General features: G+C 40.1%; 1 protein-coding gene across 1 annotated transcript; it reads right to left on the reverse strand.

Annotated features, from left to right (window-relative positions):
• Window positions 1-24,781: 24,781 nt before the first annotated feature.
• LOC149308923 (uncharacterized) lies at window positions 24,782-26,277 on the reverse strand. Its single transcript, XM_089537152.1, has 2 exons — window positions 26,038-26,277; window positions 24,782-25,483 (listed from the first exon to the last, which is right to left on the reverse strand). Exons 1-2 carry the CDS (start codon window positions 26,275-26,277, stop codon window positions 24,782-24,784), a joined length of 942 nt encoding a protein of 313 aa, XP_089393278.1.
• Window positions 26,278-72,089: the final 45,812 nt, after the last annotated feature.

Consider the following 72,089-nt stretch of genomic DNA (forward strand, 5'->3'; position numbering starts at 1 on the left):
TGCACCGTAAAAAGAACCTGGGGAGGGACGCCATGCAGTTTGGTTGCTGCCTCATCTTTCAGCAGCAAAAACAGGTGGCTCCAATCCACCCTTTTGGGGCGGGCTGTCGAGCCCCTAGGAGACAATGTATATACCACTTTATGTAGCAATGCTGTAGGATGTCTACATTTCAGGCCTAATTCTGTGTGATTCTGAATTGGAATGGGAGGCTTGTGGGACTCAAACGTTCCATCATATTTTATTACGATTATGGCATGCATGTAGGTAATTTCTACAGAGTTTAGTAAAATATCCACATATGATATGTAAACCATTTTTGGTCTAGAGACATATTCTGGTGGTGGGCATAGCCAAAGCTTGGGGTGAATGGCAGAACATGCAAGACCGAAGCAAGGAAGACACTGAAAGATTTAATTCTGATCACTGTAGAAATTTTACCACCAAGGATTTTATAAAAATCAGCCCACAGACTGCATCACTGAATTTCATGCAATACTTTGTGAAGTATACAGCTGAGCATTCTGTAGTGATCACTGATAACAGCTGGAAAAACTGCACCAGATGGGAAAACCCTGGGGGCTGTAACTCAAAGTTCAGCATCCCTGGTCTGACCTAGAGAGTAACCAGGAAGAACCGTTCCTAATGCATAGAGACATAGCCAAGGACTGATCTGTTTACTATAGACAATGGCATGTGGCGAAAGAAAAAAACAACTATATGACAGTTACGGGAATATGTCAGCTTCCAGATATTGGACAACAATATCCATCTAAGCTGGCCAGCATAGCTAATACAGGGGGTATTAGATATTGATAAGAGGCTTACATGTTCAAGAATGATGAATAGTCACATATTTCCTTATCATTCTTGTCTATGTGGTCTTATTTAGAAGTGTTTCTAAAATTTCTCAGATTACTCAGCCTGTTACTAAAAGGAAACTACAGCATCATCTGTAGTGCCATATGCATGGATTTTATGGCATGCAATGCATTTGAGTTTTGTTGTAAGCTTCGGTTCCTTCTATCTCTTTCCCCTCTCTATGTTACCAGTAGGATCCAGATTGGAATAGTGGTTTGAGTGTTGAACTATGACTCTAGAGACCAGGGTCTGAATCCTTGCTAAGCCATGGAAATTCACTGGGTGAACTTGGGCAAGTCACAGTCTTTCAGCTTCAGAGATTCAGAGGAAGGCAAAGGAAAACCCCTCTGGAGAAATCTTGCCAAAAAAGGTCCCACAATAGATTTACTTTAGGGTTTGCATTAGGAGAAAATACTTGAAGACATACAGCAACAGCAACAAACAAATGCAGTACTTTTAAAAGTGAAGTTCAATGTTGTTATGACTGCAAAAAAAGGGTTTTTTTGTATATGGTGTTTAAATGCACTTGTGAATCTCTGTGTATCAATAAAACAGGGGAAAATCAATGGAAGTATTCACAAGCTACATATATTTTCTCGGTGCTTTTTATTTTATAATCTAGAAATGAAAGCACTAGAAATGAAGCTTTCACCATACCATTTTAATTTAAGTTTAATCCTATTTTTTGCATATTGATTTTAATTATTTTAACGTATGCTTTATTGTTCTGTTCCCCCCCCCCCTTGTAAATCAATCCAGAAAGCATATTCTGACAGAAAATATATACATGCTTTAAATAAAGAAATAATATTTTGCACGGTGTTCTTAAAGTTTCTGCAAGAGCACAAATGATTATTCTTAAAACACAAAATATAAAGAATGTATTGTTATAATAAGAACTGCATGACTATATTCATGCATACACTTCAATTAAAAAAAGGAGAAGAGAAACAACCCAGGAACTGAAAAGTTACGGACAACTCAAGTGATAAAATAAATCCCTACTGGTTTTAAAACAAAAGGAAAAAAGAGGAAAGAATCAAAAGGTTTAACACAGAGCAGAATAAATCCTTAGAACACTATTCAGGCATACTTGAAATAGTAAACATATAAGCAAAACAGCATATCAGCCCTTCTCCCTCTGTCATTCTTCTCCTCACATGAAATGCAATGCTGTAGAGAGGAGAGATTACTTGTTGTGACGGTCTCCATATGGTTTGCAACCCTGTAGGATTCTCATTTATACAGTTAAAAAGATAAAGTGCAAATCTGCTTCAAGAAAAGACTAAAATTGCCAAAAGCCAATCCTAAAACTGATGTTAAGAATCAAAGGCCACATGAAAAACTACTGTCTTATCAGTTGGAAACTCAGTAGGGAGGGGGCCAATCTGACTTCCTTTGGAAAGGCGTTCACAAAGTGAAGTGTTACTTCAAAGAAAGCCTTCTCCAGCTTTGGTGGTAGTGCAAAACACAATAGAGCCTATAAGATTACAGTCTCATAGAATCATAGAATTGTAGAGTTGGAAGAGACCGCAAGGGCCATCCAGTCCAACCCCCTGCCATGCAGGGAATCTCAATGAAAGCATCCCCGACAGATAGCCATCCAGCCTCTGCTTAAAGACCTCCAGGGAAGGAAACTCCACTACACTCGGAGGGAGTGTGTTCCACTGTCGAACAGTTCTTTCTGACAAGAGGTTCCTCTCTTTTCCTGTAGCTTGCACCCATTGTGCCATGTTCTAATCTCTGGAGCAGTAGAAAACAAGCTTGCTCCCTCCTCAATATGACATCCCTTCAAATATTTAAACAGGGCTATCATATCACCTTGGCCTTGTAGATATCCTGCTCAAAGGCAGAAGATGTTCTCCTTTTGGGGCAATTGGTCTTTACATGAGAATAATAAAGATCAATGGGCCAGTTCTAGTGTGCTGTTCTAGTTGATGGCTTCCATGGCAATGTGGTGATAAAGCTGTTCCAGGCTTTCATTTCAGTAGTAAAGGAGCAATGAAAGATGCTAAACCTTGCGGATGCCACACCTGTTTGGGTGCTAGGTTTCAGTGCCTTGGATAGCTCCATTAAAATGTGGATTAAACATGATCAGTTCCATGACTCCACTGACATGGTAAGGATAGAAAAGCATGGTTGATAATAAATCAAAAACATGTTTTTAAAATTCAAACAAAAATCCACCATGAGGAGGAGGAGCCAGCCTACAAAATTTACTCTTCTCATACCATCTTGACTAAGGACAGAAACAACAAAATGCAGGCATTTTACTAACATCTCCATTTTTTTCCTCTTGTTTGGTTTGTAACATCTTGCCTGATGAAGAAGCCAATGGAGCTTTGAAAGCTTGCAGCAAGGATATTGTGCATTTTGTTTGGCCAATAAAGGTATCACTGTTGGTGGATTTTTGTTTGAATTTGCTAAATGGCCAACACAGCTGCCCTTACATATTTTCATGTTTTTAAAATGTTGAAAAACTCTGATTAGAAGAATCCTGGACTGATGAGAAGATTTATTCTGCACAACATTTGCATTTTGCGCAGAACTCAGAACTGTCTGTGATGAAAATAATATTTCCTATGCAGAAATACCATTTCCTCTGCAGAAAATGCTGTGAATGGAGATTTATTCTGTGCAAAATTTGCATGTGTTTGATTTATATGTAAAACAACATTTTCTGTGCAGGAAATAATATTTCTGCTATTTTCTTTGCAAAACAGTCACATGCATATTCTGCATAGAGTAAGTCCCAAATTGTAAATTGGTTTCAAAAACTGTATGGTTTTTGAAGATTTCTTGCAGTAGGAATACAATTGTTTAAATTATTACTTGTCTGCTGCTAGAAGAAACTTAGTGAAGAATTACATCCCTGTGACATGGAAGGCAACAATCATTGCTGATCTCTTCCTCACATATTTATTTATCCTGCTTTCAGAATGGCTGAATATGTCTTGCGTGAACAGACTACAAGAGATCTGCTCATTTGTAGTCAACCAAGGAACTCAGAAAGTCTAGACTTTGTGGCTTGTTTGCTTCTCTCGAAGGCACAGCTGCAACAAGAAACCAGGGCTGACTATGCAATTTATGTAGAGCTAGCAATTAAGTCCTGCCTCTAACAACTCAAGACCTTTAATCCAGAATATATTGACAGCCTAATCTCTCAGATTGCAAATGAATGATGAAAATGTAAGAAATTTCATAAGGCACACAGATCACAGGAAGATAATTATTTTTGGTGCAAATCACGATTTTCCAATTACTCATCTCAGCTGGGATAAAAACCCATCTAATTGGCTCTGTGTTCTGATCCAAAATTTAAATTGTTCACAATTATTGCTTGTTTTGCTGAAAGCATTGCAATTCTCCCTTTTTTATTCCCCACCAAACATGTTCTGATGCTGGTTGTCTTCAAAATGTTTTTCTCCCCATTAAATGAGAATGATAGTATCTTTGCCCTATAGTTCTTAAACAGCAACAATTTCTATTTCAACAGAATATAACTTTTAGCTAAAACCTGTGGGAAGCTGTTAAGATAAGAGACCAAAATTTATTTATTTATTTATTTATTTATTTATTTATTTATTTATTTGTGGTTCTGAATATCCTTCTAATATCGAATACCATTCCCCATGATGCATATGAAGGCAAGAGATATGGGATAATTTTGGTTTAGCTGGTTTTTGAAAGAGTTTACCAAAATGCATGCATTACTTCATACTCACAATAGAGAGAATCTCATTTAAAAAATTTTTTTTAAGAGAAACAGAAATTTACAGAAACTTTCAGATTCAAGATGAAAATCTTGAGGATTTAACAGTGAGTGGTTTAAACCCCACAGTATTTGGTTATCTAATTGTTGCTGAATTAGACTTGCCCTCTCTATTCCTTATTTGAAACTAGCAGTACCTAGTGAATGTTGCAAATGTAAGTCATGAGAAAATGTATTTCTATTTATTTATGAGGAGTGCCTTTGTATAAGTGTGGGCGGGGCCGGCGGTCCCATGGGGGACAATACCCTCTTGGGCTCCATGAACCCCGGTCGGTGAGCCTCTCGTTAATAATCACCACGTACTCCCGGCTTGCAGTTAACAATTGTCCAACTTTATTGCAACCAATTCCAACTGGAAAGTCCTCCTCCTCACTCCCTAGTTACTTCACTGGGCGTGGGATGGCTGTTCAAGACACGGCCCTCTTCTCTCTTGGGGCCTTCTTACTTGCCCGCTAAGGAGTTAAACCCCTGGGATGAGCTGGACGATAGGCGTTTCCCGCGGGTAGCTGCCCCTCCCCTGGGCCCGCCACGGGTGCTGTTGCCCCTCCCGGGTTGCCCCTATTCCTCCACTCCCACCAGGTGGGTTCGTTCCGGTCTCCGCTGCCTTCGCCCCGACCTGCGTCCGGGTTAAAAGGCTCCCCTCGCTCTGTCCTGGGGTTTCTTGGACTCACGGGGACCGACACGTGGCAGGGTCCGGCTCTTATGCGTCCAGCACGGGTTGGGGAACTAAAGCTGAGGCTGGCTGGGGCCGTCAGGCCACCCCGTCCTCTCTCCCGGCTGCCTCCTCGAACCCTTCTTCCGCGACACCCTTCTCCGCCCCCAGGCTCCTCCTCTTTCGGCCTAATATGGGCTTCCTCCTGAGGCTCCTCCCCCAGCCGCCTTCCTGGCGCCAGCTGTGACTCTCCTTCCCCGGGACTCAGCTGAGAATCCTTCCCACCTGCCTCTGCCCCTGGGTCCTCTCTTCCCCCTCCTGCTTCCTCCTTCGCCCAGCCAACCCTCCCATGCTCTCCCTCTTTACAATAAGCAATATGAATTCAAAAGAATTTGGAATGGACCAATGTTCTTGCCTGTGTTGGCCTGGCAATTCTGGGAGCTGTAGTCTAAAAAGTAATTTTGTAAGCTGTGGTTTCAACACTTCTTGAAAGAAAGACATGCCTTTGTCAACTTGAAGCCACTTCCATAAGTTTGAGATTACAGCTCCCAGGCTTGACTACTGCCCATGCTCTTTGAATTACAGAGATGTTGAAACCCAAAACATCTGGAAGACATTCATTTTGAGAAGATCATTCTTGACCACATTGTGAAGACTTTAATTCCTGCTCAAACTCTTATCTTTTTTTCTTTCAAATTTAATACTTTAATAAAAAAAACTTTATGTAAATACTTTAATACAGCATAAACTGTGTTTGTAGCCCATTTCACAGTGCTGGTATACAATCTGCATGCATGTTTTATCCTTATTCTTATGTCACAGTTACATGATTTTTTAACAATGGCAAAACGTAGGTACGAATATTAGAAATCACCCAAACCAGTTTGTGCAATTCCTACCACATCTACTATATGTGTGAATTTTAGTTATACCCATTTGCCAACAACCTCTTAATGATATGCCAATGGTGTACCTAATATATTTGAACATGGTGTGGATCATATTTAGCACTCCTTCCTCTCTACAACAAAATTATTTTCAGTATTAATCATGAAATGAAGCAAATAATAATAATGGTCAGAAAGGAAATATGGACAGTTGAAATTCACTTTTATTGAATTCACAGTAAAGACTGTGGACACCACAGTTTTTTACAACTCACAGTAAGCATCTGCCTTTCTTTAATGAGATTTTTTTTAAAATTTGTCTATGAATCTATTGCCTTTTCATCTGCAGGCATCCAGTTCAGCTCTTAAGAAACTTGAAGAAAATAAAATAGAGCTGAGATTCTTCTGGAAACCCTGGACATGCATTGAGGAAGTAGGCTCAGGTCTATGAAAGCTCTTGCTACCAGCTCCTTTCTTTCAGTTGGTCTCAAATATGCTATAAGATCCCTCTGGGTTCTGGAAACCCTGTAATGATTGCCAAGTGTTTGCGGGTATGCTTATAGCACTGTTAAAAAATAACTTCTGCTTTTTCCAGAGACCAAGGAGATTACTGCACATGGCTTTTAAACTGTGAGTACACTGGGAAAGCAGCAGCTTTGGCAATCCTCATTGCACAATGACACATCTGAACCATAGCTGCCCTGTTTCCACCCATCCCTTTTTGTTAATGGGGAAAACCCATGAATGGCTTGGCAATCACACAAGTCATTTTCTGCAGTCTGTCTCTGCATCCAGATGGGCTATAGAAATGCTTTTTTAAAAAGTGAAATCTTAGAATCTGAGTCAGCTAATGGTCCTAATGGATACCTTGGCCCTTGACATCAATTCCAACTCTATGAGTCTGTGATTCTGTGAATCTAGAACCTGATTTTAATCTGGCTAGTCATGTGGGAATTTTACAACATGAACCTTCAATACCCTCTCCCCCAAAAGAAACTCTAGAAATATCTGGTGAATGAACTCATCTTTCTGCAGAGAATGTGGTAATGCAATAATAATCGTTGCTGTTTTGGGTGTTTAAAAATCTGCCAACCGCATTGGAAGGGAAACTTTGTGCCTTGTTTCTATCTCACAGAAATGAGAAGTAACAACAAGGCTCCTACACACACACACACACACACACACACAGGGACAGGGATGAGGCAGTCTAGGGATTCAAGCTATATGACACCATTTGGCTCTTAAACATCAACATTGTTGAATCAGCAGCAGCTTTGATGTTCTTTTGTCAATCTAAAATGAGTTGTCATCAAAAGAGATTAACCAGGCAATTAGGAAATGTTCAAGAGACTCAGTTAAAGACTGATGGGGATGAACAATGAATTGCTTGCATCAAAGCCATTGTATACAAAACTTAGAATCTTTGCTTAAGAGCATTTAGTGTCCCATTCCTATCACATATCTCAGGATGGTTGCTAAGCAGCAACATAAACAAGACAATTGAATAGATACAGATGTGTAATCAATTCACCACTATCCACAAGAGTCTACATACACTAGCAGTGTTCATGGGGTGTAGGGATGATGATGATGATGATGATGATGATGATGATGATGATGATGATGATATGTTTGCAGGAAGAGTGTTCAGTAATGTAGTGTGGGATGTGTTTGTGAGCTGGATTGGTGCAGAAATATGGGCACCATGCTGATGATGACACTGCTGCTGTTTTCTCCTTCCCACAAACCTGTGCAGTTTTTATAAGCTTCACCAAGGAGTGGAAAATACCAGCCAAAGAAACTGAGGCCCGTTCTGCACGGGCAAAAAGTACGTGCTCAGCACGTACTTGGGTTATGAAAGGGCGTCCCTTCTGGACGCCCTAACCCTAGTACGTGCCGAGCACATACAAAATGGCGGCACCCTTTCTACATGAGCACCGCCATTTTGACGTAGAGGACGTCATTACCGTGCCGCAAAAAGAAGCTGCTTTTTGCGGCTTCTTTTTCTGCCACCGGGAACCCTCCCCGTTTGGAGGCTGAGGCTTCTGGTGGCGGAAATGGAGGCGCCGGCAGAACGCCCTTTTTGGGCGGTCTGTAAAGCGCCTGAATTTCATAAAATAAAACTGAGATTCTTCTGGAAACCCTGAACATGCATCTAAGGAAGCATGCATACATCTGAGAAAGGAGTCTATGAAACCACATGATACCAGCTTCTTTCTTTCAGTTAGTCTCAAAGATGCTACAAGATTTCTTTGGATTCTGGAAAATCCTGTAATGATTGCCGTCTGTTTGCTGGTATGCTTATAGTGCTGTTTACTCTATCTATCTATGAATTTATGGTGGAACTTGCAGACAGATGCTGGTCAGATGCTGGTGTACCTAAGGCTGCTTCCCAATGCCTTGGCCTCAGTTAACTTTAGACTTTCATTGGGAAGAGCAGAAACCAGTAGAAGTGCCAGTGACCAAGTTTAGCAGCAGGACTGAGGAAGGTCAGTGTAGCAGCAACAACAACAATGTTAGACAAAGCAGCAGCAGCAAATGGTGACAATGCAGTAAAGCTTTGGCCACTGAGCATCTCATTTTCTGCTACAGCCATCACCATCATCTTTTTAAGGGGCTTGTTAGAGCTTATCACACCCCCTGTTTTAAGGGGGTTTGAGAATAGGTCCCAGCCCTTATAAGAGCTGTAACAGCTCTTGTAAAGGCTCACTTGGCACATATCAGCCCTTTAAAAAACTGTGGAACTGTGGTGTGTGTCACAATCCAGTGAAGCCTAAATGGATTTTTCTGAGGGCTGGGTAGGAATTGCCTCTGCTTGGGGCAGCTGGCAGGACAACCAGGTAAGGTGCTGTAACTAGGACTGCCTAATAATAATAACAATAATAACAATAACATAACCATGCAGCTTTTGACACAATTAAATTGCTGTGTAACAGCCTGTCACAGTAGAGGGTGTCTCAAAGTGATAAAGACAATTGGGGATTTAGCTGTATCTTGTGGGAGTAGATTCATTATCTCTTTCAGAATAGATGCTTTGTATTTTTTTAGTATTTGCCATAGTGGAACCAGGGCACATGGTTGTATGCAGTGCACAATGAACTGTGTTGTTGGCTGCACCTGCAGTAGGTTTATTGGAAAGTAGAAAGGCAGTTTAGCATGGGAACCAGATTGCAGAGGAGGGTATTTGAGATTTGCATGGCCATCAAGTTAGTAAGGAACTTTGTGTCTGTGGGCAGGTTATGTGTGCCTTTGCCACACTTCCAGGTGGCAGGGGGACCATGCAGTGGCATCTGCTGGTATGGAATCTCATTCTCTCCTCACCTTGGTTGCCTGGCAAGCAAGTTGGCAAGCAATCAGTAGGTTGGCAAGTCAATGTCTGAATCCAGGCCCATGTGCATACCAAGCCTATGTGCTGTGGAAGACAATTAAAGCTGTAGCTTATTTTATTCCAACTAAGCATCTGTGTGTAATCTTTGGAGTGGTGAGGCACTCTCCCCTAGACCTGGCATAAACCTCTTTCCAGATTAATACATGCAGTTCATTGTTCCTTCAAGACACATTTGACTTGTGAGAAACCTATCACGGGGTTATCTTGGCAATATTTATTCCAAGGAAATTTGGCATTGTCTTCCTCTTAGACTGAGAGTGTGATTTGCCTAGGTCACCCAGAGGGTTTTCATGACTGAATGGGAACTTTAATCCTGGACATCTAGTCCAACACTCAAAAGACTACACCATACTGTTACATCCACAATATGCATTCTAGTACAGAGCCATTTTTATGCTATATTTGAAGCATGTGTTAATGTAGATCATATCTGCACTTTTTTAATTGAGTTGTCTACCTACCCAATTAATTGAGTAGCTATTCTGTGAGTGAGGAAGGCACTGAACTTTCCCCCTAATGCAGTCCAGCAATGTTTTATGTACCTAAGAAGACAGTGCAAGATTAGCTCAGTGACAAAATTCATACTTTCCTGCAGAATGTCCTTGTTTTAGTCTTTACTCCAACATCTCCAATTAGGGCTGGAAAAGGTATGGCTGACTGAACTCTTGAGAATCATTACAAATCAGCAGAGTGTAAAAGCATGGACCTAAATCTGACATCACATTCATGCTGCACTACCAGTGCAGAGAAACCTCCTTCCCCTTTCCTCTACCCCTATCCTGAAAGCTGGTTCCAGAGAGTTTTCTGTTCTCCAAATCAGTTTTTATGGGTGCAGAGGCAGGAACTGCAGTTGGTAAAGGAGATTTTTTTTCCAAAAATTACTTTTTTGTTAGCACAAGACCTGTGTTGGCTTCTATCTATAGTTTTGGAAGTATCTGGGAGGCCATGCATTCCACCTCACTGCCTACTGCTAGATTTGTAATGCTAGAGGCAGCTGCAACAATCCTGACAGATAAATATGGAGGTGTAATGGACTAAGTCCACCTGGTGACTGCTGCTGAAGTATCAGAGGTTAGCTGATACATTCAAAAAGGAAAAGATTGCCACAGTCTTTTAGTCTTTTAATGAGCAGCTGAATACTAAAATAGGCTGTCCAATTTACTGTTATATACTGTTGTATTGGTTAATGTATCTGCTATTTAAATTCCTATTAAAAAACCTTTCTGTTTGATTACTGTGTAAACTGCGCTTTTATTGTGTTTAGTTGCTATAAAAACCTTGTTGCTTTGTTATTTATTTAATTATTTACAGTTTTTAGTTGTATTTTTTATCTGACTGTTCGGCTGCTATTTTGTATGATACTTTGGACATTTATCATGGGAAACCATATTTAAAATTAAGTGTGTTGAACTTTTCCCCTTCATGCTATGCCTGACATTCACAGCAACTGCAATTGGGAGTTCCATTGAGAGTTAGAATTGGACTTGTTCCCAAATCATTCCCTTGAAACAGAAACAGAACAGCTCCTTTCCCCGATGAACCAGAATCAGACCAACTATTTAATGGACTGGTTCCCTTTTTGCACAAGTGTTGGAATGAGCCATCTGGAGGTGCCCTTGTACAAGCAGCTGGCAGAAAAAGAAGAGTTCGCAAATACTAAGCAAGGACATTCCTTTTCAGTGTAGCTTAAATGAAAATCCACTTCCACATATATGCCCATTCAAGGCTTTGGGTCTCTAAGCACTTGAGGTATGTTTAAGCTTCTAAAGTGGTGCTCAGCACAGTTATATTAGTAAATTAATCCCCCGAGTAGGTGCATGTTCAGCACCCCCAGCCCGGTACTGAACATGGGTTATCCTGTTATTGTCAACAAACTGGCTTAACTGCTCCCCTCCCCATCAATGCCTAAAGGTCTGTCACAATTGCCCTTTCGCTACTTGTACAATGAGCTGAACATCCCAAGGTATTCAACTGGTTAATTAAATATCAAGTAATTGCTAAAGCTACTAAGTGACATTTAATTAGTATGTTAATTGATATCAAATTTGCTCACACTATCTTGTTTTATGTTAATAAAATCCCTAAACATTTATCCCAAGTAGATTAGGAAACAATATGCTCCAACCGCATTAGCACCGACTTGCCTTAAGCAGGGGATGCTGCCTCCAGCATAGGCTTAGAGCTTACATTAATCCTTTCTCGACGTTTCCTATTTTCCAGCCATGGTATTTTTAGGGGGCTTTTAAAAATCAAAAGTAGCTTCCCACTGAGCACTAGTGTCTTTCAGTAGGGGTCAGCTTGCTTGGCAGGTAAGACTATTTTATCTGTGTCTATATAAAATTTTCCTTCATGCCTCACTGATTTCTCCTACCTTCTTTCGACATCAGGAGTATGTTTCACTGGACATCTGCAAAAGCCCATGACCCACTCTTGATCCCTGGATTTTTCTGGTCTTGCTGCTTCTCCTGGTTCAATTGTCATCTGCTTACATAGCCATTTAAAGTAAGCAAACAATGAGACAATTGGGCAAAATAACCAGTAAAATGGAAGGACATGGATGCTTTCAGAGAAAGGGGGGATTCAGATCATGTCATGTAATGGACAACTCAAATGTGGAACTGTCATGGTTCTAGGGTTACCATTCCTTTTGGGTTTCTCACTGTACCATTTCTGTTCATGACCTTTCATAATCATTATGCTTTATTTACAAGTGAATTTAATTGGGATGCAGTCATATACCAAACAGAAGCCAATCTGAACATTTCAGAGAAACTGGAAGATAATTAGCAAAATTCACAATTCGGCAAACTGACATTATTGGAACGCATGAGAAGTTGGCAACAAGGCATTCGCCTAATGATTTTTGGAGCATGGCTCCCAGAATTCTCCAACTAGCATGGCCAGCAGCATATTGGCTGGGTTACACTGGAAGCTATAGCCCAAAAAGTAATTTTCAGAGCTCTCCTTAGAAATCCATGAAGATGCCTGGCTTTAACTAGCGTCTCTTGTTTTAATGAGAAATGAATTCTACTAATTTAAAAATGCATCCCTACATCAGTTTATCTCAGGCTACCTGCTGAGGGAGAGTGGCATTTTTATTTTATTTTTTAGAATAAGCCAGAAATGAGGGATGAAAAAAAAAATCAAATGCTCCAGGAAAAGAGGGGAAAAAACCATCAAGAAAGGGACTTTCCCTTTATGCAAAAATCTCAACCATCAGAATCATCCTCAAACCCCTTTCTTGGTTTATTTTTTCCCCACCCAGCCCTTCAATAGACTTGCCTCCCAATGTTGTACTGTGAGTGAGTGAAGGAGATCCAGGAAAGGAGATCCAGCTGGAGATCCAAATCCTTGGGTGCCTTTCCCCAAAGCATCTGAATATCATGCAAGGCAGGTGAGATGAGAAGGCAGAGGAGGACCCTAGAAGGCCTTCCTTCCAGATCCTTGACCATCTCCCCTGATGGGTATAGGAAACAGAGGATCCTGGAAGGAACAGAATTCCCATGATGCCCCAGTCAGTGGCCATGCCAAGTGAGTTATTCTGGGAATGTGGTCCCAAAAAGTTTTGTGTTTATCACACCAAAATTGTAAATAACAAAAAATTCACTGAGGCATATGGAAAGCCACACTGAAATGCATCAATGTGGAGATGTCCCATTTGTTTCAGCTCCAGAAATTCAATTTATGAAGGCAGTTGAATAACTTTGCATAGAGAATAGATTAAAAGAAATTGCAATCTATTCTTGGAAACGTCAAAGAGTGCGAAAATTAATTGAATCAATTATTTAGCAAGTGTGAATTACTCAGCTCTTGAGTTCTGTCATCCCCACAAGCCTGGAAAAATGTAAGATTATTGAGATTTTTCTTTAGATGCTAATAGAGGTCAAGGATTTAATCCAGTATGATGAACTAGATAACCTCCCTGTTCTCCTTATATGATAAAAACCTGGAAAACTCCTAAGGATCAGAGGTTCCTCTCCAAAGCTCCATATGATTTTGATGCACACTAGGATCTCTGTTGTATTGAGTCTTCCAAATTCACACCACCACATCTTCATGTTGAAAACGGAAAGATCTGTTTCAGTGTATTTTGCCAAAGCAGCACATGTGCCTTGGTGATGGTAGTACAGTTGTATTTCAGTATGACAATCTGCACAACTTGTCAAGCACAAAATGCCATGAAGTTTTGGACAATTATGTATGCTTTTTATTTGGAAGCTTTTTATTTAGTGTTATTTAGCATGTCATTAAAATTAGATTGTAATAGGAATAAAACTAAAATTAAAAACGGAAACATTTTTTATTAAACAAAGTAGATGAAGAAAATGAGAAAAAATTGGAAGAATCATTTTTCAGATGATAATGTTAGCTAGAATAGTCTATGCCAGATATTGGGGAAAAATAACAAAATACCTGAGATTGAAGAATGGGAAATGGAACTATTCAAAATAATTGAGATGGATAAAATGTCCAAAGAAATACAAGATATGGAAGTAAACAAATACACAGAAGAATGGGAACTAGTAATAACATTTCTCTCCCAAAAATGGGAAGAAAGAACAACTTTAAAATTTAGTAAACATTGAATGAAATAATGGACAAACTAAAAATGTAATAACAATATTAGATTAATAGAGTGGTAATTAAAGTCAAATTACATGGGATTTACATGATAACTACCATTACGATATCTTGGGAACGCAAGACAAGACAGTTATAATAAATACCAAATGGTCACAGGCAAAGAAGAAAGAAAGGAAGACATTTTATTTTTTTCGTTTTCACTTATTTAGTTATGCACATATGTATAGAAGCGTAGATTCGGTATAGATTCCTTTCTCCATTCCTTCTAGTGACAAAAACATAGTCACACCAATTATAAGAAGAAAAGGAAGTATTATAAGGAATATGAAGAAATAAACAATGTAAGTTTAAAGAATGAAGATATGGTGATAAATGTATATGTTTTGCATGTTGGAGAGACTTTTATGTTAAATACTCAAGGATATATGTATGAGTATGTGTAAATTTTTCAGTAAAAACATAGATTGTATAAATCTTTTGTAACATGCAGTTCGTTTTGTGCATTTGGCTGAAGAATTCTAAATTACCGTTAAAAGGAAGAGATCATGACTCAGTAGTAGACTGCATGCTTTCATTGTTGTTGCTATTGTTGCTTCTGCTGATGTTCCATTCTTAAGGAAGCTCTGAATCAGATAGTCCTCTGTCTCTGCCTTAGTGTAAAGTGGAATATATGTTCTTACACAGATAGCTGAGAACACACTTTCTGTTACTATCTATGTTCTTAAAAGAACTTGAAAGAAAGCCCAAACTCACAAGGGCTGGCTGCTCGCATGCCAGCACACCACCCGTTGTAAAAGGGTCATTTTTCAAATGTTCCATTTCCAGTCTAAGTAGCTACACTTACATGGTGGTGATTTATGTGGAAAATTGCTGCATCAGTTGCACAGCTATTGATCAACATGATGTAATTGCCACAACGAGGCTACAGCTGTGCCACACACAGCCTCTACGCTTCCAGGCACTCACCCTGCAACATAGCAAGTGCCTATGTGCTGTTTCAAATGAGAGGAAAGAAGGCAGGTAAGCAGGCAGGCAGGTGACATTTTAAACAAATAAGCATGATTTGGGGAGGAAATTGTTGCTCTTTACTTTTAGAGGCAGAAAAACGTTCCAGCAGTAGTAGCAAAGGCTGTATGGGAAATAATTTTGTTCACTGTGAAGTCCAAGGCTTTCATGGCTGGCATCCATAGTTTTTCAGGGGGTTTCGGACTATCTGTGGCCATGTTCTAGAAGAGTTTCTTCCTGACGTTTCACCAGCATCTGTGGCTGGCATCTTCAGAGAATGTTGGCATAGAGGAGAGCTGGATATTTCCTCTGTACACTCTCTCTCTCTCTCTCTCTCTATATATATATATATATATATATCCAGTTCTCTTCTATGCTGATGTTCTCTGAAGATGCCAGCCACAGATGCTGGCGAATCGTCAGGAATAAACTCTTCTAGAACTTGGCCACATAGCCTGAAAAACCCACAACAAACAAATTTTGTTCACTTTCTATTTCAACAGTGAATCTATCAGTTTTGTTTACTCACAGACCTTTTTTTAAAAAAGGATGTCATTTCCCCATCAAACAGATGTATGATCGTGTTGCAAGTTCTAGTAATGTTCTTAGGAGAAATGAATCAAACAAACAAACAAACAAACCCAATCAATTGTTCAGGTTAAAGTCTCAGTAGTGACAGATATTTCTTATACAGAGAAAATCATTATCTGCAATCTACCTGGTTCCTATGTAGCTTTTCCAAATGAGGAACTCCTTATAAGACAAGAAGTAGCAACTCTCACTCAGCCCCACAAATATGGTAAAATGCAGAGAGTCAAGCCAGACTTCTAAGAGATAAGATAAATCCAACACAGTAAATTGGTGCCTTTTCCCCCCACATTCAATTTTTTTCCTTTGTCAAATTCTTTCTGTTGCATTTCTTCAGCAATTTTTTTTAAATTAAAGGCTAAATAGCAGAGAGGCAAATGCTCTTGTTTCCCTTTGTTTGAAATTCCATGCAATGCTCCATTTTATTAACTTTTTTAAAAGAGTCATGCATTAATCACATTGTCACAAATTAAGCAGCACTGCTATGATTCTCTGTATTTAAAAAAATAGCAGCTGAGGATTTGGATGAAGAGGCTTGTTTCAAACAGCTGCTAAGAGGTATGGGAGCAATTCTAGCACATGTCAAGAACATTATTGATAAGGTCAGATTAAGAGGTCAAGTCCTAGACAAATCACTCCTTGGGGTAGTTTGCCACATTTGCATGTCTCTGTTTTTAATGGGTTTGCAAAGGTCAGGATCTATGTGGGACAAATGTAACAAACGGCTCCCCTTAAGTATTATATTCAATTTGTGGGTTAACATACTAGAATGGCAAAAATAGGAATTTCATTACACTGAAATGCCACGATGCCTTGGAGACAGTTTATCTCCTAACTGCAAAGGGTGGCCTACTTCAGACTGGATCATTGATTGGTTCATTTGTAGCCCCTTTAGAAAGCACAAAAAGAGGGGAAATCCTACCTGACAGTTTCACTGCAGGCAAGAGGGTACTGGAAGTCACAAAATGCTGTCACTCTGGACCAACTTTCTTTTCTCATTGAACTTTAGAAATGAATATACTCGACCCGGAGGGAGGGGTGGATGTTAAGGGCATCTGTAGAATGAGCCAGTGATGGGGGAAGTTAATTTTTTGGCCTGCAACTCCCCAAATGGCCCAACAAATCATGAACTTAGGGGATTCTGGGGGTTCTGTTCCTAAAAAGAAACATTTCCAAAGTCTGGAATGATCTTTCCAAAGCAGTGGTCTACTTTACAAAAAATATTTTCAGAAACAGTATCTGTTTTGATGCCATGTGAGCGTTAGGCAAGGTGTGAAAGCAAGGGGAACATATGGATATCTTCTCATTGTGACATTACAGCAAAGTGGTTTCTTCTTACAAGAGTTTCCTCACTTTCAGGTACCCTATGCTTGTTCTATCTTTTGCAGTATTTTCCTTTGTTGGGATGATCTCAGTGTGGTCTTTTTGCCAAATGCTGCTGTCAGGATTGTTCCGAGTCTTCTGAAAAAAATCTCCCAATTTTTAAAAATAGTTTTTTTCTGAGCATATCTTCATGACCTCTAGGCTGCGTGGAGGGAGGAATTTGCTATGTTTCTCTCACCTCCACACAGACACACACACACACCACAAGCTGGGGAATAAACTAATTCCCCACCCCTATCCTACATAGAGGATAACGAATGAGCATTGCTGTGTATGAGAAGGATGCTCACTCCTTAGGCCATACTTTCCCCGGATACTGAAATTAGTGTCCATGGATTTTGAGCAGGTGAAGCTCAGTTTGCACCATATGAATGTGTCATGGGAGACAGATCTGAAGTTTATATGCAGCAGGTGTGCCATGGGCATTCAAGCAAGTGTATTCATTCTGTGACTACCCAGTGACAGAACAACCAGTATCTCCCTCAAAGTCCCAGGTATCTCAACCTCCACCTCTCTCAAATGGCAACATCACAGAAATCACTACAGGATTTTTCCCACCCCATGAAAACTGGAACTATTCAAAGGCTGACCCTCAGAGCCAGCTGCAGTAACTTGCAGCCCAGGGATGAAGGTGGGAATAATCTCTCAGAGAGTAGCCAGTGACAGAGGCAATGCCAAAAACGACTGAGGACAGCACCTAAACTGCTTTGCAATAAACTCTAAGGCCTCTGCTTTCCAATATTTTTTTTCTTCTAGGTTTTAAAAACATTTCATAGGTAGCCTGGCGATAGACATCTGAGCATGCATTTGGTTGTATATGTTCATTCTTTAATTTTTACTTTAACACAGATATCATCCTTTCCCACAAACAAACATTACTTTGTCTGGAACAAATATGTTTACTGTCTGGACAGCATTTTATTCTTGGGGTTTTTTTTTAAAGTTTAAAATCCAGATTTTCAAATGCTCCTTCATTTTCTTTTCTGTAGGGTTGGGAATCTCTGTGTGTGTGATACATGTGTTACAAAGGTCTCAAATAACCTAAATACATTGCTATAAGTGTCATCGCCTTTCCTGGGAAAATGATGGGTTTTGCATCATTTTCACGAAGGAGGAGACAGCACAAGGACCCACAAAATCATCCTGACATTTGGGAGACAAATGAACGGATGCTTGTACATCCCTAAAGATCAACAATTTTCATTCTCATGGCAGAAAAACACATGTACTACATTAGAGATGGCACACTTTTAAGGAGATACAGCCATCTATTTCCATATTTAGAAAATTGATAGATAAAATTGCTTCAAATGAACTCCTGAGAGATAAACACTTGACCTAAAGAACAAGGACATGAGTTCTCACCACATATAATTTGAGAAGGTTCACAGATGGCTGTTTGTCAGCCAACAATTGCAGCAGAAAGTAGCAACTTACATATGTGAATGAACCATCACAGATGGCTCAGCAGAACACTCCTCAAAATAGTAGGGATGTAAGTATTTTGCTATTTTGTCCTTGCATGAAATGATTAATAATAGCTCCAGTTTTCTCACTGCATAGAACAAAATGAATATTTCTGTGCAATTTTTACCCGGTATTCATATATCCCAAAATGTTTTGGGACATTATTATGTGCAGAAATGCATGTGCATTTTAACATATAAATCATGTTTTCTGCACAAAAACACATTTTCCCAACACAAAAATATCTCCTGTTTTTGTGCTAAATTTGTGAAATCTGTGCAAAAGCCCCTGTTGGTTTTGCATCAAAGCATGTGTTTTTCTCTTTTTTCACAAATTATATTTTCGTGCAACCCTTCCCACAGCTCTCTGCTCCCAGAAATAAACAGTTTTGTTTTGTTTGTTTGCTTTGAGTGAAATTTCTCTCAAAGTAAACCAATTTTTCACAAAAAAAAGTGTTTCTGTGAAGACGATTTGTGTGTGAAAAATGTGGGCTTATGCAAAAAGCATGTCTGTACAAAACCCCATGATTTACACACAAAATACTTATGTGTATCTCTGTACAAAATAATTGCCAGAAACATCTAAGGGATGGGCAAATGCATGGTGAAAACTGTGTAAAATTCTTACTTGTGTGTTATTCTTAATCATCGGGTTTCCAGTGAAGAGTGAACTCAGTTTATACATGCTGCCTCCAGGCACAAAGGCTAGTTCCCATATGCAGATTGGTCACTAAATCTTTCCAACATCAAATAGGTAGCAACCTCTTACGTTAAAAATCTATCATAGATCATATTTACAGCAACTGACCGTAGATATATCAAGACATGTTCATGCATGCATGAACCAGCCCTCCATGAAACCTGCCGTCTCATTTAGCAGTACTCTTAAGGGGGCAGGATACCAATCCAAGATTCAAGGCAAATGGCTAGAAGACAAAACAATGGCAGAGCCCATATTATGAATTCTAGCAGCATATCTTGGAGTGTTATTCAAGCATTCCATACATGACAGAATAAAACTTAAACACTTCATCAAAACATTGCTTAGGAATGCTCTCTGTGTTTGGAGCAGACAATGACAGACAATCAAGGCTAATACACCTATCTAATTACATGTTGCTCTTTTCGATGTAGGACAAATGACGACAAGATGGTTTTGCCAAAGTAGAGAGCGTTTAGGTGATTAAATATTAATGAATTCCCTATTGCACTTTCCTCTCAATGACATCTAAATGGGAATCAGATTTCAAGTCTTGAGTGCTAGAAGAACATTTCTACTGTTTTTTTCTTCCTTTACCTCCCCTCCCCCAAATGCCCAGTGAACTTTTAAAATGTCAGCCAGCAGGGCTTTCAAATACATAATTTACTATTTTGTTGGCTGCTTATGAATGCATGATAATAAACTTCAGTCTGAATGCAGACTTGTAAATGGTGGATCAAGAATGTGGGAAAACACTATAAATTGATAAATGCTGGAGTGTTCCGGTACTAATTTTCGTCTAAGTAAGTACAGCAGTAACAGAAATTGCCGCCGTGGCATTAAATGGCCATAGAAAGTTGAAGCTGGGAAGATTCTGCTAATGAAAGAGCATAAAAAGTGTCTTGCTGGATTACACCACAAATTCATCTGGCTTTGCATTCTGTTTCTAGCACTGGCCCGTGATGTATCACTGGGAGTTCATATGCATGGGATGGCATGGAAGTAATAGTGCATACAAGGCACATTTGTTGAAGGAAAAACTACATTTGTACCACCATACTAACACAACTGCACCTCACTTCATCTGATTTTGTAAGCAAAACAGAGTTGGGATTTGTGAAGACTTGTATTTGAAAACACAATTTTTCAAGCATTAGCAATAACAGGAACTACAAAAATAAGTGGCCAATTCATTTGGCTTATGAAACATATGGCAGAGCCAGCATGGTGTCCAGGTTTGAGTGTTGCACTACAGCTCTGGGGATCAGAGTTTTATTCCTTGTTTGAGCATAAAAGCCCACTGGGTGACCTTGGGCACATCACACTCTCTCAGCTTCAGAGGACTGGCAATGGCAAACCAGCTATGAAGAAACTTGCCAAGAAAACTATATGATGGGTTCACCTTAGGGTCAGCATAAGTCAAAAATTAGAGGCACACAAGAATAACAACACGATCATATGATGCCCTCCTTTAGTTCACAATGTCAAAAAACTAAAACCATTGAAAACCATAATGCATAAAAAGCATAACACCACACGAAAAAATAGCAGAAAATCCAGCAAACTGTACAAGCCACATTCCACCTAAGACATCAGTCCTCAAAGACCTGTTGAAATGGAAGTCTTTGGCAGTTTACATACAATATGAAGGCTGCCACCCTAACCTCTGCGGATCTTGTTGTTCAACAACTAAAAAGAAAAACATTGCTGGGGTACAATGCTTTAAATATGTTGTATATAACACTTCGCATCCTTCATGAGGATCTAAATATGTTTTTACAGTGTGCCCTCTGTATCTGCTGGGTTTGGTTCCAGAATACCAACAATCTGTGGATGCTCAAGTCCTATTACATACAATGGTGTAATAAAAGGATGTCCCTCATATAAAATAGCAAAATCAAAATTTGCTTTTTGGATTTTTTAAAATATATATATTTTCAGGCTGCGATGCTGGAGAAGAGTGCTGAGGACACCATTGACAGCCAAAAAGATGAACAAATGGGTCTTTGAACAGATCAAGCCTGAAATATCCCAGGAAGCTATGGGATAGTACTGGATTATGTTAGGACTGGAGTGTGGTTTTGGTGCGGCTTCTGACCTCTTAGGACGCATGCATCATTTAAATAGCCTACCTCCAAAGTGACCTGAAGCAGCTTTATTTTGGTCTGTCTGTTCAGACCCTAAGGCCCATTACAGCCGGGCCTAATAGTACGGACTGGGTCCGTACTACTGTTAGAAAGGGGCGTCACTTCTTGATGCCCCTAACCCTAGTACGGACCCAATCCGTACAAAATGGTGGCGCCCGTTCTACACGGGGGCCGCCATCACAACGTCACCACCGCGCTGCCTCCAAATGAGGCGGCACGGATGTGACGTTGTCACGCCGTGCCGCACGAGGGTGCCTAGAGCACCCTTTCCGTGGTGCAAGAAGGAGCTCCAAGACGGAGCTCCTTCTGAGGTTTGCGTCCCTGGCACAGCCTTTAGATGGCTGCGCCAGGGACGCAAGGGAGAAAGGGGCCGAGCGGCCCCTTTCTCCTCCTCCCCACCACCATCGGGTGTCCTTGGGGCATGAAGCCCCAAGGACACCCCTTTCCAGGCCGCGGGGAAGCAGCCTTTTGCAGCTTCCCCGCAGCCTGGAAAGCGGCGGATTGGGGCCTCGGAGGCTGCCGTTGTGGCAGCTGAGGCCCCGATACAGCGGGGAAAGGGCCGCTTACAGCCCGCCCCAAACAGGCAGTTTGTAACGTGCCTAAGATAATCAAATTGGGGCTTTTGTACTTTGGCCACATCATGAGAAAAGACTACTTACTGCCTTTTCCTTTTGTGAATCACACAACAAGTACACAAGGGCCCCATGACTGATTTAAAAAATGCAAATACCTTATCTGGTACTCATCCTCTACCTCACAGTCCCACATGATCAGTCCCTCATGCCAGGGAGTAGATCCCAGAAGGACGCTGCCCATTGTGGACCAAAGACTTATATCCTTCATGAATCTTAACAGCAAGCACAGATATAGGATGGAGAATACTTGTCTTGGTAGTACTACATCTGAAAAGGACCTTGAAATTATTGTTGATCAAAATTTGAACATGACCTAACAGTGTGATGTTGTAGCAAATAGGGCAAATACTGTTTTAGTCTCCATTAATATATTCCAAGTCAAGGGTACCATTACATTATACACTGGCGAGGCCTCATCTGGAGTACTACATTCAGTTCTGGATGACTAATTCTGAGAAGAAGTGGATTCAGAGAAGGGCAACAAGGAAACTAAGAGGTATGGAAAACAAAACAAACGAGGAAAGGCTGAAGAAACTGGGCATGTTCAGGTGGGAAGGGAAGACTGAGAAGCATCTTCTTTAAATATCTTAAAGAATATCACAGAGGGGATGGGCAGGTTTCTTCTCTGCCATCGCAGAGGATGGTCCCAGGTCTTAACAGTTTTAAGTCACAGGAAGTTAGATTTCAATTGAAAATGTGAAAAACCTTCTTGACAGTAAGAGGGGTTTGGTAATGGAAACAGTCATGTAGAGTGGTGGTGGGGTCTCCTTCTGTGGATGTCTACAAAAAAAGACTGGACAGCTACCAGATGGCCATTTTCCAACACTATGATTCTATGATTCTGTATGACTGAACATAAAATTAGTGTGACAGAAGAGTTACGGGATGGATCCTTGCATGTGACCTTGTACTCTTTCCACATTGAAGTTCCTCCATTGGCTGTCATACCAAAGGCAAACTGAAAGCAATCACCTTGTGGTGTCTTTTCCTATAACACACAAATTATAGTGGGAAATGACTGTCTTCACTACTGAGGTGTTTTTCCCTTCTCCCCCTCCCCTCCCCTCCATTTATTTCTCTTTGAAGCAAGGTCACAGCTTGCTATTCTATGCTGCATTCTGTAGGGGAGTTATAAGCTGCAATTTAGAGAAAAATCAGTGACATTCACTTTGGATCTGGCAGGCTATTCTTTTACAATCTTTGGACTGTGTAATGATCGCCATGGCCTAAATATTCATAATACTACAATTAAGCCAAATTGCAATACACCTTATTTCAGAATGTTCAATTTATATAAACCTATTTTTAAAAAATGGAATTAGTAACTCAAAGGGTTTTTTTTTTTTAACAAATGCTAAAAAATGCCTTAAACCAGATGTCTTGCAAGTTTTTGTGTAATTTGAATTGGGCAAATTGCTTCTCTTTCTTTGTTTAAATAAATGGTGCTTTATTGAACTCCTGTGGCTGGATAAGGTCTATAAAGTTTAAATCTAGATCAGCTTCCATTTAGAATATGCTGTCAAGAGAAGTTTCTGTTGGAAATGCTAATTGACCCTGAACTATAGCCCTACATCCAGCTGCACTTATTCATCAGTAATAATATTTCAACCTACTCTAGCTTTTCTGGAGCTGTAATTCATCATGTTTTAAATTATAGATCAGCCCATTCTTCAGAGAGAAGATGCATTAGGGGGAAGCACAAAATGCAAACTCAGTGACTTACAATGTATTTTGAAGGCAGTGGAGCTTGAGAAAGTAAAATTTTGAACTACAAAACCTAGAATCCCCCAACCAAGATAGTGGCTGCTCCAGGCAGGATCAGCCACCAGTGGAAATGGATGTTTCATCACTCAAGAGGGACTGCATTGCACTGAAAACTCTCTCTTTCTTCAGTCACAAAGCACCATTGATCATTTGGCTTTAACTGGGGTCTTTGCCTAATGCAACACCTATATTTAATCTTTGTTTCTGCTGATATGCAGATTGTCCCATTGGTTGGTATTTCTGGTCCAAGCTGATACAAGAATTCATATCTTGTGGCTGGTGGAAGGAAGAGTTTGTGGAGTGCCTAGAAGCCCTTTGTCTATAGAGAAAGGGAATTGCTTCTCCATTTCACAAGGTGAAACACGGTACCATCACACCTCAACTTGATTCTTCCAAACTGCAGTTGTGACCCTGTGTTTTGGATCTGTTGACCAACCATCCATTGCTTTAAAGGCTAGCAACCCCACAAAGTAGAGGCAAAATATGTAGCCATGTTGATCAGTAATAAAGATCTTGAGGGAAATCTCCCACTCCCATACACTTGCTGGAAAAACAACTAAAGCAAATTTATCTACTTATTAAAGCATGTATAATAGCAAATGCTCAAATGTGTACACACCCAACACAAAGATAGTGTATGAGTTGGTTATCTTTGTATTAAGCAAATATTGTAAGTAATCAGGGCATGAAACTACAGACAGAACAGAACACGGAGAAACAGATGGTTTCCAATAGGAAAAGGGGTAAGACAAGGCTAATTCTTTTAACCGTATCTGTTGAACCTGTATGCAAAACATATTGTTTGGATAAAGAATAATTAGGATTGAAATTAGGAGGAAGGATTATCCTGTGATCATGTAATCATATGTATGCATAGGATATTTTGGAGGCACAATTCAGAAATACAACACTGTAGCTTGGCAATATTCATCGGGCATATTGGAAATGAGGATTAATAGCATTGTCGACAAGACGTCTCCTGTGCCCCCAAAAATTCCACAAATGCTTCTCTTGTTAAAACTCCCTCTGATAATTCATCATCATCTGAGGCATTGTTATGGCCATCATCATGAAGATTATATACAATGGGTTCTCGAGGCCCTTCTGTCAGCACCTGTCCATCAGTCTCAATCATATTGTACAATATTACACCTGCTGCGATCACAGAATTAACATTTTTCTCAGCAACCATCAACGGCCCCCTAAGACATCTCCAGCAACTTTTTAGGTGTCCAAATGCCCGTTCTACTACATTTTTGGCCCTACTGTGGCACTTGTTATAATTAGCCTGCCAAGGATTTAGTGTCCCCTTGAATGGTGTAATTACCCAATGTTTTAAAGGGTATGCCACATCTCCCAGCAATAAGGATCCTACTTGCTGGCCACACAGAGCAATCGTGGGGTTACCTGGCATATAAACCCCTCCCCTCATAGACTTGTTAATGGAGGAGTGCCTGAATATGAAGACATCATGATTAGACCCCACCCACCCAATAGCAATGTCCTTAAAATGATCGGAATGATCACATGACCCTTGCAAATGTATGGTGTATTGCTGTGATCCCTGGTGCACTGGAGCAATAATCTCACAATGGTAACCGTCCACCACACCAACCACCTGTGGGAATCCAAGTTCCTCAAAGCCAGCCATAATCTGGAAAAAAAATCAAAATGAATATTTAGTACACAGACATACATGGATCATTGTAGAATAAATCAAAAGCATGTGACTCACAAGTGAATAGCACTACCTTTACATGCAACATTGGTGATGCATAAATCAGTAATGCTGTAACAATGTACAATACATACAATACAAAAAATGATTATCATTCATGTTTCTTCAGAACATTTCTGAACATGTACTATTGAAAAAAGCATGTCACCAGAGCAGGTCAGTGGAACCTTATGTAACAGGCAGACCAAAGCATGGCATAACTATCCACTTTATAGACAGAGATCCAAACCAAGATAGCATGATCTATCCAATGCTACATCGAAAACCAAGACTGTAACAATTATAAGAATTTCAAAAATTTAAGAAGTACTAAAAAAAATTCCAGTGCTGTCATATCAGCAGAGTACTGCACATGTGGTAGGCCAAAACAAAGCATCAGTCCTGTATTTAAGTGGGCAAGGTCACTGTGCAAGCAACGAGAAAGGAACAGGCACAGGGAAGAATTAAATATTACAGAACGACACGCCTACCTTCCTGTAGTCCCCAAGATAAACTGTTTTCTTTAGAACTGATTCAAATGCAAGAACAACTTGTATGAATGCCTTGCAGACTGTTGACTTCCCCACACTGAACAAGGAAGTGGCATTCCCATATGTAGCCCGGCCTGTTAGCATCCATAAAGTTATGGCAACCCACTGCTCAACAGATATTGCCTGTCGAAGCCGTATGTCTTGACTCAGCATATGTGGCCGCAGATCTTCCACCAACATGTGGAAAATTCTTCTTGGCATCCTAAAAGTCTCTTTCCATTTTTCATCAGACCAAACAGTGGAGACAAAAGTATAGTAAAATTCCATTGATTGTGGACAAACCCATAGGCTCATAAAAGCAATGCAAACCACCCTTGGCACAGAAGTAACCATTACACAGGAACAGTAACAGCACATATTCCATTCTCTTCTGCCAGCTGTGGTGTTGCACTCTACTCCTTCTCTCCATAACTGCTGCCTCAGAAGCTCCCAACATTTTAGATTTTGTCAAAATGTGCATGGTTGATTTCAGGCATGTTTGCAGAGCTTGCAAGACCAATAATAGTATGGGATCCATTGCTGCCCAATGAAAGCAACACCATGTGTGCAGAAATGATGACAGGATTCAAACGACAGTACAGGTCACCGCATTTGGGTGGAGTCAGATTATCGTTTTTGGGCATTGGCAAAAGTACATAAATGTGATTACAGTGATGGACAGTTTAAAAAAAACCTGCTGGAAATGATTCTATTTAAATTGATTTATTAGTCAATGTGAACCACAAGTGGGTTATCTACCTCAGGAAATGGTTTAAATAGAATCTATTCATACATCAGTGTGAACCACAAGTGGGTTATTTTAATGCCAGAAAATGTAACCGGGGCAAGTGTAGTGTGAACCAGGCTCTGATGTCAAATCGATCCATTGATTCAGATAGTAAACTGATTCATTTGTAAATGGGAATGAGGCCCTAGTTAGGATGACTTTTGGGCTTTCTTATTTCTCCGTCTATCTCAAGTTCTTTAACATCCTGCCTAATAAACAGTTAAGAAGGGCTCAAAGGGGCGCATTTTAAAATGGCAAGTAATAGAAATATATTTGTTGCTGCTGTTGCTCTGGCTACTGTTGTTACTAATGGGGCACATGGCTGTGGGTTGTTTTGTGTTATTTGTAGGCAGAAGATCTTGTTGTAGCTTGGTTTTATTTGCCCCTACTTATTTTTGTGTGTGTCAAAATGGTCACTATTCCAAGTTCTGGAAGGGACACAGAGCAATCATAAGATGCCAGTTGTGCACAGGACTTTAAATTGACCCTTCAAATTAAGCCCAAGAGCTCTTTTCAGGCCTTTAGAGGTTATTTATTTATTAATCATATCCAGTCACATAAGTTCAAAAAACTGCAATAAAAGGAAATGAAGAGATGCAGTCCACTCTGGGTTTCTTTTATAAAATATATATTTTTATTAATAATATAACATACGTAATATTAAATTAAAAATTCTTATTCATAGTATTAAATATACAATATGTTACAAATCACATTCATTATCTATTCTTAATTAACTTATCTAAATCTTATTAATATTTAACAACTTAATGTTAATTAAACCAGTAATTTTTAAAAAATATCATTGATATCTTCATTCTTATTTCTATCCTTTTTCAAAATATACTATCATAGTTCCACTGAAATGTATTAATTTAATTTATCTCTATAACAAAGTGCACCCTAACACCAGTGCCTAATATCTTCTTTTTATTCTACTTTCCAAAATTGTAACTCTTTCTGTGGGAAGAGGAAAAGGTGTCACTTACATTGGGAGGTGAAAATTTCCTACTGAAATGCCTTTTGGGAAGTAGAAACATGTTTGGATGATGGTATCTTTAACAGGTTCTTCCCACTTGTTCTAAGAGCGTGGGGAGGATTGTATAGGGAGATGTGTTCCCGTAAGTAACCCGGACCCAATCCATGTAGGACTTTAAAGGTAATAACCAACACCTTGTATTGTGCCCGGAAACTAATTGGGAGCCAGTGTAGATCTTTCAAGATAGGTGTTATATGGTCAAGTCTCAAAGAACTAGTGACCAACCTGGCTGCCGCATTTTGCACTAATTGAAGCTTCCGAACTTGATACAAGGGTAGCCCCATGTAGAACGCATTACAGAAATCGAGACAAGAGATTACCAGAGCATGTACTACAGCTTCAAGGTCCCTTCGGTTGAGGTAGGGTCGCAGGTGACGTATCAACCCAAGTTGGTACCAAGCACTTCTGGCCGTCGCATCCACTTGAGATGACAAATGTAGAGACAGATCCAGAAGTACTCCCAAACTGCGAACTTCCTCCTTCAGGGGAAGTGTGACCCCATCAAGCAGTGGTGGACAAATTTCCCTCCCTGGACCTAAGGAATCTATGGCAAGTACCTCCATTTTCTCTGGATTCAGCTTGATTTGTTTTTCCTCATCCAGCCCATTACTGACTCAAGGCAGGGATTCAGAGAGGAGAAGTCATCCTTAGTCACTGTAGCAGTCGGGGACATAGAGAAACATATTTGGGTGTCATCAGCGTACTGATAACCCCACGCCCCATGTCTTCAGATAATCTCTCCCAGCGGTTTCATGTAAATGTTAAATAGCATGGGAGAAAGAATGGCACCTTGAGTGACGCCAGATGTCAGCTCTTTCCTAGAAGAGCAACTGTCCCCCAGCCTCACCATCTGGGACCTGCCCGAGAGGTAGGATTGAAGCCACTGCAGCGCAGTGTCTCCTATACCCAACTCCTTCAGGCATTCCAGAAGTATACCATGGTCGATGGTATCCAAAGCCACTGAGATGTCCAAGAGCACTAACAGGGTCACACTTCCCCTGTCTGTGCCCAGACGGAGGTCATTGATTAAGGCGACCATGTCTGTCTCCACTCCATATCCCACCCTGAAGCCAGTTTGAAATGGGTCCAGATAATCAGTTTCATCCAAGACAGCCTGGAGTTGGAAGGCAACTGCTCTCTTGATCACCTTGCCCAAAAATGGTAATAGGAAGACCAGTCTGTAATTGGTTCTCTCTAGGGGATCTAGGGAGGGCTTTTTTAAAAGCAGTTTCACCACTGCCTATTATAACTGCTATGGAAATTTGCCCTCCCTAAAGGATGCATTGATTATAGATTGCAATAGTGTAGTCATAGCATTCCCTCCCTGGACGGTCAACCACGACGGGCAAGCATTGAGAGCGCATGTCACCCTCCTTACGCTTCCAAGGAGCTTGTCCACTTTATTGGTACTTACAAACTCAAGGTGATCCAGTCTAACATGGCCCACGGAGTCTCTGGACACCTCTCTTACTGTTTCTGTGAAAATGCTGGCATCAAGATCAGCCCTTATCCGAGAGATTTTGTCTGCAAAAAATCATTGAAAGTGTCACAGCAGGCTATGGTTGGTTGAAGCAAGGAGTTCTGGGTGGGAGGCGGTTGTGTCAGCTCTCTAACCACCCTGAACAGCTCTGCTGGACGGGACTCTGCAGACGCGATATGTGCAGCATAGGAAGAATTCTTTGCTGCACCTATCGCCACTCCACAAGACTTCAATAAGTTGTCAAGGAGTGTCTTGTCGGATAAGCGCTGATGTTTCCACCAGTGGCGCTCTAGTCGTTGTGCGGCCCACAACAAAACTGAAAAATGAAGTAACATTTACACATATGAAGGAAGTTCTGATTACTTTAAAGTAGCTAGCATCTCTGCAACATCAGAAGTTATATGCTATGAATACCATGTTTTATACTCCTGCACTTACCAGGCTCCTGGGCTTTACTTTAGATGAAAGGCCTTTAATTCAAGATGAAATATACAAAGGTGTGCATGGATGTTATAGCATTGCTTTGTAGTAGTCAACAGACTAATGGAGCATGAATGTTATAAGGAATGCCTTTGATGGGGGCCCCTGGGACACTGTTACACAACAGACCAAGAAAGCTTCCACCCTCACCATCTCAATTACCATCACCCTGGCCTCAGAAGGAGTCAAAAGGCTGGCAAAGCTCTATCATGCCTAGTTCCAGTAGCAGATTAAGGGTCTGTCCTCCATTTTTACACAAAAAAATGGGTGGGGATGACTGGTTGTCTCCACAAACAATCAGCACTACTTCAAACTTGGGGAAATTAACTTTTGCAAGAGGTTTGGGTCATCTTTGGATCATTTGCCCCTTTTTATACCAGTACTAACTGAGGAGAATCTCAGGTTTTAGGTGAATTAAGAGAGTTATATTTAGAAAAATGCAGAGTACAATCGCGCACACACAAGGTAGCAGTTTAAACTGACATATCATACAGAGCAAACCAAAATGGAAATATGGGAACTGGACAGCAGAGTTTTAGGGGTTTGCAAGGGGTTATAATCACCTGTTCAATAAGTAGATCATGGAAAGCTAGAATAGAGTAGTTCAGACTAGGACGTCTGCGGGTATTATAGAACATACACAGAGTATGGAAGGATGTGCTGGCTGTGGGCACAAAGCCTAGATTTTGGAACCATATTTATAGCTAATATTTTGCCCCAAGTGATGGACTATCTGGTAACAAAAGCTGAACATCTTTTCCCAGAAATCAGCGATGACATTCTGTACTAGTTGATGGCTTCAGTTTTAGTGTTATAAAAATAGTGGTTGAATTCAGGATATCCCTGAGATGGGGACATTTGGCTGGGAACATAACAGTGGGTAGGTAGAGAGTTGGCATACTGCTTTGGGTGCGAGGAGATCCTTTATGTCTAATTAACAAATGTCTAATTAACAAATTGTTAAGCTGCTCTAATAGCCTTGGCTGAAGAGCGGGGTATAAATAAATAAATATTATTATTATTATTATTATTATTATTATTATTATGAAGCTATAGCTATATTTAGTGTATTTTTCAATTATGTTTATATATGGAAAGAGAATGTAGTTTATGGTTTTTAAAGGTTTTTTTAATACACACACACACACACACAAGAATTTTAAAATTCACCTTTCTGGACAAATATATCTGTTGGGCTCTTGGGGTGTCTTATGTTTGTGTTTCCATATAGAAGTGGCTGGTTATAGATGTAGAATGCCCATTTTCAGTCTATCCACATTCAGTTGTTCAATTCTGCCATTCATTATAAGCTTTTCAGAGCCTATTCAATGTATAACATGACATGTGAAGATATACTGTATGCAAATCCAATGGAATCTGAGCCACAAATTCGTAATCTGTAATTATCTGGACAGAAGACATTGACTCTTAGAAACATGGAATAAAATGTATATAAAATAAGAAATCCTAGTGAGGTCAAGAATAATGATGTAGTAACATCATCTTAAGCTATTTTAGTTAAGAACAGAACTGAGAACTGTTAACATTTCCTAATGGTCATTATAGTCTAATATTATATACAGTAATTTTGCTTTTCAGAGAGATTATGACAAATATAGTCATTATATATGTCTTGAAAACTAGTTCCTCTTCTCATATTTATAATGGCTACTTGACAGTGATGTTGCTATTTTCTGCCCTTTTATAGACAAGCACAGATTTTTCAAAATTTAAAAACATCAGTTAAGGTTTCTTCAGAACGATATCTTTTGCCATCACCATAAGCTCTATGTGGTATTCAGTTGGACTTGCTCATAGTCTTCCACCATCTGTCTTCCAACAGATCTTCTATCTGTCCTCTATTCCACATAAGAACTAAGCCGTTGTACATACCTTTGAGAGTTATTAAAGAAAATAGTTACTTAAAATTGAAACCTATAACTGTAGCTATAATGGCCACTAACTTTGGTGTTTGGTTGTCATGTGACTTCTTTGTCACTGAGATTTCAGTGCTAAAACATGAGCTTAAAGGAGGAACTTGTGTAGTCCCACCCATTTATATAGACATGAACCAGGAACGCTACTCAAATACACAGACAGAATGAGTGATGTATTCAGGTCTTTTACTCCAAGTCTCATGTCAAGTCTCAAGCCTCTATCTTCAAGTCTCAAGTTGTTTCAAATCATTGCAAGATACTCTCAAGTTAAGTCTCAAGTCTGGGAACCAATTTTAACATAAGAAGTTGGAGGTGGAGTATTTTTCTCAGAGGGGAACAGCAAATGTACTTAGGAAATTCACTTGAAGTTTGCTCAGCAGCCTGTCTCTACTGCACATTGAAGGAGCTTTTGAAAAGTTTTAGAAGGAGTCTTTCTCCTCAAACCCATTGCATTTGCTGTTCCCGTCTGAGGAACATGCCCCATGCTCTGGGAGCTGGCTCAAAGTGAATGATGTCAGCAAATCAGTCACTTTAAAAATGCAAGTCATGAGTTGAGTCACATCAGTACAATATTTATTGCCAAGGAGAGTCACTGACATGACTTGAGTCTGACTTGAGTTTGAGTCAGTTGACTCAAATATACAACACTGGACAGGGCCTGAACAGACAGGCCAAAATAAAGCTGCTTCAGGTCACTTTGGAGGCATACTATTTAAATGACACATGCATCTTAAGAGGCCAGAAGCTGTGCTCCAGTACTAAGGACTGGAGTGTGGCTTTGGCGCGGCTTCTGGCCTCTTAGGACGCATACATCATTTAAACAGCATACCTCCAAAGTGACCTGAAGCAGCTTTATTTTGGCCCGTCTGTTCAGGCCCTAAGACAAGATCAGGGAAGGGAAGGAAGTGCACAAATCTATGATTCTAAATCTGAGCCCAGCCTTGATGGAAATGTGTTTGTCTGGCACAGACATGAGTATATGGTCACAGAGACAGAGGGGCTTATTGCACAGCTTTAAAAATCAACTTACCACTCCCAAATTAAATTCTAATTTGGACTGCTATTGTATGGATTTTTGCCACCGATGCCACTGGACATGTGCAGCCTGTGTACCTTCCTGATAGAATCTGAGTTCTGCTGGCCAATTTACAAAGCTGGGAAGCTCCCAGCACCCACCTGGTGACATCAGCGGCAAAAGTCCATGTGATGGGATTTGGATGAAGCCCAAATTAGTATTCATTTTGGGAATGGTAAGTTGATTTTTAAAGTTGTGCGATAAGCTCCAGAAAGAGACATGAAGCAGGGAGGATAAATGTTGATATTATCTGTTCAATGCACAAACTAGTCTGATTCTGTTGAAACTAGTCTCATTACCATTCAGCAATAAGTAAGTAGATAGTGACAGGAATGGAAACATAATGGCAGCAAAAGTGGAAAATGTTCACACACATTCAACACACTCAAATGGAGAGAAAGAATTGGGGGGGGGGGGGGGATGGCAGGAAAAGAGAACAATAATCAAAGTAAAGAGGAACAGAAACAGTTTCCATGCCAACTGATTGTGGAAAAGTGTTAGAATTAGAGTTATATGACTTTGTATATCTACACTTACTAACTGCTAGTTTGCATGTTTGCTGACTCTCTTCACTTTTTTCTTGTATCACTCTAATCTGCAGCTATTTTCTTCAGCCTTCTCTCTCCTCCTTTAGACTAAGTATTTGCCTATGCTCAGGTATTGTGAGTAATGCTACCTTTAGATATTTTACAAAGAAAATTGAGCTTATTTCTTTTCTCTGCTAGACCTTGCGGGTGGGCGGGCATGGTGTTGGTTTTTGTTCAGCTTCTTTCTTGCCAGCTGTTTACTTTCCTTGAGATATCTACTACTAACTCTCAGATTTTCCTACAAGAAGGACATGAAAGGGAGAAAGAATGGACTCAGAATCCAAAGAAATCCCAGATAACCAAATACAATGGCAACCCTAGTCCAGAGTCAGGGAGAAAACATCTTGTGGTAGAACCTTGCAACCATTACTTGCAGCTGGAGAAAGATTAGAGCAATAGCTTTCACTCATCTCCCAAGCACAGCACAAAATGACAGAGCTCCCTCACCTTTATTCAACTTAGAACTGGGTGGCAGGAGGGGGTAGCATCCTTGAACTTGTAGTTCATCAAAGAAATACTCAGAACATACACTAAATATAGCATGACCAATGTCATGGTGCCATTTTTTATTTTCTCTTGAACTTGAACCTCCAAAAGCCAATGTAATATGGATGAAATCCTACCATCGACTTTTAAGCTGTACATGGAGAGTGGAAGAGTATATAATTTTGATGCCACTCAGCATTTCTTCTGAAGAAACAAATTGTACCACAGAGAACAAAAAGATGAATATTGTCATAATTAAAGCATTTCTTATTACATACAAGCCCATTGGACTCCAAACAGAAATAGGAAGATATTTTTCACATCTTTAATTTAGTGTGCTTGAATTCTCTCAGCAAGAAATCTGTATTTCTGTGGGCATCACGTTATTTTATTTCATTTCATTTCGGAGCAGAGTAGAAACAATGCTGATCATCATAATAGCCCAAGTCTTTGGGGTTTCATAATAATTTAGTTCACATTTCATGGCAGCTTTGCCAATGTGTTGGCTTTCCTAACGAAAGGAAGATAAATGAATACAACTTCACAGGCTCTCTAAGCAACATTTTCAGACCAGAGCGCCCTTGCTTGAACATACCCTGGTGACAAATCACACTCAATATGTTTATGTTCAGTGAGAAAGGAGCAGAAGAATGGAAGAGGATTTATTTGGAAGAGTGCCTTGTGGCACATGTAATTGGCTGGTATTTTTAGTGCCCTGTGAGCTGGTACCAGCTCCAGTGATGCACAATTTATCTCCTTTGTCCTTGAGTATTTCAGGAGTGGGTTGGAATCCAGCAGAACCTAGCAAAATTTAAATCTTAATGAAAGATGGCAAATCTTTGTAAACAGAGAGTCTCAGAAGCAGTCTTGCCAACTGACCAGCAAATAACATGGACAAATTATTATTCTTTAGAGCCAATGGCCAAAGAGAAAGACCCAGAATGGCTCATTTTCCCATGCAGCTATAGTTCATTGCAGCTCCAGCCCAGCAAAAGAACAGATCCTTTGCATGTAAAACGTCTTCAGCTCAGATTGTAGCAGCCTCCCTCCCTCCCTCAGCTACCACCAACAGCAGTAAATGTGGCAGCTGTAGGTTACAAAAGGCTGCCATAGCTACAGTGGACTCTTGTTATATGTTGGGGTTTCAAGACCCCCCCCCCCCCCCCCGTGTATAACAAAATCCGTGTATGGTCAAGTCCCATTAAATATAATGTCATAGCAAAATGGTGTCCCTTATAAAAAGGTGGAAAATCAAGGTTTGATATTTGAAATTTATACTGTTTTGGAACATTTTCAAACCATGGATGCTTGAATCCATGTATAAGAATCATAGAATCATAGAGTTGGAAGAGACCACAAGGGCCATCCAGTTCAACCCCCTGCCATGCAGGAAATCCAAATCAAAGAAGGGCCAACTGTATAACGTTGGAAGCTTTTGCTTCTGATTTGAATACCGTCTCCCCCCAGTATGATGAACTTTTGTTCCTGGAGGCTTTTCTGAGGGACAAATCCTATGTTTTGTCAAAGAGGATCGATCTAAGAATCTGTAAGACTTGAAGGCCACAAAAGGATCCTGGGAGCCACATGGAGATCGAGGGATACACTCACTCACCAGTTTTTAATGATTTCTAAATACAGCCAGCAGAAAATAGTTCTCTGCCGTAATTTTTTTAATGGATTACTCAAAGCTTGAGAGTCCTCCTCTACATACTATCAAAATAATTGCAAGATTGCAATTAAATCTTGACAGCAATAGTTAAACAGGCTCCTTAAAATATATAATCAAAAGTCTGATTTGGAAAATCTGTAACTATGTGGTAAGGCAAACAAAATGGACTGGCTTTGCCCACACTTTGTGTGAAGGCAAAATTGTGGTTCTGAAGAAACCTTAATTGATGTTCTTGAGATTTCAAAAATATATGTTTGTGTATAAAAGGGCAGAAAATAGCAACATCAGTGTCAAGTAGCCATTATAAATATGAGAGGAGGAAATAGTTTTCAAGACATATATAATGACTATGTTTGTCATAATCTCTCTGAAAAGCAAAATTGTTGTATATAATAATAGGCTATAATGACCATTAGGAAATGTTAGCAGTTCCCAGTTCTCTTCTTAACTAAAATAGCTTGGGATGATGTTACTGCATCATTATCCTTGACCTCACTATGACTTCTTATTTTATATACTTTTATTCCATTTTTTAAGAGTCAGTGTCTTCTGTCCATATAATTTCAGATTAAGAATTTGTGGCTCAAATTCTACATTGGATTTGCATACAGTAAATCTCCACATGTGGTGTTATGCATTGAACGGGCTTCTTATATTGAATGGCATAATTGTACACCTGAATGTGGATGGACTGAACTTGGGCATTCTACATTGGACAAAAACCTTCAGGCACTTTCACAGGGAAACATAAGCATAAGACACCAAAAGAAGCCCAACTGATACCTCCATTTTTGTTCAGAAAGGTGAATTTTAAAATTCTCATATATATATATATATATATATAGAGAGAGAGAGAGAGAGAGAGAGAGAGAGAGAGAGAGAGAGAGGGGGGGGTGTTTAAAACCCTTTAAAAACCATAAACTACATTATCTCTCCATATAGAAACATAATTGAAAACACACTACATATAACTATAGCTATATAGAACTAACACACTAGTGACTTCCTCCTTACTGGTGATTAATTTCCTCTTATTGTTTATATTTCCATTAAACTATAATATATCTTTTTACACCTAGTAAATATTCCAACCTAATTCTCTTAGCAAAACTCAGAAGTGATATTTGTCCCTGATAAGATTACATAAAATAAATAATCGTAGAATCGTAAAATCATAGAACTGGAAGAGACCACAGGGGTCATCCAATACAACCCCCTGCCATGCAGCAAACAATCTGACTGCCTGGCATGCAAAGCACTCCCAAAAGCTGGACATACAGCCTATGTTTATAAACCTCCAAAGAAGGAGACCCCACAATTTTCCAAGGCAGCAAGTTCCACTGTCAAACAGCTCTTACTGTCAGGAAGTTCTTCCTAGTGTCTAGGTGGAATCTCTTTTCCTGTAATTTGAATCCAGTGCTTCATATCGTAGTCTCTGGAGCAGCAGAAAACAAGGATGCTCCATACTCAATATGGTATCCCTTCAAACATTTAAACATAGCTATCATATCAACCTTCTTTTCTCCAAGCTTAAAAAAAAAACAGCTTTCAAAGGCACTCCTCATAGGGACTGGTGGTTTCCAGACTTTTCACCATTTTGGTCACCCTCTTCTGCACACGCTCCTGTTGTCAGTATCCATTTTGAATTGTGGTTTCCAGAACTGGACACATTATTCTAGGTGAGGTCTGATGAAAGCCAAATATATTGGCATTATTACTTCCCTTGATTTAGACACTATGAACTTTACTGCATTAAAGTTGGAACGGTCCTGCTGCGTTCCAAACCGGACCATTCTGGGAATGGGAGACAGCGGGGAACGCATTTTACTGCACAGCAGGAACACTGCCGCCAAGTGTCCTCAGCCTCTTCTGGAAGTGTTCCAGAGGGGCTGATTTTCGGGAACACTTGAATATGTTTTTTTTTAAATCTAATTAAGGCTTGATTAAAATTGAAAATTTAACTATCTTGGTAAGAATTTTTAGGTTCTTGATCAGAAGAACTACCTGAGGATTTTTTACAGAAAGGAAGGAAGGAAGGAAGGAAGGAAGGAAGGAAGGAAGGAAGCCATGCAATTTCCCTGTTTTTCTCTGTACTCGTGGCTATGTGTCAAATGTACATGTTTGTGGTCAAGTGTGGCTGCCATAATACATCTGATTAATTGAGCTCTGCTTTATGAAACACAGGATTCAATAAAACTGTTGGTCTTTAAGGGGCCACACATTCTCATTTTCAACTCACCTTAACTATCAAGATCTTATTCCCTGGCTGTGTAGCTTAACACTACACAAGAATAGCTGTGCTACAGTACTGGACTGTGCTATTGTGCAGCCATCTGTGAAATGGAAGTAAACCCATGTGTTCTCCTCTTGTGCAACAATCATTTCAGTTCCCTTCTCACTCCCACAGCCTGCATTACCAAATTTCTGAGGCAATGCCCCAAGGGTTGCACAATGAACAACACTGTTTCCCAGTATGCATAGGATGCTTCTCATTGGCAGCCTCTAAGAAAGTTCAATCACTTGCACTATGGTATTTACACCAGCTTAATGTGTATATAATGAAAGGATATGGAATGCCTTTAAAGACACGTGAGTGTCAACATGTCCTGCTTACCTCTACTGAGGGCAGCATAGCAGGGGAATAAATAAAGGAATAGTGCAGAGTCCAGTCCAAAGGTCACACAATACCAGTCAGTCTGTCACAGCCAAGGACAGAGGCAAGAATGTAGTCCAGAGGTCAGATAACCAGAGTCATGAATCCAAGAGCAAGGGACACAGGAACAGCAAAGCTGCAAGACTGGTTGTCGGCTGCAAAGAACCTCTGCAGCTGGAGGTCTTTAAAAAGGCCTCTGCTTCTCTCAGATAAAACCTATTAGCTCTCCTCTTGGCTTCTTGCCTGGAAGAATGCCTCAAAGACTCCTTGACCTGTCTTCACTCCACAAGTCCTAGCACCTGCAGCCTGGAGTCCACAGAATCTATTTCTCCCTCTGCAGCTTCCTGAGTCTCCTCTGAGACTTCTGATCCAGGCAGCCCCAGATCTGCCCCTGTCTTAGTCTCCTCATCCCGTATCTGTGGGCGGAAAAATGAAATGCACAGATATAGGATGGGTGACACCTGGCTGAATAAAACTACGTGTGAAAGGGATCTAGGAGTCTAAGTAGACCACAAATTGAACATGAGTCCACAGTGCAATGTGGCAGCTAATAAGACCAATGCAATTTTAGGCTGCATCAATAGAAGTATAGTGTCTAGATCAAGGGAAGTAATAGTGCCACTGATGCTGGAGAAGAATGCTGAGGATCCCATGGACAGCCAAAGAACAAACAAATGGGTCCTAGAGCAGATCAAGGCAGAAGCCTCCCTTGAAGCCAAGATAGCCAAGGTTGTCATACCTTGGACACATCGTGAGAAGAAAGGACTCATTGGAAAATATAATAGTGCTGGGAAAGGTGAAGTGAAGTAGGAAGATAGGAAGGCCAGGTGCTAGATAGATAGATAAACTTTATTAAGGAGGTCAAGGGTATGGGTTTGCAGGAATTAAGCAGAGCAGTGGAAGACAGAGGGACTTGGAAATGCCTCACCCATAGAGTAACCATGGCCTGTTACAGACAGGCCAAAATAAAGCTGCTTCGAGTCACTTTGGAGGTATGGTATTTCAATGATGCATGCGTCCTAAGAGTCCAAAAGCTGCACCAAAGCCACACTCCAGTTCTAAGGACTGGAGTGCAGCTTTGGTGCGGCTTTTGGACTCTTAAGACGCATGCATCATTGAAATACCATACCTCCAAAGTGACTCGAAGCAGCTTTATTTTGGCCTGTCTGTAACAGGCCCATGAGTCTAGATCAACTTGAGGGCAGTTAACAAAACAACAAAAAATGTGTATAGGACACCAGTCTATCGTATCCTCCCTGACAATATACCAGATCCTATTTCTATGTATCTTGGAGAGAAGAATCATTGCAAGACAATCATACATACAATCATAATTGTATATGAGTTTTATAGCACTGTCTGAAAGAGACAGGATTATCAAGGTTCCCTCCCCCCCTGTGGACAGCACAATTGTTTCATAGATGTTAGCTCTTGGTATCTTTTGTTATCAGGACCTTCTAATATTTCTGTGTGATACCCAGTCTAGGCAAACCACTGAGATAACATATGGAATAAATGCTATATAAGTAGAAGCTAATGCTGTAGCAAAAAGAGATTAGGAAGATGCAGATATCACGAAAGGTAATTAAAATGAATTCCAACTGATGAGGCTTACCCTGATACAAACTATATTTGAGGCAATAAATAAGTACAAGCCTTAACAAGCCTTTTTATGAGATAAGGAAGACTGCAAATGACTTTTGGGGGGAGGGGGGGGTGGTGGTGGCAAAAGTTGAACTTAAGTATTTAAATTATCTTTTATCATGACTTTGCAATAGATGCAGGGAGGAATAGCTTAGAATTCACAGATAGTTAGGAATGGATACATAATGTGACAATGAAAGAAGGTATTGAGCCAGCTTGATTTCTGTTCTTACAAAGAACTATTTTTAATAAAGAAACGGTTTCTTTTTGTTGATGAAAAATAACTGTGTAAGTTATTTCATTCAAGGAGCTGCACAAGTCTCAGCCATACACTGTCAAGAACTCTGAAAATAAACACATACCCTTGTCCATGTTTGGAGGCACCTTAGGGACCCTATAGTGAGATCCAACCCACCAATGGCCCTGCCTTTCCATGGGGGAGGCATTATGTGCTTCCGTAAGGCAAAGGGATATGATGATGGTAGCAGAGCTATTGGTAGGGTCTCCTGTGTTGGTCTGGCTTTCACAGAGGAGCCAGGATAATAAATCAAAGAGCTACTGGCTAGCAGCAGTGTGTGTGTGTGTGTGTGTGTGTGTGTGTGTGTGTGTGTGAGAGAGAGAGAGAGAGAGAGAGAGAGAGAGAGAGAGAGAGAGAGAGAGAGAAACTGACTGGTGGAGAATTTCTGAGACATTGGTACATAGTTGACACTTGTTAGTACTGTGCAGAAAGAAGCACAGTAAACCCCCTTAATTTCTTTTATCATGAAAGCCCTGTCATGAGACAAATGAAAATGAAACAAGAATGTTATTGACATGCTCAGAGGGAAAAGGAAAGCCCAAAACTGCATAACACATATTACAGCAACATGGAACCTGAGAAGCATGGATCAGTGGAAGCTAGACGTACTTAAACAAGCAATGGAATGTATAAAAATTGCAGTACTATAATACCTTAATATTAGCACCTGGAGGCCGGGGCTTGTTGCCACTCCACTGCTGCACTATGCTATATTATTGATAGGGACTCCTGTTTCTGTGTAAAATCATAAAGGGCAAAGTTATAAAGCTGAACATTGAAGTAAGGATAGTCCAAGCCATTGTATTCCTTCATCACCATGTAAGGATGCTGAACAATGAAGAAAGCAGATAGAAAGAATATAAACTCATTTTAGATGTGGTGCTAGAGAAGACTGCTGAGGATATCATGGACAGCCAGAAATTTTTAAAATAATAATAATAAAGAAAGTTTAGAGCAGATCAGGCCTGAGCTCCCCCTCCCCCCCCCCCCCCCCCCGGAAGCCACAGTGACCAAAGTGAGGCTGCCATACTTTGGCCACGTAATAAGAACACATAATTCACTGGAAAAAACAATAATGCTTATTTTAAAAAGTGGAGGAGTAGCAGAAAGTAAGGAAGACATCATCATGGAGCTTGCAGAATCCAAGCAGAACAGTTGAAGACAGGAGGGCTTGGAGGTATCTCACTCATAGGGTCCCCATGAGACACTCAACTGGAAGACTATTAATGTCTGGGATAGTGGCCAAACAGTGCAAGGCAAGTCCAGAAGCACAAGAGGTATTATCAAGAGGATTTGTTGAGAGGTCCAAGGTCCAGGGTATCAGATAGGCAGGTCAACACAGGGTCATGAAACCAAACTGCCATGGATACTGTGGATCCACTGTACTGACAGAATGTTTTTATTAACACATCATGTTTCAAAGCATAAAACTATATGCATGAGGAAAACATTACAAAACAACAAAGTCATTTTTGAACCTACATGAGTCTAACCAAACTAATCATATACAAACAAAAATCCATCAGTGATACCTTTATTGGCCAACCAAAATGCACAATATACTTGTTACAAGCTTTCAAAGCTCCATGGACTTCTTCATCAGGCAAGATGTTACAAACCAAACAGGAGGAAATATCAATTGGAGATGTTAGTCAAATGCCTGCATGTTGTTTCAGTCCTTAGTAAAGATGTTGTGATGGGGAGGATATATTTTATGCACACAGGCTCCTCCTCCTCTTGGCCATGCAGCAATAGGGAGATTTTCAAAGTCCAGAAAATTGAAAGTCCATTTGCATCTCAATAGGAACCCCTCTTTTGCAATCCAATATGTCTCTATTTCAGTGAAGTCACAGGCCTCTTTGTAGGCAGAGAATATTGGATTCCTCAAGAAGTCTCCATGTTTTTGCATCAAGAACATTTTGGTGGTGCAGAGGTAAAACATGTGAATTCAGTCCAAATTTAAGAAGAAAAATAAAAATGGTTATACCTTGGTTGAAGTCCCAGGCCAAAGGCTACTCTTCATTGTTGCCCTGCTGCAGCTACAATGCGGTATCTCACATTACAGAATCAGAGTAAGTAATCAGAGTAAGACTACACAATTAACAAAATGCAAGAGACATGCTAAGAAAATATATAACTTCCAACTCTTGGGTAAGTGGTTATGATTAATAATTCTAACCTAAAATAATAACACAATTTGACTAATAAATATGTGATTATCATCTGACTTCTACAATATTTAATGATTCATTTAAAAATTAAACAGCAACAAATGCCTCAAGTGTACAGGTGTTTAACTTATCTTTTTTACATTCCAGAGCATCTGGCATTCTTCCTAGACTTAAATTGTTATTGCTTTGCCACTGAGGCAGGCTTTCATTCACACATCTCTAACTGCTTGCATTAAATCTTAAGCCCTATATGTGATATTATGGTGATTCTTTACTTTTTAAAGTTATATGAGCAGGGCTCATAGTTGACAACTGGCCTGTAACAGAAGGCATTTCACTAAGGGATAACTGCAGCAAAGAAGGTACTCTTTACAAATGGGCCACACTCCTGGTCCCTGTCTATATACCAGATTTTTGCAAGTCTATGGCATCATGATGACTTCCCTCATGCTATCACTTAATCTTGGTCTATGGACCTCCTCCTCTTGGGTGCTAGTGACCAGATAATCCTATCCCCTGGGATTGTTGTTATTTCATTATTCTGTGAACTGCAGAATTATATGGTATTTCTAGAAAGGAGCAGGATTGATTCACAAATACAAAACATAACTTTCCTTTTGAGCAAAAGGGCGAAGGATGGAAGAATTTAGCAAATTAGTTCTGACAGAACAATGAATAATGATGGTTATACAAACTGATAAAAGAAAAACCTCTTACTGAAATAAAATTTGGACAAAGGAGGATTTCAATCAAATATGAAAATACGATATCAACTGTGTCTAAAGTCCCAGGAGGCCATTTGGCAGTTGGTGAAAACTTGATTTCTTGCTTCCCCTACAGATTTAGCTTCTTTGATTGAAGCTTTCCAGCTCTTTTTGGTCATTGATCCAACTGATTACAGCTGAAGATGTTGAGTAAACAAAGCTGCACAGTACACCATTCTGACAAGGACTCAGCTAGTTTGTAATCAAGACTATAATGAGGGATTTATTTTTTCTTTTCTCACTGGGCTTGCCTGTCATTACATGTTCATTAAGGAATAATTGTCATTGATCGACAGCCCTAAATATGGATGATGGTAAGAGAAATGGGGCTATTAGACCTTCACCATTTGAAACAAGTGCATGCCACAACCAATAAGATACATTAATGAGAAGAATTAAACTAAAGGAGAGATACATTATGGACCATTTTCCTGTCCTATTTTATTTATGATTACTGTCAACTTTGTAGCTTCAGCAGAGACCTTCAGGAGAGAGAAGATAACCGAGTGAAACATATCCAAGACCTCAGGCTATGTTGCTTGAATATTCCAGCCCTCAGCTGCTGATGGTCATAATTTTTAATGCGGCAGACATAATTGGGCTACAAGATTTAAGATTACAATGATGCAATTAGTTTTATGACCTTTCCGTTTCTTACGTGTCCTTAAATGCTACTTGCTCAAATCCTGTTTCTGCCTTGGAGTTCTTTCTTTCTTTCTTTTAATCAGGTAAAGAAACTTTAAGTCCAAGGCAGTCTTTTTCAAAAGATTCAATTCTGAAGTCTGTAAACTGTACAAGCCCTTTTTGGAAATAACACTTTGAGAAGTGAACATGAAATAGATAATCGTATTATATAGAAGTATTCCCTCCTCCTCCTCCTCCTCCTCCTCCTCCTCCTGAGTTGGGCCATTTTCTTTTTATGAAATTCCATGTTATACAGAATGATAATACAAGTAAGATTTAATCCATTGGACTTGAAAACACGGAGCTTTGTTACAGTCTGAAACTTTTTGTGTGCATGTGTTATCTGTCGTCAAGTCGTTTCTGACTTAAGAAGAACTTAAGGCACACTTATCATGGGGTTTTCTTAACAAGATTTGTTCAGAGGAGGTTTCCCGTTGCCTTCCCCTAAGGCTGAGAGAGTGTGCCTTGATTACATCTTTATTGCCTTCTTTTAAAAGATCCCAGAAGCCAGAGTTCTGGAACTGGACCCTATAAGTATAGCTTCCAAGATGCTTTGGAGAAAATATAACAGTTAAATTGGTATGAGATTGGTATCTTTCAGAAATAAATAGTGATTAATTAGGTGGTGCTACAAAATGTCAACAGGGCTTTTCAAAAGCATCAGTATTCTAATGTAAGGGTAGGCAAATGCCTCCAGAAGTTGTTGGATAACAACACCCACTTACAACACTGGCCAGGACAGATGGGAACTACAGCCCAACAATACTGGGAAAGTTAATATTCCCTATTCATGTTCCAGAGCTCATTAATATCAATCTCTAGGCAAGGGATGTGGAAAATTTGACCCTCTTGGTGTTGTTGGACTGTAACTTCCACAAGCCCTATCCAGCAGAGAAATTATGATATCTGCAGTCCAACAAATATGAAGGATCATCCTTTTGCCATCACAATTCTAAACTCTTGGGTTTAGAGCTTCTTTGCTTGAACTCCTTCTTTTCTTATTGCCTTTAGCTTTACTGATGGAGAGTGGAAGATCCCCCACCCCCCATTACAAGACACCATAAATCAAAGAAATTCATATCATTCCATATCATGCGTCATATTATGTTCCATATCACATGAAGTTTGCAAAATATGTTCCATATCGCTCATGCTCTCATGCATCTCAAAGTTGTTGTTTCTGGTCCCAGGCCCTTCTCAGACTCCCTGATCCTTCCCCCCATTTCCCCATCAAGCTTGATGCGAAAAATATTTTTCCTGTTCCTGGGCATTTCCAGTGCCAACACAATGCCTACTCAAATTCTTCCATCATTCCCCATCCCCAAAAATCAAAACCTGGAGTGGACTGCTGATCACTTCCAGTGTTGATTTTCTGGGTTGATCATATAGCAGTCAAAGGTAATTCCCTTACTCAGCCTTGTCAGTTTCATTGGTATCTTTAGTTATAACACTGGGAATAAACTGGTACTGATCAGCATAGTTTGTATGGTGACAAATGGTCTGAATTCTGTTAGAAGTCCTAAGCAGACTAGACCAGCTAAATTAATTACTGAATGAGAGCGAAGACACAGATAAACCCAACTAATTCAATGGGTGTACTCTACTTGGGACTATTATTGTGTTAGAAGTGTCTACTCCAATGAGGAAAGCAGTGTAGTAAAAAGCATCACAGAGAGCCAGTGTGGTAAAGTGTTGGGCTATGATTCTGGAGACCAGGGTTCCCGCTCAGCCATGGAAACCCACTGGGTGACTTTAGGTGAGTCACATACTCTCAGCCCCAAAAAAACCATGATAGGTTCATCTTAGGGTCACTATGAGTTGGAAATGACTTGAAGGCACACAACAACAAAAGGAAACAAATGACAAGTGGGGTGATAATGGCATTATATGCAAAAATCTGGGATAGAATAAAATTGCTCTGTTTTTGATTTTTGATTCATATGCAGAGTCAAGATTATCAAATATGAAGCCACAACATAATGAGTCACTTCTTCACATTTCTAAGCCAAGAAGGGACTACTAAAACAATAAAATAATAGAAGTCCAAAGCAAGTATATTTCCTCATGTGTGCTAATGACACTTCACCCCAAGTTATTAAAATATCTATCAAACCTTTATTTTCCCCATCTTTTATTATGTCCATAAGTGTCCTTAAAATGCTACACTATTGTTTGCTAAAAAAAGATATGAAAACAGAAGGAATTGTTTAAAATAGTGCAGTGAATGAGACTCAGGCTGCATGCAAGACTTCCAATGTAATGGTCTCCTGTAAATCTTCAGGGCAGTCCTTGAATCCTAAGAGGGCCCATCTGCCAGGTTCTATTGTCTTGTCCAGATGATGCTTTAACTTAGAAAGCAAATATGGGTTGTATCAAAGTCCAGATTGTTGTGAGGAGAGACAATAAAAGAGAACTAGAAACACAGCTAACATAGGATGGATATAATTCACTTTGAGGGAGACAGTGGTCCTGCCCCAGAACATGTCACAAAGCAAATCTAACTATTTAGAAAATGCCACATCACACGTATGCCTATTTCCCCACTCTTGGATATGTAACTACCTCACATAGCTACAAAAATTGTGTAATACTTTAATGGCCATAGCACCAGGTGATGAAATAGTGGGATTTGTAGTTCATTGTTGTCATTCTTTAGTAACATAGAATCATAGAGTTGGAAGAGATCCCAAGGGCCATCCAGTCCATCCCTATTCTTTCATGCATGAACTCTCAATCAAAGCATTCCCAACAGATGGCCATCCAGCCTCTGTTTAAAGACCACCAAGGAAGAAGGTTCCACTACACTCCAAAGGAGTGTGTTCCACTGTTGAACAGCCCTTACTGTCAAGACGTTCCTCCTAATAATAATAATAATAATAATAATAATAGGATTTATTTGTATGCCGCTCAATTACTGGGAATCTGAGCGGCTTACAACAGAGGGGATAATAGATGGTTCCCTGCCCTCAGGCTTACAATCTAAAAAGACACGACACAAAAGGAGAAGGGAATGGTGGGGGGAGGGGATCAGGTCCAGCATTCTTCTCTCCCTCTGAGGCCTGGTCCAAGGCAGATGGACTGGAGGGAGGGCTCTTCTTTTTCAGGCTAGCCCTGATGGAGCTGGGCCTGCCTGGTCAACACCCTCATTGGCCGGAGGATGGCAGTTATGGAGGGAGGAGTCTCTTCTTCAAGGCTAGCCCTGATGGAGAGGTGGAATCTCTTTTGCTGTAGCTTGCATCTACTATTCCGGGTCCTGTTCTCTAGAGCAGCAGAAAACAAACTTGCTCCTTCCTCAATATGACATCCCTTCAAATATTTAAACAGGGCTATCATATCACCTCTTAACCGTCACTTCTCCAGAGAATAAAAGGCTCTAGTGCACCACACTGAACCATAACATTAGAGGATTCTAAGTAAATCACCAGATACTTCATAGTGTTCCCCAAATTTCTTGGCGATAAGCTGAAAGCAGTGGATCAGTCTCAGCAGCATGTACATGATGTTGAGTTCTGTTTCCTAGTTTCCACTGACACATTCTTAGCATAATTTCAAGTTAACTTTAGGGAGCTTTCATTGTTTACTCTACTTTTACCTGGAAGCTAGATGAGAGTTTAAATTCCCTCCTTTATTTTAATTTTCATTGAACAGATTAAAATAATTAAGTGCTTATTAGCTTGGGGCTTGCCTTTTTCTTAAGAGCCTTCTTATATAATTGGCAAGCTGCCATTGCCTCCTTTCCCAACTGCCACTCAGTTTATGTGCTCTAAAGGAGAATAAAAGGCCATTGCTTTAATCATATAGGGAACAAGTCTTGTTGACCCAGCCATCAGTGCTGAGAAGGCTAAACACTCTCTTATGACTAATCCTTCATCATAAACAACAGCTAATAAATTAACGTGCAACAGAAATGCTAAGAAACATACAGCCAAATGTAGGGCAGTATCCTTCTTCCCCTTGAATTTGACCTTACCTATTAATAACATAATTCATTACATGAAATGCCTTTATTGATCATTTTCTTTTAAGGCTTCATAAGCATTCCATCTAAAATTCAGTCCACTTTATTGCCACATATACTTGTAACTGCACTCAACTATCAGGCTATCTGTCTTACAGGGGACAAGCATCCTGCTCTACCAGAGGCAGTCCTCCATTTGAATAGCTATCAAAAGAACACTTTTTTGTTTGAAGGTGTCCTCTATTTGACAGTGTTATCCACCCCAAGTCCCATTTGGACCAATGGAATTCTGCCAAAATGCAGTGCCTTGTTGTTGTTGTGTGCCTTTGAGTCATTTCTTGACTTATGGAAACCCTAAGGCAAACCTATCATGAGGTTTTCTTGACCAGACATATTCAAAGGGGTTTGCTTTTTTCTTCCTTTTTACTATTCATACTCTTCACTGTGCTTACTCTTCTTGATGGGGGAAATTCTATTCTTTTAGAATAGTAGCACTGGGACCATAACATGATCTGGCAGAACACTCATTTTGTGTACAGAACATGTTGGATTCAATTCCATGAATCTGTAGTCAAAAAGAGTCAGAGCAAGTGATCTAAGAGACCTTTGTCAGAGAGCTACCACAAATTGGATCACATTATATTGGGCTATATAGGCCAATGATCTGATCTAGAAGGGCAGCCTCATATGACCATACCACTATTCTCAGAAGAGCAAGAAATTTTACTTACTGATTTATATCCCACTTTCTCCTATGTGGTATTTAGAGTGATTTACGATATATGTTAAAATAAAAATAGCTAAAACCGTATGTAGTGCAAAAGCTTTAAAAACATTAAACCACCATTCCAGGTAAAACACTACTTTTAGGTAATTAATTCAAAGCAATTAAAACAACACATTCTCTCGGAGTGTGGTGGAGTCTCCTTCCTTGGAGGTCTTTAAACTGAGTCTGGATGGGCATCTGTCGGGGATGCTTTGATTGTGTTTTCCTGCATGGCAGAATGGTGTTGGACTGGATGGCCATTGTGGTCTCTTCCAACTCTATGATTCTACAGACAGGCCAAAATAAAACTGCTTTGGGTAACTTTGCAGGTATGCTGTTTAAATGATGCATATGTCAGGGATGATGGGAGTTGTTGCTCTTCACCTCAGGCTGTAACTCACCACCTTGTTAATGAAGCTGAGCTGACCAGCTTTGGTCAGTGGTTATTGCTTTCTCCCAAAGCAGCAGAGTTTTCTGAGAATAGGCTGAAGACCCTGACAACCTTCTCCAAGCCCTCTCACTCTTCTTCTTCAGATGTCTCCAAACACCATCAGGATTCTGCTGGTTCTTGTATCTTCACTCAAGACACCAACACAACTCAGTAGTCTTAGATAAAAGATCTACTTTATTCTACTATATACAGTTACTATCTCTATATGCCCAACAATCCACAATATCTCTACACTCTACCAATACTCCTCAACTACCCACAAGTTACATTAGCAAAACTGGCAATTATTATAGCAAATGTTTGTTACCACCCACTAGACAATTACCACCCAGTGGGTGTGTACATTCACAATGATTGGTTGACTTTTGTTCATCCCATACTCAAGTCCAACCCATGAACATCATCTGATCACCTTGTACATGTAACAAGTCTCAGGTGTTATCAATGTACATTCCTTAATTTTGTCCTTGGCTCCCAAGACTTCTAAATTATATCATCCTTTACACCTGTGTGATTTCTTAATTGTTCATGCTTAGTCATTCTGACTCTCACATACATATTTTATTTCTATAACTGCATGTCCCATGTTGCATTTCCTTGACAGCATATGCCCTAAGAGGCCATATGCCATGCCAAAGCCATGTGCTAGTACTAAGATGTATGTGTCATTTAAACAGCATAGCTCTAAATTGACCTGAAGCAGCTTTATTTTGGCCTGTCTGTTTGGGCCCTATGGCAGGATACAGACCGCCCCTTTGGGGTGGCCTGCACCTGCCCCTTTCCCTGACGGATTGGGGCCTGAGCTGCCACAGCAGCAGCCATAGAGGCCCTGATCCGCCGCTTTTCCAGGCCTTGGGGAAGCAGCAAAATGCCGCTCCCCTGCAGCTTGGAAAGGGGTGTCCTTGGGGCTTCATGCCCCAAGGACACACCGACAGTGGTGGGGAAAGGGAGAAAGGGGCCGCTTGGCCCCTTTCTCTCTGTATCACTGGCGCAGCTGTTTAAAGGCTGTGCCAGCGATACGCATGCAGCAAGGAGCTCTGAAACGGAGCTCCTTTCATTGCTGCTGAAAGGGCAACACAAGCACCCTACAGTGGTGCCATGATGTGATGCCCGCGTCGCGCCATTTGGATGTGACGCGTCTGTCATGTCAAAATGACGGTGCCCATGTAGACAGGGCGTCGCCATTTTGATGTACAGAGTATGTCCTAGGGTTGCAGGGCATCTGTAAAGGACGCCCCAAGGCAACCCTAGTATGTATTTAGGCCGGCGCTTTGCGCCGGTCTGGATACCATCCATATTACATTTTAAAAAAGTACAGCACACCCATTGAACATCCTTCTGCTGCAACCAGTTGAAGGTCTTTACCCAGCAAAGAGAGACCAGAGAGGGGACTAACTGAGCCTCCCATGAGAGGGACTCCCATAGCCTAAGAGGAGCCACCAAGAAGGCTCTCTCCTGTATCCTCACCAGACAAGCTTGGAAGAGTGGTGGGATGATGATGATGATGATGATGATGATGATGATGATGATGATAATAATAATAATAATAAATTGTTCATTTATTAACCGCTTTTCCTACGATCAAAGCGGTGTACAGAAATCATTAAAAACAGACAATAAAAACAGTAGGAAAACCACATCTTAAAAATACATAATTAAAATGAATTAAATGCAACAAAAATTTCAAAAACATCCAATAATACTATAAAATCAAGAGTCATAAATGCTATACTACAAAATCAATAGGGGAATATATTCTTAAACGGAATTAGGAGGGAAGGCTTGAAGGAAGAGATGAGTTTTTAAAGCCTTCTTAAAGGCTTCCACCGTTCCACTAAGGCGGATCCCTTCAGGTAAGGCATTCCATAGAGAGGGCGCCACGGCCATAAAGGCCTTTTGTTGAGTGGACGCCAATCTCACTTTAGGGTGATTGAGTGACAGTTTTCTAGTAATCCTGAGTGTGCAGGGAGGATTATGCAGGGAGAGGCATTCCCTCAAGGAACCCGGGCCTGAGCCATTTAGGGCTTTAAAGGTGATAACCAACACTTTGTACTGGGACCGGAAACGAATTGGCAGCCAGTGTAGGGATTTTAAAATAGGTGTTATATGATCAGACCTCGTTGTCCCCGTAATTAGTCTGGCTGCTGCATTTTGGATCAGTTGAAGTTTCCGAACCTGATACAAAGGTAGCCCCATGTAGAGCGCATTGCAGAAATCTAAACAAGAAGTTACCAGTGCATGTACTACCTTTTCTAGCTCCCCTCGATCCAGACAAGGACGTAGCTGGCGTATCAGCCAAAGCTGATACCAGGCACTCCTGGCCGTCGCATCTATTTGAGATGATAAACATAAGGATGGATCCAGGAGTACTCCCAAACTACGCACTTTGTCCCTCAGGGGAAGTTTAATCCCATCAAGGACAGGATGACAAATTTCCCTGCCCAGGCCAGGTGAAAACCTTCCCTCAAAGATCATAAGATTTGGATAGTCTCATATGGGTCTCATAGAGCTTCAAAGAGCAAAATCAGCACTTCAAATTGTGTTTGGAAAGAGAGCAGCAGCCAATGAAGCTGTTTCAGCAAGGGATTTATATGTTCCATATAATCAGCCCAGCTCAAAAGTCCAGCTGCAGACCTGCTGAAGTTTCCAATCATTTTCCAAAGGCAGTTCCACGTAGAGTGCATTACAGTAATCCAACTGGGCTGTAATGAAAACATGTGTTACCAAGGCCAGATCTGACATCTGATCAATAAGGCTTTAAACTAAATCCTTGGGGGGGCTAGAGATGATAGTTCAAATGTCTGACCATAGGCAAGCTCTAAAATCAAGGGTTTGAATTCTACAGGAAATGTTGAGGGACAAAATGGGAGCCATGGTAAAAACTGCAGTAAAATAAAAAGTGAGAACAAGGCTTTAGATGCGTATACATCATTTATCTATCTTTAGATGTTTGGGATAAGGTGACTATTTGAAGAGATGGTGGGACTGCTGTGCATGCCATTTATCTGAATTTTAGCAAGCATTTGATAAAATCCCATAATATTTTGATTAACAAAGTGATTCAATATGGAATAGATGCAAATGCTATCAGATAGATCCATAATTAGTTGGTCAACCTTGTTCAAAGAGTTATCATCCATGGCAGCTCCTCAAACTGGAAATAGGTCTCAAGTGGAGCACCCACTTGTGTTCTGATACCATTATTGTTCAATATTTTTATTAATGATTTAGACAATAAGCTGGAGGGAATCCCTATCAAGTTTGTGAATGATAAAAAAAAAACCTGAGGAGAATAGGTAACACCTTGGAAGACAAAAGCCAAATTCAAAAGGACCTGCACTACTGTGTTGTTCAGACTAAGCTTCAATTTGTCTCCCTCATCCAGTCTATTACATTCCAAATTTTAAGGTTACTGGAGTAAAACCTGACAGCTTGCAACCAAAGAGAAGGTAAATGTCTAAAAGAGTAGTGCCTAAAGGCAGATTTTCTGTTTCTTTGTTGTTTGATTAAACCCTTTCATTGATAAATTATTTTAATTCAATCCATATGCTAGTTGAGCATTGTGCTGCAATTTATGAAATCCCAGACCTCTGAAGTCTGAAGATATTTCATCAGCCTTAAGACGATGGAGGACGGGTGGACCTTTTTATTTCTCATTCCTTTCATTTATTTTGTCAAATAGAATATAATAAATAATACCAGAAGTACCAATCAACCATTTTGTTTCAAAAAGGAATAAAAGTGAAACCTAACTGTCATAGCTGATCACTAACGTTTTTCTTTATTTTTATTGCTGTTAGCTTTCTTCAAGTCACCTATCTTCAGTCTCTCTACTCAGGTCTTGCAGATTCATAGTCATGGCTTCTTGTGATTTAATCCATCCATCTGGTATTTAGAATTCCTCTTTTCTTATTGCCCTCAACTTTACCAAGCATTATTGTCTTTTCTGGTGAGTCTTCTGATGATATGGCCAAAATGTGACAACCTCAGTTTGGTCATCTTTGCTTTTAGGAAGAGTTTGAGTCTAATTTGCTCCAGGACCCATTTATTGGTCAGTTTAACAGTTCGTGGTATTGGCAGAACTCTTCTCCTGCACCACATTTCAAATGAGTTGATGTTCTTCCTATCAAATTCCTTCACTGTCCAATTCTCACAGACCTACATAGAAATGGGAAATATAGTTCAATATAGAATCTTCCTGGGCATTCCATCTCAAACCTCAGAACAGCAGTTCTTGAATAAAAGTACTACAAGGAAAATTTGAAAGAGAAAGTGTAGACTTGGAATGTATCCACAGATTCCAGTCCACCAGCAGTGAGTTGAACAATGGTTTCTGGCCACACTACATACATTTCAACACTATCTAACCCCTCCGTCATGAAGGCGCCCTTGGCCAGTTCATCACATCTCTTCTCTGTTTCCCACACTACATTCCAATACCCATTCATACATTTATCTACTCTTCTTGGTTTTAGGAGACATCCTCCCTCCTGCCTTTGTCACCCAATGACCATCATTAAAACTGAACTTGTCACCTCATCTCCATGCCCACAAGGTTCTGCATTTCAACTGACATTCTCACACACAACCAGCTCATGTAGGTCTGTCTCTGGACTCTCCACTCCACCCCATGTATCTGAAGAAGAAGGCTCAAGTCTACAAAAGCTCATGCTACCAGCTTCCTTCTTTCAGTGTCTCAAAGGTGCTACAATATCCCTTTGCATACATTTTAATAGTGAAGTAATTTCACTTTTCACTTTCCTACATTAACCTATCCTGTAATAATGGACAATTTTGATATCTGTCTTAGATACTGGTTAAGGTCTTTGGTTAAGCACATGAGCCCTGAATAAGTAAGGTCCAATTAATTTCAGTTTTATTTTCAGTTCATGGATTAGCACAGTGGTGACCCTTTAGTGTCTCCAAACATGAGCCTTCATCCTTAGTTTTAGCTACAAGGCTGAAAACTGGCAAAACATCATTGAAGCATTATTAAGACTTAACACTTCTAGTAGAAACATAAAAGGAAAAAGAGTTTAGTGTATTTTTAATGTGGTGGGTGAGTCTCTAGTGTCCTTCTTTTATATGCTAAAGAGCCAAAACTGGGATCTGTTTCATTTCTAAACGATGGAGCAATAATATATTATTCACTTAGATCCCTTAACTTCAAGCGTGTGCTCAGGCAATTTTGTAAAGCAGTTTCCATTCAGTTTGAAGTAAAATTATAATTATATGTTTTCATTCACTAGTAACATCTTCTCCTCCCTAGGTCAGACCAAAATACCATGACAGAGAGCAAAGTGTGGTCCTCCTTAAGTTGATGGACTACCACTTCTACCATTCTTCATTGTTAGCTATTCTGGCTAAGGCTGGTGGGAATCACAGTCCAACAACTTTTAGAAGGCGGCACAGTTGTCATCTTCACTTCACACATGCTACATCTACTAGAATGGTTGGATAAATGAGGTCCTCCTGATTCCTCAGTTTTGAGTATGCTGGCTAGGAGTAGGAGTGACAATCCCATATATTAAGGGACACCCTTTGCCCAGAGTATATGTAGAGTTGTTGTTGTTGTTGTTGTTGTTGTTGTTGTGTGCTTTTAAATAATTTCTGACTTATGGTGACCCTAAGGCAAACCTATCATGGGATTTTCTTGGCAAGTTTTTTCAAAGGGGGGTTGCCATTGCCATCCTCTCAAGTTGAGAGAGTGTGACTTGCTCAGTGAGTTTCATGGCCAAACCAGGATTTGAACCCTGTTCTCCAGAGTCATAGTCCAATACTCAAACTACTACACCACACTGGTGTAGGAAAAGTTTACTGAAACCTGAGAGACTAGTGACTGTTTTCATGACAAACATGACTCCTATTTTTTTCCACTGGTCTATTTTAAGCATGTCTGAGAGTAAATCCAATTATTTGAAGAGTTCACAAATCTTTTGCAACTAGCTGCAAAGTGAAAAAACATATATACTTATCCTTCCACATTTGTGCCGTTGACTTTTGCAGCTTTGGATTTTATTAATTTTTATTAATATGCTCTCTCTAGGAATCTCTAGGCCCTTCAGCACAACTCTATGGTCAACTTTAACCAAAAGTCACACTGAAGGACCTAGAACACTCCACTAGGCATCTGTAGCTCTTCCAGCACAATTTTGTGGTCAATGTCTGGCAGATGTTGACCATGGAGTTGCACTGGAGGATCTAGAAATTCCTAGAGAGGTGTTTTCTCAGGTAAAAACATAATGTTTTTGTTATTTGCGGTTTTTCCACATTCACGGCCACGGGAGCTGTGAAATGCAGCTCCTTCCTGAGACATCATAAAGGCTGCGCCACAGCCCTTATGATGTCTCTTCCTGGCGTGGACATGTGGATGCTGCGTGGCAGCAGCAGCAGCATCATGGCAGCGCCCATGTGGATAGGACACCGCCATGGTAATAATAATAATAATAATAATAATAATAATAATAATAATAATTTATTTCTATATCCTGCCTCTCCCCACGGATCAAGGCAGGATTACAGCAGATAAAATTCATACAACACATACAAAGTTTTACAACAGTAAAATTCTCATAAAACAACCCTCATAATACAATCTAAAGCACAATACAATTACCGAATCAGATGCTGCTGCCCGTATGGACTAGGGTTCTGGAGCGTGTGGTTGCTGCACACTCCCGAACTCTAGTATCGGTGCTGGCATGCCCCTTTAGGCCCATCTGTCCCAGGCCTAAATGTTGTGTGCGCATGTATGGTACTTTTATCTTCATCACTATTCTTTAAATGTTTTAAAATGGTTTTAAACTGATGTTTTAATAGGGTTGCTCAAATAATTGTTCTTTTTAAAAAAAATTATATTATAAATTGTTTTAGCTTTATTTTAAACAATTTCGTAAGACACTTTAGACCACATGCTGAAAGACAGGTGAGATAAAAATAGGTAAGCAAGTAAGTAATAAATGTCTGACCATTCCCGCTATAAATCTTGGTAAGATAATGCATATGAAATAGTCTGAATACAATCAAACCTACATAAATGCTATGTGACAGAAGACAGCAGGCAGACAGGCAAGAAAGAAAGAAAGAACAGAAAGAATGAAAGAAAATTAGTCATGAATGGCCAATGGAATTTTCCTTCTGAAATCTGATTCATGCAGCAGTTCTGGATAAATCTGACAATGCTCTCTCTGAAAAGGGCAAGGACTGAATCAGTGATGAGATAAAACATCCATCACATGCTGCTCAGGTGGCCATTTAAGATTAAGAGAGGTGATGCAGCCACATGACAGCAGGAGGAAGCATCATGTGGTGCATTGTGCCTGTACAATGATGATTGAGACAACAGGGAGCCAAGAACGCTTCATGCACACATGCATTAAGATGCAGTGGCTCAGTCAAAACCTGTGTGCATCCTCAATGTGAAAACAAAAGCCGTCTGTTCTGGGCATGATTTTGCTAATCCTCCTAACTACAGCCCATTGGCACTCCTGGCCTCCACAATTAAGACACAGAAAAATTATTCCATGTCATTTCGGCTAACTGCTTGGTTTCACATTCACCTCAGCTAATGACATAAGTGCATTGCAATAATTCTTTTGAAGATGCAGTGCACTTTGTAATGCAGCTGACTGTTTTGCAACTAGCTTGCACTGTTGTTTTACTTAAAGGGGAATGACAGAGAGGTTCAGTAACCAAGTGTCTCAACAATATAATTTGGATGAAATAACTATCAACTTGCCAGGGTTCCATAGAGCTGAAGCCCTGCAATATGCTGGTTGATTAAAAAAGAATGGTGTAACGTCAAGCTGTTCTTACCCAGTCTTGCACCATTCTTTTCGAATCACTCTGTACCAGAATAGATTTGCTGTTCTTATAGGTCTATTTGAAACCAATTTTGGACTAATGGTAGGCATATAGTCTGGCGTACAAATAGAGCAGAATGAGAGGGATATAAAGGGTTACAATAGATTGCACCACTTCACCTTGATGAAAAAATGCTGCACTCACCCCAAAGCTGGTGTTGGCAGTCCTGATGATGTACAGCTGCTTCCAGAGAGGATCCATGATTTTCTGCCCTAAATTTGACTTTACTCGAAACTAAGCAAAGTTAGGGTGAATCCTTGTGTTTCCTGGAAACCTGGAATTAACCTGGATTCTTTTGTCATGTAAACAGCTGGATCAAGTCCAATTCAGCCTGATCCACTTGTTCACAAACCAAGAGCCATGCACAGGAGTACCGCAGGAAATGAGGATGACCTGTTTTCAGAGCCACCACTGTCACTTTCTCATGGGCAGGAGCTCCATGTAAAGCTTGCACAGCATGCCACCACTTCTGCTCAGGAGAGAAATGGGCACCCAGACTCCTTGTTGATCACATGTCTGGGTTGCTATTTCTGACCTCATCAGAAGCAATGGCATAACAGACATGGTTTACATGGAGCTCCTGACTGTGAGGAAGTGGCAACAGCAGCTCCCAAAACGGGAGATGGGCTGGTGGGGCCAGTGTGGTGTTGGCTCAGCTTGCCCACATGAACAACAATGTGGTGTTGCTATGAATTCAGCATAGTGCATTAGGTTACTGTTGTGGTTGGTCTGGGGCCTATCAGGGGCATAATGCTCTAGACTGATCCCAGATTAATTGGCCAGTGTAGACGTGCCCTGAACCTGAGTGAATCATAGCATTTAATGTTTTGTCTATCTATTTAAAAAAAGAACACTCACTATGAACTAAAAGCGAGCACTATAGGAAGCAATCTGGGCTTCACCTTGATATAGCACTTTTTAATTTCAGAGAGTTTATTTGTGGCTTGATGGATGGTTTTAAAAAAAATGTATCCTGAAGAGACAATGGAGGATTAAAATGGGTACTGTAGTCTATTCTGTCACTGCAATATTCTGTTCCCTTATTCTAGTACATGACCATTCAATTGTTGTCTGGTGGGGAGTGCTAATTTTGCAGTGTTTGTGAGATTGTGAAAGGAAAGGAAAAACAAGAAATCTCTTCAGCAAGATAAAGGAAATTAAAGGGCAGTTCATACAAAAAGTTGGAATGCTATACGACAAGAACAGGAACACACTACAGGATCACCATATCAGAAAATACAGAAGAGTTATTTAAAATAGATGAAAATATGAAAGACACATGGAATGAAGAATCATACAAAGATGAACTTCAAATTCTAGCAAGTGAATGCCAAGACACTCTTTCTTGATTTTAGATGTGAATGTTAATAGCCTCAGCTCAGACTGAACACTGACCAAACCTATGGGAGCTCTCCTTCTCCTTGACTGAACAGAAAATATTTCCCTGAAGGAACTGCAGGAAAAATTAATTGTCGTGGGAATACGACGATTGTTTATATCCAGAAGACATGGTTCTTAATGTTGAACTTGGAATGAAAAATGGTTTTAACTTCTTTTACCTGAACCACTAAAACTATACTCCAATAATCCCAGGACATGAGTTATAATTCACAAAAGGCCATACTCCAGCAAAACATGAGTTCATGACTCTTTTTTGTTTTGTTGCAAGAGGCTAACATGGCTGCTCTTCGAAAAAGACTCCCTCATCCAGAGATTCTTTAGTTAGTGTCCATTTATACAGCAGACACAAGGTGGCTTTGGATCAGGCTAGGACATGAGGTCTATGGGGCTTGTTCTTCACCTCCCACCACCCTTCTTCTTTTGCAGATTATGGATGCCATGAATCCTCTCTGAAAGCATTCTTTTTTTCATTTCTAGAATATCTCTGTCCCCAACATCTTGAGAAAGAGGGAGGCAAAGCTTTGCAGCCTAATCAAAATTGGATGACAGTGAAACGGAAACAGCTTTGCATAAAACTGTGGTTCCGATGACATGGGACAATTTAATTCTCCTGACTATAAAATGAATGGGGAAAAAAGACTTTTAACAGGGGGAAAAGGAAATTATTTCCCACTGCTGGTTTCTCAATCCCTTACAGTCATTTTATTAGCTTGTAACACATTGCTGCCGCAGTGGCACCAGATGGGTCTGGAGATATGATAGCTTTTTAACAATATTCTGTCATCTCTGACTGCTCCTCTAAGTGTTCTTCCCTTCATTCAAAAGTTAAATGGACTCTCAAAGCATGAACACGAATAAATATGTAACATTTGTTACAAGGACATTAACAAGAGTGAACATGATAACAATCAAATATATTCCAATATACTGCAAAATGTGAGATGTTTCCTTAAAGCCTTTTCGTTGAGAGTTGTCACATTGATGACTTCCTCCCCTCTTAATGCATTAGAGTCATTAGACATTTTCTTCTTCTAAATGGCAGACTTTTTTTTCCTGGTGTGTTTCTGTCACTCATAACATGTTAACCATTTCAAAGTGAGAAATGAATAATCAGAATTGCTGTTTAAGTATGCATTAAGCCAGATCTGAGATGCCTCAAGCTGAACAGCCCTATATGGTGGCCTGATAAAAATGTCACAAGATCCCTCAGCCCAGTCGGAGAATAAAATGTAAAGGAAGGTCTGTTGTGCATGGTTGTCGCTGCTATGTTTGGTTAAGTGGGCCACAAATTGTTCAGGTCTTCATTAGACTAATGGTAGCACTGTTATATGAAAACGCTCATTTGCTTCATAGGCTATAGACTTGATGGGCTTTCATTGGAGATATGGAAATTGTTCATTTTGATTCTTTCATTGTCATGAGAACAACAACCTCATGCCCACAATGCAAGAGCTTTCTTTCTATTAGGTAAGACAGTGGACATTCCCTCAAATTTCTCATGTTTTCCCCCCTGGAATTTGGGAGCTTTTGGTGAATATTTTACAAAGCAATATTCTGCAAAAACCCTTGTGTTGTGAAAAGGCTGAAATCCTGTTGGTTCCTCCCAACAAGAATAGACTTGTTGAATGGTGAGTCAAGACATATGTAGGTAAATCTAATTGATTCAATGGGCCTGAACAGACAGGTCAAAATAAAGCTGCTTTGGGTCACTTTGGAGGTGTGCTGTTTAAATGATGCATGCGTCCTAAGAGGCCGGAAACCACACCTCAGCCTCACTCCAATCCTAAGGTCTGGAGCACAGCTTTGGCACAGCTTCTGGCCTCTTAAGATGCATGTGTCATTTAAACAGCACACCTCCAAAGTGACCCAAAGCAGCTTTATTTTGGCCTGTCTGTTCAGGGCCAATGGCTTTATTTTAATCAGGACTAACAATAGAATTTAGGCCATTCGTTTTTTACAAAAACCATTGTATTTTTGCAAAATGTGTTTTCCCCCCACAATAAAAACACAATAGTTCATTCTAAAATAAAATAAACACTTTTTTTTAATGCTGGTTCTTCAGATACTAACATTTCCATAATAGTTCACTTTTTTTAACCCAAGGAATGATTTCTTTTCAAAAACAAAAAATATTGTTGTAAGTAATCCCATTCTAATGTAGAGTATTCAGCTGTGACTTGACCTTAAGTAGGCAACTAAGACCCATCCATCACATTGCAAATGTCTTGCTCGAGGTAGAGGAAGAAGCTGCAAGAGTTCGTTTCATGATATGGATCAATATAGTTGCCTTCATTTTAACAATCTTTACAGGGAAATAAAATGTTATCATGAGCATCTGTGCGCACACACACACATGTGTTGAGTATCCATTATCTGGAATACTGAAATCCAAAATACTACAAAATCCAAAGTTGTCCACATGGGTGCTGACATTGTGACATGTTTGCTTTCAGGTAGTTCAGTGTACACAAACTTTGTTTCATGCACAAAAATATTTAAAATATTATGTATAAAAATTACCTTCAGGCTTACAATCTAAGACATGAAGACAGCACCATACTACTAGCAGAAAATAACAAAGAATTGGAACAATTATTACATAAAGTTAAAGAAGACAGTGCAAAGGAAAGATTAATGCTGAACATTAAAGAAACAAAATAATGATCACAGAGGGGTTACATAAATTCAGTCTAGACAACAAAGAAATAGAAATAGTCAAAGATTTATCACACTTTGGATCCATCATTGTCTACAATGAAGACTGCAGTCAAGAAATCAGAAAAAGCTTAGAACTGAAAAGGGCATCTATGAAACAACTGGACAAAATCCTAAAGTGCAACGATATAAAACTGTACACTAAATTAAGGATAGTTCAAGCCATTGTTTATCTCATCACTGTGTATGGATACAAAATTGAGACAGTGAAGAAAGCAGATAGAAAGAAAATCAACTCATTTGAGGTGTGTTGTTGGAGAAGAGTGCTGATAATACCCATAGTCAGGATCAAAGAAATGGATACTAGAACAGATGGGTCTGATTTCTCCCTGGAAGCCAAGATGACCAAAATGAGGCTGTCATATTTTTTCCACATAATGAGAAGGCATGACTCACTGGAAAATACATTAATCCTAGAAAAGGTGTAGGGAGCAGAAAGACAGGAAAGGCATTGGAGATTATCACATGAAAAAATAAAGCGATTTACCCCTGCCGGGATACAGTCACTTTCAGAATGCAATCTGGAATTATCGCATGAAAAATTCTGACGACGGCTGCATCCCAGCTGCATCCAGGCTCCCACTCATGCTCAGCCAGCCACTTTTAAAAAATGGGAGCTTCCTGTGTTTCCACATTGGTTGGCTGAGCCTGGATGTAGCCTGGATGCAGTCACCTGTCAGGGTTGGTGGTATTTTCCATGTGATAATTCCTGATTGCATCCCATAAGTGACTGTATTCCAGAAGTGGCATGTTGCTTTATTTTTGCATGCAATAATCTCCATAATTTAGATGGCTAGATTCAATCAAGGAGGCCATGGCCCTAAGCCTGTAAGACCTGAGCAGGTTAAGGATGGGGGCTTGGAAGTGTCTCACTCATGGGGTCACCATGCATCAAAGTCAACTCGAAGGCAGTTAACAACAACTTTTGTCATACATTGACTCTGCACACTGTAACTTACTGTATTAATTAAATCTTTACTCATTCCCATTTATTTTCAGTAGCATTTACCAGGAGTAAGGTTTGGATGTCAGACTAAAACATATTTCTGCTTTGGGGTGAGTGGAGAGAGTTTGATATGTGAGGGCTTTTTTTTTTAAGGTCTATATTATATTCTGGCATTTGTGGAATTTTAAGGAGAGAATAAAGCATTTTGATCAAAATCAGTATTGAAAAGTATTGACAGGCATATAGGGTAGTTGTTCTCTCTCATATACACTCTTTCTTTTTAAATCATGAATTTAGTTTGCACAGCTGAGTTTGCTTTGATCAAGGAGTTTAGCGTTGAATTCCTCAGGATATGCTGTGTAAATACAGACCAGGTTTGAGGTTGAAAGTTGCTTTTAATAAAACATCTATGAGGATCACTTATATTGAAAAGAAAGGTAAGGAATAGCATCTATAATATATTGTGCTTGTGGCAGATAGAATCCAAAAAGTTCGTTGACTGAATAAGTATGATGGCATAGAATGCTCATCACATTCCATCTGATAAGTTTTAAGGGTCACTGCAGTGAAAGAAAGTTTTTATGGCCTGTGGAGGAAAGAACCTGGTATATACTAGCCCAGTGCCATGCTGCCTACACAGAGACACCTAAAATCCTACTGCAAAACAAATTACATTGCTCCCAGGGTTTGCAGCAGAGAATCCACCACCAAACACAGTATACAAACACAAATCAAAGAACAGGAGAGACACTGCACACTGGGTCAGCCAGACAAATCATAGAATCATAAAATCGTAGAGTTGGAAGAGACCACAAGGGCCACCCAGTCCAACCCCTGCCATGCAGCAACTCTCAATCAAAGCATACCTGGACAGGTGGCCATCCAGCCTCTGTTTAAATCAGCAGTAGCAGAATACTTTATAAACCTGGGCATAAAATGTTGTTTGAAAACACTGAAAATTCTGGACCATGAAAACAACTATCAGGTCAGAATGCACAGGGAAGCCATTGAAATCCACAAACACCTGGACAACTTCAACAGGAAAGAAGAAACCCTTAAAGTGAATGAGGTTTGGCTACCAGTCCTGAAAAAACAGCAAAATCAAGACTCAGCAAATGCAAATGAAAAACCAGCCAGGGTCAGGGGTTTTCCTAGCAGACAATGGTGCAGGACAGACCGCCCCAAAAAGACAGCCTGACGGTGGCCTTTTTCCCTCCGGAGGGACACCGCAGCCAACAGACCGTGTGGCGTCCATCCGGAAGAAAAAATACCCAGAAAAACTGGGTTCTTTTTGTACTGCTGGATGATGCACTTGTTACATAAGTGATGTGTGGTGATGTGCAGACGCTGTGTGTTGCTTACGTCACAATGGCGGCACCCATATGGACAGGACGCCACCATTATGGTGCCACCATGCCATGCTAGGGTTAGGGACCATGCAGTTGCCTGGCCATCATCAACAGAACAATACACAGATTAACATGGAATTCACAGGGAATTATTAGTTGCTAGTTATTACCCGGTTATTGCCAGGATAAGTCCTCTTTAATCACGATGTGTGTGAAAATCTTCCCGCGATTGCATGACTTTCCCGGGATAATGACAGTTTAAACCCCCAATTTCCCCCCATGTGATAAAGTCCTATGTCTTTGGAGACTTGGGTTTGAATCCCCACTTGGCAATGGAAATCACAGGATTATCTTGGACAAGTCACACTCTCTCAGCCTCAGAGGAAGGCAATGGCAAACCCTTTCTGAAGAAACCTGCCAAGAAAACCCTGTGATAGGTTTGCTTTAGGGTTGCCGTAAACAAAAAATGACTTGGAGGCACACACCACCAACAACAAACTATTTTAACCACATGCAATGTGTCTTTGTCACATGTTAAAATCTTTAATATGTTTTCTAGCTTCTAAAATTATTGTTATTATTTACACTGCTTTAAATTAGGCAGGATAATGTTATTGTATGCTGCCCTGAAAGCTTTATCTAGAGGGCAGGATAGAAATATTTTAATAAATAAATGTTAATAAACCCATCTGCAGATGTAAAAGTATGCATATGCACACACACATGTACAGAGAAGCAAGCTGAACAAGGAGAGTTTTCCTTTTTATTATTATTGTAAATATTGTGCAATGGCAGAATTCCACCATTTCATCCTTTCAGTACAATTTCTCCCTTGAAAAAGTCTTTCAGTTTTATATCACTGACAGTGATTGCAACTTGCTATTTTCTGCGGTCTCTCCTCTTTGCCACCTCTGCCTCAAGTCCATAATGTCCCATCTCCTAATCTTTGAAACACCTAAACCTGACCTGTTCCTATCAGTTCTGAAACAAGGCTATTCTTTTTTCTCATGCTAAGGATCAGCCACTAACACAGTACTTTTTTCTTCCATCATTCTTTCCAACATTGCTGCTGTCACTTAACTGGGATGATTCATCACCCTTAGTAAGAAATTTGCAGGGCTTTCTTTTAAGACTCCTCTTTCATCTGCCAAACAACTTTGTGTAACTGATTTTAAAGCTTCTTGGCTGCTACTGTGCAAGCTTGGCTACCAAACCCTTCTATTATCACTGCAGGTGATACTTGCCTTGCTATTTTAATTATTTGTGTCATCTCTTTGCATGGTTCCTTTTCATCTTCTCCTGCGCTTCTGCATTTGGAGATAGGACTCTGCTAAATAAAGGCTTTGTTGGAGTGTCAGTTGCATTCCTCCATACACAGCTGCAGGACCAATACAAAATAATTTGAAATGTTTCAGTTGAGCATACTATCACTATATGATACTGTCCATTCTGACATTTCCTTAAGGTTTAGGAAGAAGAAGCAATATGTTTTATTTATGATTCTAGTGAATACTAACTTATTTGTCTCTCCTTGCCAGGGCCATGCTCAGCCACAACATCTCTAGAACATGTGAACTGGCTTATACTGGTATCAGGTGTTAACTAGGACCTCCTCTTTGACACATCTTATATTACCAGGTTAAAAAAAACCACTACATTTATGCTGAAATCTTTCCCCCTAATTTAGTTATTAGTAGTTGTACTGTATGTCTAGAGATTAATCGAAGAATTTGTTTTTTCCCCCTATTGGGTTCAAAGGTAAATAAAAAGAAAATTACTACTCTTTGAGGGCGCTTTAATTTATATAACCAGAATATTTCAATCAAACTCTTGCAAATATATTTGTCCAGAAGTGACAGTAATGTCATTGTTAAAATCCCCTTCAATTCATTCAAGTTTTTCCCTCTAACAGATGTTTCACTCCTTGCCTTGCCCACGATGGACCTGTTCTCTATAAAACCTGACATTGGCTTGAAACCTGTTGGTGACTTCCACTTGTGTAACCTTCAGTTAAACCAGTACAAGTAGTTTCCAAAGCACTCTGGAAGGATGAATATATATCTTGCTACCTCTAGAAAATGTTCAGTCTTGGAATACACATTTCCTTCATGTAGGGCAGCTACAATGATTGTCAGTAGAGAAGCTCAGATGCTGCCTTTGAATGAGAAACTTAGTCCATCCACCTGTATCAACTCTCACTGGCAGGTAGCTCTCCATAAAGAATTATGGGCAGATTCCCCCCCCCCCCCAGCCCTACCTAGAGTACTCTGATACTCCCTGGTGGTCTTCAATCCAACCAAACCTGACCCTGCTTTGGTTCTGAAATGAGTCAAGACTGGATGTGTCTAGTGTGGTAGGGAAAGTTTAACTTCATACAGTGACAGAAGAAGTGATGATAAGAAACCAGCATAGATGCTAGTGTAATTGCCTGGTGCCCATCTGGTTGGAAAAGAAAGGAGTCTCTGTGTTTAAGAAAGGATATGAAATTGGGGGGTCCAAGTGCCTTTTTGTCGGCATCAGTGGTCCAAAACGCACTGCGGAAATAATCCAGTTTGAGACCACTTTAACTGCCCTGGCTTAACATTAGGGCATCCTGGAAATTGTAGTTTATTGTGGCAACAGAATTCTTTGATACAGAAGGCTAAATGTCTTACAAAACTACAGTTCCCAGATTTTCCCACCATTGCGCCAGGGCAGTTAAAACAGAGTTTTGGACCAGAGTTCATCATTTTAAAACAGAGGACTTTATCACACAAGGAAAATTGGAAGGTTAAAGTGGGTCATCCAGAGTATTAGCAAGAATTTCGCATCTGCTTATCACATGATGCTGCACGCAATCTGGACAGAATCTAGGGATAATGTGAGGTGCATCAAGAAATGAGCAAATTCGCAAAACTTTTTTTATTGGCTAATATCCTGATAAATGCCAAGTGACCGTTGGTGAAAGGAGCAGTGTGATTATGATGGTCCTATTTTATTCCATCTGCTCATCCCCATGCCTTAGATTCTCCTCTTCCTGCTTGCCTGCTACAGTTGCATAGGAGTAGGAATTGAAACTCCGTATATTAATATTTCATTTTTTTCTCTGAACCAAATCTGCATATTAAACCGTTGCTTATGTCCCCCAAATGACTGAACTGACATTGAGTTTTGTTTCTTGCATGGACAACTGGTGACAGCTTGATTGCTAAATGGGTGTTTTGCTTGGAAATCAAATCTCTCAAGCCCACTTATGCAATCAATGGAAATTGTGAAAAATCAGTTTAGGGGCAACTTTCATTTGCTATTGTGCTCAGCATGGAAGTCACCTCTTCTTGTGGATGGAAAGAACCTTAAAAACATTGAAAAGAATAGTTTACAAAACCACATGTCTTTTAGTGCTGAGACACTCTGACGAAAGAAATCCTGGACTGTTGGGAATCTTCACAGTTCTGCACATAAAATGCTGTTTCCTATACAAAACAAACACATGCAATTTTTGTGCAAAATCAGTCCTGGAATATAAATTGGCTTTGAAAACCATGTAGTTTTTGAAGTCTTTCACACAACAAGAAGAAAAATGTGAAAACTATTCTTATTTCCCCTTAGGAAGAAACTAAAGGCATTATTGTAATATGGTACTATAGTGTCATCAGTATAACAAGTGATTATACTTTACCACATATTGTTAGTGTCCTGGTGTCATCCCATCATAGCAACATTGCAGATGTGCATTTTTTCACACTGAAAATAATCTGTTAATGACCCACTTTCTCACAACCAAACAATACCCTCCTTCCAACTGTCATCTTCTAGCCTTAGAGGGAGTGAAAGGACAGGCCCAACGCCATCGGGCCTGGCCTTGATTAAGAAAAAGAGTCCTCCATCCAGTCCATCTGCCTTGGTCCAGGCCTCAGAGGGAGAGAGGAATGCCGGACCTGATCCCCTCCCCCCCACCATTCCCTTCTCCTTTTGTGCCGTGTCTTTTTAGATTGTAAGCCTGAGGGCATTATCCCCTCTGTTGTAAGCCGCCCAGATTCCCAGTGATTGGGCAGCATATAAATAAATCCTATTATTATTATTATTATTATTATTATTATTATTATTATGCACTTCCATCTGTGAAAATTCCATTAGTGGCTGGGATGTGGACAGGATGTCTGTGTGGTGGCCATTCCTCTCTTTAAGATTCCTCAGGAAATCTGTGCAGGGAATCCACAGACCACTTCCAGTGATTTGGTGAAGAAGACAACTCATGTGGCGTGTTTAAATTAATTTAAAAACCTTCCTTCTGTTGTGCCATATTAACATCATAATACCGTGGTGCTTTAACCTTTTAACAGCTTACTGGGACTTTCTACCAAGACAATGCATGACTATTCTACCAGATTGTTTGTTTTTCCAAGCATACATGCCAGGGCAATGGCAGACGTACACTGGAGGATGAAAAAGGCCCTTGCCACACAAAAGGTAAAACACAGTCACACAGTTAACAGGAAAAATTGGCACATTTGAAAAGTCAAGACAATTTCATCTACACAGAATGGAAAGAAATGGCAGGGGCAGTAAAGTCGCCTTCTTTTCCTGTTTGACCTCTTGAGGGAAATGGTCTTGTCTGTCAGGTATCTTCCATCAACAAGTGTTATGACATCATTCCGTTGCAGCACCACAGTGACAAAATACACTCACACACAACTAAAACTGGACCAATCATGAAATGAGAGGAGGAATGGGGAGGAGGCTGTGATGTTGTTACTGCTAAAGAGACATCCATTTGTGGAGCATGCTTATGTCAAGATTACTGCAGAAGGCTGGTAAAGTGCAGTACAGTTTATCTATAATCAACAGCCCTACTACAAATGACTGGAGTGGGGTAATGTGGTATAAAGGAGCAGTGCAGTAAGGCCCTTAGTAAAGAATTATATCCTGCTTTCTGCAAATAATTCCCTACTGAATCTGAGAACAAAAAAATAGTAACATGCAGGCCCATGACTAACATCTTCATCCCCCCCCTCCTGTTTGTAACACCTTTCCTGATGAAGGAGCCAGTGGAGCTACAAAAGCTTGCAATCGCAGTTAACATTTTCACATGAAGTCACAATTAAAGTGCCATTATTCCAGGATAAGTAGGCAATAAACAGCAACAAATCATTAATGGGGAAATCTTGTGAATGATTTGTTGCTGTTTATTGCCTGCTTATTCCCAGGATAATGGCTCTTCAATTACAATGTGTGTGAAAATGTAAATTGTGATTGCTCAATTTTCACGGGATAATAGCTGTTTAAACCCCCGATTTCTCCCCTGTGACAAAGTCCTAATTCAAGTCTATTCAAAATTAAGTCTCACTGAGTTCCAGGTAAATGTCCATAAGATTACAGCTGTAACTTTGGCCTTTGTAAGGATGAGGGATAAGGGATCTACTCCCTAAGACCAGTTTAGGGAAGGGATATCAAGGATGAGCATTAAAAATTTATTTTGGGAGCTAAATTGGCTATGCTGGATATTGGATTCTGGGATCCCAAGCTCTACATTTCCCAAGATCTACATTGTAGGAATCTCCCTAGGTATAATTTTCAAGGTATCCGAAACAATATATATCTCAGTCCTCTTCTGAGAACTCCTGCTCTTACTTGTATGCTAAATATTTTAAAAGAGCAAGTGGTAGCTGATGAAAACATATGTGCATGCATACAGTGAGATGTTCTCCTACCAATCCTGCCAAACGATTGGGAGTAAGGATGCTTTTCAAGAGGGACAGGCAACCTGACAGTTCAGATCTGTCAGATGGAACCAACAATTGGCCATATTGATGCAAGTCGCAATCCTAAACATCTGAAATTCATTAGTTGTCTTCCCCCAGTTTGTATGATTCACCATAAGTAGGAAACTGAGATTTCTGATGCCACATCCTTCAGTACTAAGCATCTCATTATAATGTGGGAGGGAGTGGGGATCAGCAGCAAAGATAACTGTTCTATAACCAGGGGACTAAATGATTTGGGGGGCTAGGTGTGCAGAAGCATAAATATCTCTTGATTTTACATTGCTTGATTACTTAGCACATGAGATAAAAGTGTGAGTTGCAGATCTCCATGGAAATACACACACACAGAGTAGTCCCTTGCTATCCTCAGAGGATCTATTCCAGACCCGTCCTGCAAACTGCAAAATATGTGGGTTCTTATGTCCTGTTTTTTCAATGGGTGTGCATGCATGCATGTGTGCACACAGTCACATGCACATGAACCCACTGAAAAAGCCAAGGCTTGCCATCTGCAGAAGCTCAGATCCAGGGATGGCAAGTCCACAATTAGTGCAGCTATATGTATATTCCAGAGTTAACATGACAGTTCTGTCTGTGCAGGAATTCACTCATGCAGGTTGCCACTTGATACTACAGGTGTCAACAAGTTAACATAATGTATGAACACTCCTACTTCCATCATCTTTGTGGAGGTGTGTACATCCCTTCAAGTTGCCTGTCAAATTATGGCAACACCATAAATTTCATAGGATTTTCTTAGGCATGTAATACTCAGAGGTGGTTTTGATAGTTCTTTCCTCTGAAATATAGCCTACAGCCCCTGGTATTGGTTGGCAGTCTCCCATCTAAGTGCTAACTTGGGCTGACCCTACTCAGCTTCCAAGATCAGACAAGATCCAGTGCCTATATCTTTACAATAAAAGAAATAATTTCTTTGTACCACAACTGCATAGTCATTCACTTACTAAAAATATAAACTAGAGCTGTCTGTACATCCGACATTCTCTACTATTTTTGTGGGCACTGAAACTGGGAAAGCATTTTACTGAATTTCTCCATGAGTAGGTGAGGCTTTCTAGTAGTTTCTTGTGGGATGTATTTCACATTACTAGTTGTAGTATACCATTTAAAAAGGTGGGGGGATATTCAGAGAAAGTTGTGCAAAGTATTTGTTTTTTCCTCGAGGTATATACATACGAAAAGTGTCAGAAATGTTCTCTGCAAAATATCTTGTGAGAAATTTTGGCTCAGATTTAGTACAATCAAAGAAACAGCAGGCTTATATCCTCCAGACATCGCCCCCCCCCCCCCCAAAAAAAAAAATCTGCAAGGGATCTCTGCACAGCTAATTTTTGATTTCAGGTCTCTCAAGAGACTTCTACAGAGCTAATATTTGAATGAGGTATTCCATCAAACAATGTTACTGCCTTGGAGAGTCTGCATCCAAATCCCTCATTCTAACCTAGAAAATATTCTCTTTCTGGGGAATATAGTTAACAGCTGTCTAGGTGTCAAGGCACTCACTAGAAATACTAGCAAGGTGGGGATTCAAACTGTACACCAGCACCAGGTTTAGTACAGATTGACAAAGGAAGAGGTAGAAAAGAGACAGATGAGCCAGTAAAAGAAACCTATTAAGTGCAATAGGGCAGAAGACACCAGGTGATTTCCCATTATCTGTACAGGAGATTAGATCTTAGTTTTGATCACTGGCCTGAGCAACTAAGAAACCTACTAGACCATAGATTCATTTGCTCCAACCTCCTTAGCAATGAAGGAAGCTGGAATCATGACTGAGGTAAAGCAGTAAATAATAGTCATCCAGATCAAGGTGCATAGTACCCTAAGCCAGCCAAGTTATTTGGGCATCTGACGCAGAAAATCCCACAAGTACCTTCAAATACTACAACTGCCTCCATTTGGCAGAGACGATCATGATTAAGCCTATGTTATTCCCACTTTTCAACTGCTTTTATAATGTCCTAGTATTTCTGTCCACTTCCCACTTCCCTCTTTGTCCTCAGCTTACTTTAACTGCTGCAAACGGAGTTCAAAGTGCTAAAATAGTTTGAACTCAGTTACGTAACTCAGCAGAAGGGAAAAGAGAGGAAAGGAAAAATCTTGGTATTCCCCATGTGTGCATGTTGTGTGCCTTCAAGTCATTTCTGACTTATGGTGACCCTAAAGCTAACCTATCATGGGGTTTTCTTGGCATGATTTATTCAGAAGAGGTTTACCATTGCTTTTGCCTGAAGCTGAGGTCACCCAATGGGGTTTATAGATGAGTGAAGAATCAAGCCCTGGTCTCCAGACATAGTCCAACACTGAAATCATTAAGCCATGTTGGCTCAGCTGCACTACATAGTTGTAACAGTGTAGTACACACTTCCTAGAAGGTGGTTCCACTGAACTGAGAAGGAGTTTTTTCAGCTATACAGATGTTGTTGTCAGCTGACTTGGGTTTATTGTTATGTGCCATCATATTGTTTTGACTTATGGTGAGCCTAAGATGAATATATTATGGGATTTGCTTGGCAAGATTGGTTCAAACCTTTCCCTGAGGCTGACAGCATGTGACTTGTCCAAGATCACTCCATTGACTATGGCAAAAGCAAACTGCTGAAGCCTCTCCTACATGTGTGTTATTCCTCATTAATAACTTTTGACATCTTTACCACACATTGATGTTCCTTGGGCACATGTGTCTTGATTTTCACCTGTGAAATTTTGGAATGTATGGACTTCTCCCCATCCCTGTTATTAGTAAATGCAGCTGTTGCAACAGATACTACTAACCATTTACTCTCCTTTCATTATAACCTAACTCTCAGTGGTTGTCACCTCTCTCTGCCTAACAGTAAAGCTCATGCTTCCAATTTCTTTCTTTCAGTTAGTTTCAAAGGTGCTACACAATCTATCTACATAGAATCATAGAGTTGGAAGATACCTCAAGGGCCATCCAGTCCAACCCCATTCTGCCATGCCCAGCAGATGGACATCCAGCCTCTGCTTAAAGACCTCCAAGGAGGGAGACTCCACTACACTCTGAGGGAGTGTGTTCCACTG

This window comes from Sceloporus occidentalis, unplaced genomic scaffold (assembly GCF_023333645.1).
Source record: "Sceloporus occidentalis isolate IW3139 unplaced genomic scaffold, rSceOcc1.0.p SCAF_8, whole genome shotgun sequence".
Classification (NCBI taxonomy): domain Eukaryota; kingdom Metazoa; phylum Chordata; class Lepidosauria; order Squamata; family Phrynosomatidae; genus Sceloporus; species Sceloporus occidentalis.

What these genes read in the sequence shown, in the direction of transcription:
- LOC149308923 (XM_089537152.1), bottom strand. Translation starts at nt 26,277, where the DNA reads ATGTTGGTGGAAGATCTGCGGCCACATATGCTGAGTCAAGACATACGG. An exon ending in ATCTTGGGGACTACAGGAAG is followed by an intron (nt 25,484 to 26,037) that starts GTAGGCGTGTCG and finishes TTTTTTTTCCAG; the next exon opens with ATTATGGCTGGCTTTGAGGA.